The sequence below is a fragment of the Nyctereutes procyonoides genome, unplaced genomic scaffold (assembly GCF_905146905.1).
Source record: "Nyctereutes procyonoides isolate TBG_1078 unplaced genomic scaffold, NYPRO_anot_genome, whole genome shotgun sequence".
Classification (NCBI taxonomy): domain Eukaryota; kingdom Metazoa; phylum Chordata; class Mammalia; order Carnivora; family Canidae; genus Nyctereutes; species Nyctereutes procyonoides.
The window spans coordinates 1,197,796-1,258,743 of record NW_026575145.1 but is presented as its reverse complement, the minus strand read 5'-3'; the positions used below and the strand labels follow the sequence as shown (position 1 = coordinate 1,258,743).

Sequence of the window (60,948 nt, the reverse complement as noted above, 5' to 3'; positions counted from 1 at the left end):
TGATTTTTTTTTTACACAGACATTGGGTAAAAGCTTCATGACTGGGCGTAAAATCTTCATGGCTGGGACATGGGATAAAAGCTTCAAAGCTCCACAGTGATTTCAGGGATATGACTCCAAAACTATAGTCAATAAAAACATAAATAAATAAGTAGAATTATAACAAACTAACAAACTTTTGCACGATAAAAAAATTCAACAAAGTGTTAAAGCAATCTATGGAAGTTAGTGAACATAATTTTGATAACTACGAAAGATAAGTGAAAGAAAATAAACACAGAGATAAGAAGAAAAGGACCAGGCTGTCTGCTTCTCCCCCTTCGACAGACAACTGCAACTTCTGGTACAGTACCAGCTGCATCCCTGAGACACAATGGAGAAGGTAAAAGTAAATGAATTTGGCCATATTCAGTGCCTGGTCACCAGGGCTGGGTTTAACTCTGGCCAAGCGGAAATTTTTGCCATCAATGACACTTGATTGACCTCATGTACATGGTCTACATGTTCCAGTATGATTCCACCCACAGCAAATTCCATGGCATAGTCAAGGCTGATAACAGGAAACCTGTCATTAATGGAAAGCCCATCTCCATCCTCCAGAAGTGAGATCCTGCCAATATCAAATGAGTATGTGGTGGAATCCACTGAAATCTTCACCACTATGGAGAAGGCTGGAGCTTACTTGAAAGGTAGGGCCAAGGGAGTCATCATCTCTGCCCCTTTTGCTGATTCCCCCATGTTTGTGATGTATGTGAACCATGAAAAGTATGACAATACCTTCAAGATTGTCAGCAATGCCTACTGCACCACCAACTGCTTGGTCCTTCTGGCCAAGGTCATCCATGACAACTGAGCATCTTGGAGAGGCTCATGACGACAGTCCATGCCATCACTGCCACCTAGAAGACCATGGACAGCCCCTCTGGAAAGCTGTGGCATGATGGCCCAGGGACAGCCCAGAACATCATCCCTGCTTCTACTGGCACTGCCAAGACTGTAAGCAAGGTCATCTCTGAGCTGAATGAGAAGCTCACTGCCATGCCTTTAGTATTCTCCCTCTGCCCCCAAAGTGTCAGTCTTGGATCTGACCTACCACCCAGAGAAAGCTACCAAATATGATGACATCAAGAAAATGGTAAAGCAGGCATCTGAGGGCCCTCTCAAAGGCATCCTGGGCTGCCTTTGAGGACCATGTTGCATCATGTGACTACAAAAGTGACACCCACTCTCCCATCTTTGATGCTGGGGCTGCATTGCCCTCAATGACCTCTTTGTCAAGCTCATTAGGAAATAATGTCATTGTTATGACAATGAATTTGGCTGCAGCAACTGGGTGGTGAACCTTACAGTCCGCATGGCCAGGAGAAAGAAACCCCTGGACTACCAGCCACAGCGAGAGCAAAAAGAAGACAGAGACCCTTAGCTGCTGAAGAGTCCTTGCCCCAACTCATCATCCTTCAACACATTGAAGGGTATGGGGAGACCTCCCTTGTCATGTACCATCAATAAAGTACACTGTACCCAGCCAAAAAGACAAGAAAAGGAGCAGTACACAACACCACTATAAGTGAACACTAGTAGACACAATTAAAGAACTACAGGACGGAATCATATCTGGCATCTACTAAAGAGGCAGATTGCTTTTGAAGTTTGAACATTCCACTATGCCTGAACTACATATCTTTTACCTAAATAAGATTATCTACCAAAACAACAACAACAACAACAAAGTGGAGTTAAACCAAAAACTGCTATATCCCTCATCCAAATACAATTATTTATATATCAGAAATTGGCTAGAGAGCAGTGAAATATTGCATTAAAATTTGTTAAACACAAAAATTGAAAGCAACTGTATCTTATTCTATATAATTTAAAAAATTATAGGTACTTTTGATAAGTAACAAGATGGTGCTTTACAAAATAATAGTGCATGAAAAGAAAAATTTCAAGAGTTAAGAATTGTGGAAACAGGAAAAATAAATTTCATAGGTAAGAGAAAATAGAAACTTTTCTTAAAAGCCACAGACTCTGTGGGATGTGGATAGTAAAAAGTAGTAGAGTTGAGCTTCCCAACTTTGTTTTCTGAAGTCAAAAAGGACTTTGGAAAGTCAAAATGATTTCCAAGATCACATGAGCTTAGCAACTGTTGAGTTGAACCAAATTAATAGCCTTGAGGATTTTTCAGATGCTGTAATAAACAAAATAGCAGTGTATATGATCAAAAATAGATGATAAAGTATGAGAATCCTTTATCCTTACTTAGCTACATAATGCTACCCATTAATCCATTCATTAAACAGAATGCCAATTAATATGCTTATTATTAGATAACAATTTTTTCTGGAATTACGATTTGGAAAGGACTGCTGTGAAAAGTATGAATTACCACAGATAACAAACATTAGTTAATCTTTGCAATCAAACCATGTAGCCACGTACGATACCCATTTCTCTCTTGGACAAAAATGAGAACTCGAATATAGCCATAAGTTGTATTTAAAATTACCAGCTTATGATTTGACTCCTTAAGTGATGTTTAAGTGTTGTTGGTTTTTTTTATTCAATGCTTTATTTAAAGAAATAGCTTAAATTATAATTCCTTCTATTCAATGTGCTTGGATGAGAGGCATAGTTTAAAATGTCAGTTTCTGAAACTGAACTAAAGAGAAAAAAATAATCACAACAAAGCAACAACTGGGAACTTAATAGTTCTGTGGCAGCAGCTGCAGCTGTCTGAGAGACACACCATGGCTGTGCTGTCCATCACTGTCACCAACATGGATTTCATCTTACCCTGGCTAACATGGTGGTATTCAGTAGGGTGCTTCAGAAACCAAGATTGCTGACCCAGGCTGAGGAGTAGCTATGCTGTAGTGGATGGCCAATCTCTAGGAGCATCTGCTTACTTTTGGAAAGAGGCAAGGCTGATGCTACCTTTTGCCCTGGATTCAAGAGACTAAAGTTCTAAGTGAATCTGGGCTTTCTGAGATCAAATTTTTGGAAATGACAGAAGTTATTAACTATCTCTATGGGGATTCAGAGCAGTAGAAGATCTGTGACCCATTCCAGAAGTCCTCTGAAGAAGAGAGAAGCATTTGGAGTTTTGAAGGCAGGGAGTCTTTTGATCCCAGAAGTACTTCAATGTCTGGAAGTTGTTCCCAGGGCATGAGAGATTTGCTGCACAAAAGCATGTGGATGGTAGTCCACTCAGGGAAAGGAATTTGAATTTTCTTGGTAACTGAATAGCTTTACTTCTGCCTTATAAGAGGAGTTAAAAAATTAAATCACAGAATGGATTAAAATAAAATGAGGCATTTTTTTCTTTAAAAAGAGGGTTCCAGTATTTATTAAACAGAGGATGGGGCAGGTGAACATAGAGTAGTAAAATTTATGTATCCAGTAAAACTGGATGATGTGGGGTATAAAGGATTATGTATACAATGGTCTGTGACAATGTTACAGCAGGCTGAGCTTTAGCATGTTTACAGTCATGCTGTTGCTCATGCTTCATGCCATGCCTTTGCTCCTGCATCTTCCTTATCTAGCTGGGAAACCCTATTCATCAAACATCAACTTCACAGAGCCTCAAATTACCTTCTCAGGAAATGTCAGTTCCTCTGGTCTCTATACCTTTGGGGTACTTCATACACCAAAAAAAAAAAAAAAAGATTCCTAATATTGTCACTCAAATATAAGCAAAATGTGAAGAAATATGTGAAGAAATACAGTGAATTAATTACTCTTGCCCTAGCACATAGCTAATCATGGTATAATAAGGACTTAAGTATGTTCAGGGACACAATATGAATATCATGAATGAAAATAAATTGTGTAGAGAGAAAAGGACACGGTATATAACCCAAGAGAAGCTTTCTGGCATCTCTTTCATTAGTTATATTTGCTTAATCGATTATGGCATATAAACAAGGCTGTGTTTTTTTTTAAGATTTTATTTATTTATTCGAAGGGAGAGAGAGAGAGAGAGAGAGAGAGAGAGAGAGAGAGAGAGAGAAGCAGAGAGAGGCAGAGACACAGGCAGAGAAGCAGGCTCCATGCAGGGAGCCCAACCTGGGACTCGATTCCAGGTCTGCAGGATCAGGCCCTGGGCTGAAGGTGGTGCTAAACCACTGAGCCACCCAGGCTGCCCAACAAAGCTGTGTTTTAATGGAAGTTTATTTAAAAAAAATATGGGGCAAGCTATATTTGGTCCTTAGGCTATAGTTTGCTGACACCTGTTACAGAAGATAGAATTTTATTTTTATTTTTATTTTTATTTTATTTTATTTTATTTTATTTTATTTTATTTTATTTATTTTATGTTTTTAAACAGAAGATAGAATTTTAATTAAAAATTTGCAATATCTGCTTTAGTAAATCTATAATTTTTGCATAGGTTGTAATGATCTAAGTAAAATGTCATCAGTCATATGTGAATGTTGTAAAAATATTCTTTTACACAAGGGAAATATAAATGATTGGTTCTATAACAGCAGCCATAGAGAAAACTACCACAGTGGAAAGTTAGTTATTTGAAAAGATAAAAAAATTGAGAAAATCTATAAAAATGTGAAGGAGAAAGAAGAGAGAAAGGAAATGACAGTATTAAGAATTAAACTTGGTATATCACTATATGTGAAAGGATAAAATGAGAATACCACGTAACTTACAGCAGTAATTAAGTGAAAGAAAAAAATCTCTAAGGAAAACATAGATTAATGAAAACAAAAAAAATAAATGGAAAAGTTGAATAGTCTTAATAGTTTTATATCTAACAAAAGACTGAATTAGTAAATAAAAAAATTCTTACACAGATTTCCACCTATGGATGCTTTTGCTAGTGAAATGTTTATGGAAGAAAAAATGCCAGTTTTCACTAAGCATTCTTAGGACATAAAGGACAAACCCCTTCCCAGTGATTTTTTAAAATAAATATAAAAATATTTCCTTAACACTGTCCCTCAATAATGTCTTGGTTGAGCCCCTACTTTTCAGTACATGCTGGGATCCTTCATCACACCATTTTTGACAAATTCCATAAGATTTCAGTTACTCTCAATTACTAAAATGGTATAGTTTTCATACTTAGAACTCAGACTTTTCTATTAAAATTTCCAATCTTGAGCTTTATTCAGAGACTAGAGCACAGGTCATTTCCACTTATAATAAGTTGGTAAATAGGTGGTATGAACTGGGAGAGATGCCCCTTGCCCCCACTAAGATCTTGGGCTCTCTGCTCTTGGGCTCTGAAAGGGGATATAAGGAACAGAAGTCTCTTTTCATGGCTAGTCAGTCAGTGTTGAGGAAGAATTCCAGGACTCACATGGCTCTGCCTGCTTGCCTGGTAGCCTCTGGTGAAGTAACTGTTTCTACAAAGGTGGTGAATGGCCTTCCTTGGAATCATGTTCAATTTTACCTCCACCACTGAGAACAGTTCAGCTCTGCCAGTAGTTTCAGTCTTTTTCCTGGATTGATTATCCCGCTGATTTTGAAATGTCTCTGACTCCTGTTCCTTCACAACCTTTGTGTTTCTTCACATAAACAACAGAAACCACTAGACTTCTCTTCCACAACCTCTAAGATACATGAAGATACTTATTTATGCTCGTTTCCTGTCACAGATTATGTTCCCCAGAAAGCAGACACTGAGGAGGATACATGCATGCAGAAAATCTGCTGGAGAGTGTTTCAAAATCATCAACCATTTTGAGAGAACAGGTAGATACTGGTACTATGATTTTTATAATTATCTAATTATAAAACCTCTGATTGTTCATTTCTACTATGTCCCATTGTTTCCTCAAGTCTCACTTCCTTTTGCATAAAGCTGAGCACATCCATGATGGAGGAATCTTCAACATGTGGCCAATAGGGTCTACTCTGCAGGAGAAGAGGCACTTCTTAATAATATTTATAGACCAGAATATATTTAATATTAAAACCTAAGTCATTACAAGACAAGAATCTTATAGACCAATTTTCCTTAGAAATATAGTCTCAAAAAATCCTTGGCAAAATATTGGCAAGTAGAATATAGCAAAACATGGGATGAAAAATATATAATGACCATTGGAAGTGAATTCAAGAAATCAAAATTGTTTAATGATCAAAAATTCAATCAATGTAATTTTCCACATTAACAAAGTTAAAGAGAAAAAAACAATCGCTCATCACAAAGATTTGACAAAAATCATATGGTAAAATTCACACTTCATTCACAATAAAATTTTTCAGCAAAGTAGGAGTTGAAAAGAACCTCTGCAATCTAAAAAAGTACCTCTTTAAAAACAAACAAAAAACAGCTAACATTGTAGGTAATGGTAAAATACTGAATATTTCCCCTTTGTGATTGAGAAGGAGAGAGGACCTAATATTGTCACTTCTATTAAATAATGTTTTTAGGAGTATTAGCTAGTGCTGTAAGGTGAGGATAAAAAACATAGAGATTAGAATGGAAGAATTAAAACTGTGTTTATCACAGAAGATATTTTTGTGTTGAAAATCTTTAAGAAACAAACAAGAAAATCTTTAAGAAACTTATAAAATCACTACTAGATTTAGAGTAAAGGATATTGGTAAGAATGTAGGATAAAATCTAATAGTGATTCACCTAGTAAAAGCGAAATGTATTTTATAGAGTTGCAAGCATCCAAAAGCAAATGAACAGATGTGCATCTCTATCTTTCATCCAAATGGAGAGAGAAATACTTCAGTATTTCATTATTAACTCTGGTGTTTATCATGTTCTGGGGTTTTAGTTTTCAAGTTACACAACTCACTTTATTTTTTTAAATTTATTTATTCATGAGATACAGAGAGAGAGAGGCAGACACACAGGCAGAGTGAGAAGCAGAATCCAAGCAAGGAGCCCGATGTGGGACTCAATCCTGGGACCCCGGGATAACACCCTGAGCCGAAGGCAGACGCTCAACCACTGAGCCACCCAGGCATCCCAAGCAACTCACTTTCTATTCCTAGTTCACTGCAGGTTTTTATAATAAATAAATACTAAATATTATAGAATGCTTTTTCTAATTCTAGAGAAATGATGTGATGTCTTCCTTTTTTGGTTAATGTGTTGAATTAATCTTATTAACTTTCCAACCAAACTTGAATTTCTGGGAGGAAAAAAAAAAACCTAGACATGATACATTATCATTTGTATGTATTGCTGAATTTGGCTGAATGATTCTGTGTCTGTGATTTTCCATCTACATCCAGTACATCTCCAACACTGAAATCAGCATCTAATTTTCCTTTCTCATGCTGACCTTGTTGGGTTTTGGTGTCAAGTTTATGTTTATCTGAGAGTATCTCTACCCCAATTTTCTATTATTTAGAAAAGTTTCTATAAGTTTAGAATTATTTATTTGAATTATGTTAAATTTACCCTAAAATCCCTCTTTATGACTATTCAATTTCTTGAATATTGACTATATAATTCAATTGTCAACTGAAGACCTAATCACACTTTCATGGAACCCAATGAGCCTCAGGCAAGATTGAAAAAAATTCTACCCCTAGAAGCATATAGTGAAACTGCAAAAAAATGTTAAGATACAAAGAAAATCACTAAAACTATCTAGAAGGAAAAAAAAAAAAAACTCTTCGAATGACTATTGACTTCAATTTCTTTTTTCTTTCTCTCTTTCTTTCTTTCTCTCTTTTCTTTCCTCTTTCTTCATTTCTTTCTATTTTTATTAAGATTTTATTTATTTGATATAAATAGAGAGAGCACAAGCAGGAAGCGCAGCAAGGAAAGGGGCAAGCTGACTCCCTGCTGAGCAGGGAGCAGGATATGGGGCTAGATTCCAGCACACTAAGATCATGACCTGAGTCAAAGGCAACTGAGCCACCCAGGTGCCCCTCAATTTCTTTAATAGTCATAATATTATTAATGTTTTCTATTTTTATAGTCATTTCTACAAGCAATATTTGTTCTAAATTTAAGCTGTGATATATATATTTTCATAATACATAACTGGGGGAGGCACTTGACAGGATGAGCACTGGGTGTTATTCTGTATGTTGGTAAATTGAACACCAATAAAAAAATAAATTTATTAAAAGAAAAAAAAGAATGATATTCAAAATATTTTAAGATGATAAAACAACATAAAGGTAAAAACAACATAAAGATATTTATAAATAAATGACACTGAAATATTCAGTTTTAGTAATGTAAATAATAATTTAGCACCATAACTTACTAATATATATATTAGTAGTTATATATATATATATATATTTGTGATTATATTTATATATATATAACTAATAATTCAGTCATACAAGTTATTAGTGTAAATTATTGATCAAATCATTCTAATATAATCCAATTCTTTTGTTGATTTTTGGAAATATAGTGTCATCTTTTGTTTAATATAGCTGTTACTAATTCATGAGACTCATTAAACTGATATTCATACCATCATTTGTAGCCTCCACAGTAACAGCTTTTCCTAATATCATTAGTGAAGAAACAGCAATTCCATTTAATAACAGTCATTTAATAATAACAAATCTCTTATAATAGAGCTGTAAGAGAGATACTCAATATCTTATTTCTCTAAGTTACTATATTTGTTTCCTCCGGCAGCTCTACAAAGTGTCACCAACTAAATAGCTCAAACAACAGAAATTCATTGTTTCATGCCTCTGGAGACTAGAAGTCCAATATCATGGAGTGAGAAGGAGTAAGCTCCCTCTGAAAATTGTAGGAGAATCTTCCCTTGCCTCTTCCTAGTTTCTGGTGATTTGCTGGCAAACTTTGCAATTTCTTGGTTTGCAGTTGCATTAGCTCTATTCTCTGCCTTTGCTTTGGTAATTTCCTGTGTCTCTGTATCTTCACATGGTCATTTTATCAGGGCACCTGTCACATTGGTGTCCACTCTATTACGCTGTGACCACATCTTTCCTAATGAAGTTTGCAACAACCATATATATATATATATATTTCTGAGCAACATAATTCAACCTGTAAGAGTCACCAGTTTATTGTTTTGGATTGTGTGGTAAAATTTGTTTATACCTAATTCCTCAGCTAGTTGAGATACACCATGTTATAATTTAGGTATGGCTCCACTGACCCCGGGCTTTACCTTCCATTCTGACAGTTGAATTGTCACTCCTTTTGGGGGTATTTTTGTCTTTTTTCCTTCTGGATACTTTCAGAGGTTTCTTTTTTTGTATCTAATCTTTTTGCAGTTTCACTACATGCTTCCAGAGGTAGAATTTTTTTCATCCTTGCCTGGAATTCACTGGTTTTCATGAATATATAACTAGGTGTCTTCACAGATTCTGTTTTGTCCTTTTACTTTTCCAGAATTCCTGTTAGGCATATGTCAGATGTTTAATCTCCTTTCTCCATAGTCCTTAGTTCACAAAACTCCTGCTTCCTTGCCCCTCTGTGCTGCAGTCTACATAATTTATTTTGACCAATTCTCCAGTTCTTTCGCTCTTCAAAATTTTCTGATCTTTATATCTTTAAATAAAGGTTTTAAAATTTAAATTTAGTTCATAATTTTATACTTGTTTTTTTAAGATTTTATTTATTCATTCATTCATTCATTCATTCATTCATTCATGAGAGACAGAGAGAGCGGCAGAGACACAGGCAGAGGGAGAAGAAAGCTCCATGCAGGGAGCCTGATGTGGGATTTGATCCTGGGTCTCCAGGATCACACCTGAGGTGAAGGCAGCGCTGAACCGCTGAGCCACCCGAGCTGCCCCATAATTTTATACATGTGATTATATTTTCATTTCTAGAAGTTGTATTAATTTAGTTTCTCTTTAAGTTCTGATGATTTCCAGTGTTTCCAATTTCCTGTTAATGTATTATATTGTATTGTATTGTATTTCTTTAAATATAGTGACCATGTTTATATTATGGTTATTTGATTATTTCTAAAATATTTAAAAAATTTGGCTGGTTGATTAGTCATATCTATTGTTTGGTGCTAACCATAATGCTTTGTTAAATATGCTTATTGAACTTTTTGCTTTCTTCATAACAATAGTTATGAAAATTCACCTAGGTACACAATAGGAAATTCATTTAGCATAGACATGCATACCTTCAGTGTAGAATGACAGGATTACTCATCTAGAAAACTTTATTACATTTATGACTAAGGTTTTTAAATACCCAGGAAATAGCAACATGGGTGGCAAGTTCTTATGAGGAGTGAGTAGGGGTTATAATTTCATAGCATTTTTTCTCTGATTTTCTTAGCACCTAGACAACGTTCCCTGCAGTCATTTGGCTCTATGGCATATTTGCTGTCAGATGGCCCTTGACCAGAGTGCACTCCTTTGTACTTCCTATTTAAGCACCTTTGGTTTGTCTTTTTTTTACTGAGCACTCAAGTTAGTGATTTCTAGGTTCTGAAAATATTCTCAGGTTAAAAAAGTTTAATACTCTCCTTACTTCCTAGACTCCTGCTTTACATTAGATATTTGTACAATTATTTCTTCTTCTTTTAGCTATAATTTGATGTTGTAAGAAGCTGTTAAAATATATGTAATCCAGTATTTTAGTTGTTTTCAGAAAAAGGATTAGTCAAAATACTATTTCAGTCTTATTACTGAACATATGATTCTTGTTTATTTTTTTATCAGATAACTAATAAAAAATCTGAAGCAAAGAAGTAAATGCATATGTACCAAGCCATAAACAGTCACCTACATGAGCCCTATTTAATAATTTTCTTTTATGTAGTCATACAAGACGCCTAACATAAGAAGGCAGTAGCTAGATTATACATTTTAATTATTTATATAATTTTGTAATAAATAATTTACATTAAACATACTGAAAAATGTTTTAAGGAGGATCAGTAAAATTTATATAGAAAGTTGGCAACAAAGCTAAAATAAAAAAAATATTCTGGCCTTTTATTTAGATATTTCTTCTAACCATAAATTGTAAAGAATATTTAGCTACATTAATCATTCATTAAATTATGAAAAGCATTAATATTTCTTGAGAATGAAAGATGTTTATTTTAATTTTTTTAATTTATTTATTTATTTATGAGAGACACACACACAGAGAGTAGAGACATAGAGGGAGAAGCAGGCCAATGTGGGACTCAGTCCCCAGATCTGGGATCACACGCTGAGCCAAAGGCAGGTGCTCAACCATTGAGCCACCCAGGAATTCCAAAAGATGTATACTTTAAATGGGAAAGAACTGACATGTGGAAGACAGAAACTTCATGAAAGTAGTTATCCCCTTGAAATATTTTTGGCATCATAGATATTAACCATTCATTATAGAAATAGTGTTGTGAAAAGTTTCTGTGAATGCATTCCACCAATCATAGACCTATTCCAAATGCATTGTTTAGACATCCATTAAGCATATCTTTCCCTCTTCAACGTTTCCTCCACTGTGTTATTCTTTTTGCTGTTATTATTTTCTTTTATTTAAAATATTTTATTGGGGCGCCTCAGTGGCTCAGTGGTTGAGCGTCTGCCTTCAGCTCAGGGCGTTATTCTGGGGTCCCGGGATTGAGTCCCACGTCTGGTTCTCTGCATGGAGCCTGCTTCTCCCTCTGCCTGTGTCTCTGCTTCTCTTTCGCTATATCTGTCATGAATAAATAAACAAAATCTTTAAAAAATAAATAAATAAATAGAAGATTTTATCTATTTATTTAGAGAGAGCATATGAGTGGGGGAAGGGCAGAGAGAGAGAGAAACTCAAGCAGACTCCATGCTGAGTGTAGTGCCTGATACAGGGCTTGATCTAGTGACCCTGGGATCATGACCTGAGCTGAAACCAAGAGTCAGATGCTCAACTGTCTCAGCCTTCCAGGAGGTCTGTTGTTCCTATTTTCTTTCATAAACTTAATCAACACCCAATCATAAGTATTATTGCTTTACTTTTATTATATCCCAGAAATTTAGTAAGCATTTCATTGCATTATTTCATTTAAAAGCTAAAGGAGATATGAGAGTTAATCTTTTATTAACACATTTTAAGGTGAGGGAAATGAGTTAAAGAACCAGTCTAATGTCACACAGTTAATGAACTGAAGATATTAACTGAGTCTTGTCTGATCTCAAAGACTGATGCTTTGCTGCCTCCATAGTAATAGATGTGTGGTACCTTTAAAGAGAATTAAAAAGTAAAAAAATGAGTTTAACAGCATCACACCAATAAGTTCTCCCTCCTACACACATACATATTCACAAAAATCTCTTTTTCACAACTGTCATCCAACTGAAGCCACCAACCAGTGATCAGTGATTCCGTTTTAAGTTGCGTCACCTTCAGAGAAATAGTGCAGAAGCCAGAAAGTAATTTAAAAGGAATTTCAGTCTTTACTCACACATGCCAAAAACATTGTTGGAACTCTTAAGTCATAGTCCTGCTAAATACTTCAAATATTCTCTTTTCTCATCTTCCCAAATTCTCTTAGATACTTCTCAGATTTTCTCCCTTCCCCTCCTTTATTATACAGATTAGCAAAATTTCACGTGACTTTTCCTTGTGGACCTCCTTCTACATCTATGGTCTTTACTTTCTCTTTTGTTTTCAAATTCTGAACTGGAATATTTGCATTAGGCTGTGAAGGAGAGTCTACCTTCTGGGAAATGAAAGAGGTTAGATATACATGTATGTGTGTGTGTGTGTGTGTGTGTGTGTGTGTGTCTGCTATAAAACATAATTTGGGTGTGGTAATGCCTAAAATAGAAAAAAAATCTAAAAAAAAAAAAGAAAAAATCTAGAGTAAGGGCTGAAGAAAAAAATGAGCTTGAAGTTGCTGTTACAACTTCAAGTGAAGTTATTTTACAGAAAAGCCTTATGAATAAATGAAGTGACTGAATCTAAACTACAATTTCTTCTCTGCAGAAAGGTGACCATGGCAATGGAAGATATGTTCTTTAAGGCATTTCTTCTGCTAAAACCCTAAGTGTTCTTCCCTCTCTATTTTAACTGCGTAAGCAATTCCATAATATGTACAATTAATTCATAGATATTACAAATGAATAATTTATTTTATAATGCAGCTACTTCAGAAAATATTTAACAGCATTTAGTATAAAGTTAGACATTTACTCACCAAATCCCGACAGTATATCTCCTAGGTTCTTAACTAAAAAAGAAAAAAAGGAAAACCGCAGGCACACACGAACAGATTTGAAAATGTTTATAGTACCTTTATATGAATAATGGCCCCAATACAAAAACAACCTAAATGTTCAACAAAAGATAAATGAATAAATCTTAATACTTCACACATTAGAACTCTACTCAGTCCTTAAAAGGAATAAGCTACTGACACATACAGTGATATGCTTGAATCTCAAAAGTATTATGCTAAGTGAAAGAAGTCATTTAGTCACAGAAAATAAATAACTATATGATTCCATTTAATGACATTCTGAAGATTCAAAATTATAGAGACATAAATTAGATGTGTGTCTCCCAGGGTCTAGGGTTAGGTAGGAGATTAGCAACACAGGGGCTGAAAGGAGTTCTTTGGAGTCATGGGACTATTATATATTTTGATAGTAGTGGTAGTGACATAGATTTGTAAAAAAATAAAAATGAATATTTTAATTTGTCACATATATAAATGTGTGTATTAATGTATATCTTCAAGCTATTTAAAATATTTTTGATATTATCTCTAGATACACTTTTAACTCACATAGAATAATTATCAACAACTCCAAAGTTTTCCAAATTCTATAGTATTCCTTGAATTAAGTTTAGGAAGCTTCCTAAACTTCCTAGTTTTCTGGTCCCTTGTGTTTTATTTAACATATTGTTACCTCAGCACCCTAAAGCTATGAAATTCTTTTCTTACATAAATGTTTAAAATGGAGAGCCCCAATCCACTTTGTGGTGCCTGAGTGGAAGAGTGCTTTCACAACACAGGAATACTTGGGCTTGCCTCTAATGAGCAAAATTGTACCACTGGACTAGGATTTGAAGAAAATGAAAGCCCCTGTCTTCTTGGTCATATTCCCTTAACAGTGGAACAACTGGAAGTAGTTTCAGTAACTACAACCTGGGACATGGGAGGATTGAGTGTAAAGTGAACAAAGTTATGACTCAAATGTCACAGATTTGCTGCTCTTATCCAGATTTCATAGATTTTCTTGAATAAATTGTTTCTCAAATTACTTATGCAATAGGACAATTTCCAGATAGTTTATATAGGTATTATTATTGTTTAAAATAATTTTCACATGCAAAAAAAAAAAAACAAAAACAAAAACAAAAAAACATTATTTGCTGGGGAAAGGGTTTACTGAGCTCCTCACATTGCCATTCTACACGTCCAGGGCAATTTTTATTGATCTTCAGAGACTTCAAAGTTTCATAATTAGTCATGTTCATATACTGCTATGGAATAGTTGTGAGAATGATTCTAACTAATTGGCACACATATAAGCTAAAAAGTACTTCTCAACTCTGGTGGCACATGACTCCTATTTAAAATACACACATCGGTGGAGCTATTAAAACAACCTGGGGAACACAACTACCCCCAAGATATTCTAATTCAACTGTTCTGGATAGCATAAGCAATTTAAAAATAATTCCTGCATTGACCCTAAACTGGAGTGTTTTGAGAACCACAGAATTAGACATTTTAGAGGCAGTCATGGATCAGATTCATACTTGAAACTATGTAACTTTTATGCTTTCTTCCAACACTTTAAATTGAGATACAAACTTTCTGAGGAAATCTCTGTAGTAAGCAGTTATCCCTTTTTCTTTACACCATTATAAATAAATAAATAATGAAAAGAACCTAGAGAAAAAAGTTTTAATTGCTTTGGTTTGATAAAGGCATGACTCACTCAAAATAAATATTTTCTTCCTCAGCCTTCTGATATATATAGTCATCTATGCAAACATGATATTATTTATAAACCTATTCAGAGATGACATTTATTATAGCAAGTGACATGTGTTGGTGGAACTTAGTAAATTTCATGCCTGCACAATATGGCAACCAGATATCTTTTGGTTACATTATGACAAGCATGTCTAAAAGAGATCTGGAAGCCTATAAAAGGCTTACGGTGAAAAATACAGGAAAGCCATGCTATGATCCAGGTAGAATTACTTCTGGACTTTCTGTAGGAACTTCCATTATCACCTAAAGTGGATCTAAGAAACTTGCAAAGGTTATGGTCTTAATGTATCCAAAATAAAAAGAAAATTAAAAGCAATATTTTTAGAAACCTTGCTTTAATGATTACACTATTCTTCCCAGGAGGATGGGCATCTCATTTTACAATTGCAGCAATTGTTAGTTTCTCCTATGTGATTTTACCTAATTATATAAGTAGACTATGTTTTATATGAGATTATTATCGTTAGTGTGACAAATTTTTTTTTCTAGGTTTCAGTTTGTAAAGAATTTACTAGTAAAATCTGTTTTTTTAAATTCGTTGCACTGTTAGGGATTTACCCCGAAGATTCAGATGCAATGAAACGCCGGGGCACCTGCACCCCGATGTTTCTAGCAGCCATGTCCACAATAGCCAAACTGTGGAAGGAGCCTCGGTGTCCATCGAAAGATGAATGGATAAAGAAGATGTGGTTTATGTATACAATGGAATATTACTCAGCCATTAGAAACAACAAATACCCACCATTTGCTTCAACGTGGATGGAACTGGAGGGTATTATGCTGAGTGAAGTAAGTCAATCGGAGAAGGACAAACAGTGTATGTTCTCACTCATTTGGGGAATATGAATAATAGTGAAGGGGAATATAAGGGAAGGGAGAAGAAATGTGTGGGAGATATCAGAAAGGGACACAGGACATAAAGACTTCTAACTCTGGGAAATGAACTAGGGGTGGTGGAAGGGGAGGAGGGCGGGGGGTGGGGGTGAATGGGTGGCGGGCACGGAGGGGGACACTTGACGGGATGAGCACTGGGTGTTATTCTGTATGTTGGTAAATTGAACACCAATAAAAATTAATTTATAAAAAAAAAAAAGAAAAAAAAATAAAAACAAATCAATTATGTAAAAATAAATAAATAAATAAATAAATAAATTCGTTGATCCTTTAAAAAGTGTTAATCAACACTGTGACAAGACTGTACAATACTATTTTCTTGTAACATTTGGATAATTACCAGAAATGATTTAAAGTTTAACAAGAAACCAACATGTTGTGATCTACATTGTAAGAAATCATTGAAAGTTAATGTTAATTTTTTTAAAAAATTTTTTAAATAGATAGTCACAGAGAGATAGAGAGAGAGAGGCAGAGACATAGGCAGAGGGAGAAGCAGGTTCCATGCACCGGGAGCCTGACGTGGGATTCGATCCCGGGTCTCCAGGATCGCGCCCTGGGCCAAAGGCAGGCGCCAAACCGCTGCGCCACTCAGGGATCCCGAAAGTTAATGTTAAAGGCAAAATATTATTCATCATTCTTGCCACTACCATTTTGAAAAGGAGGGTAAGTTATTTAATGTGCTTATATATTGAGGACATATTTTCACTCAGTCTTTTTTCATGTCTCCTAACCATCCCAAGCATGTTGGTAAAATAACTAATGTATAATAACTTAAATGATATAAAATGTGAAATAAAATAAAAATTTGAATTCTAAAGACAATGGTTTTAAAACCAAAATAATAACAGAAACAGCAGTAAACAAACCCACTCAAATTTAACAACTCACAAATTTCAAAACATTAAATTTGTAAAGTCTTGAGCCAAACATGACTTTAAGAGGTTGTCTTCATTCCTTATATGCACATTGTTAAAACATTATTATGTCTTGGTTTCTTGCTTTTTTTTCACCTTCACATCCCAAAATACTAACAAGTTCTTTTGACTCATTCTCAAAAATCTCTTATAATCTTCTTCCCATCTTCTTCCAACTGCTTCATTCTTTTAAAAAAATATATATTTATTTATTCATGAGAAAGAGAGAGAGAGAGAGAGAGAGAGAGAGAGAGAGAGAGAGAGGCAGAGACACAGGCAGAGGGAGAGAGAAGCAGGCTCCATGAAGGGAGCCTGACTTGGGACTCAATTCCGGGACACCAGAATCATGCCCTGGGCAGAAGGCAGGTGCTAAACCACTGAGTCTCCCAGGGATCCCCCAACTGCTTCATTCTTGGTATAGCAGAGTTAACTAATGGAAAACAAGGATTCATATATTTGATCGCCCCTTTCATAAGTTGTTGAATCAATCTTTGACGAAGAAGTAAAGACAATTCAATGGAGATATTTTTTCCCAATAGATAATGCTAGAACAACCATATATTCACATGCAAAAAATAAATAAATAAATCTTGGTGAAGATCTTATACCCTTCACAAAAATTAACTCAAAATGGATCATGTGTCTAAATGTAAAATGCAAAACTATAACACTGGTAGAAGATTACATAGGAGAAAGTCTAGCTGACTTTGAGTTTGATGATGATTTTTTAAGATAGAACAGTAAAAACATAATCCATGAAAGAGAAAATTTATAGACTGGACTCCATTAAGATTAAAATTTTTGTTCTGCAAAAGACACAGAAATGAGAGAATGAAAACAATCCACTGACTGGGAGAAAATCTTTGCAAACACATATCTGCAATAGTCTAGTATCCAAAATATGCTAAAAACTCTTGAGTAAATACTTACTTGTAAGAATAAGAATAAGAAATTAAACAATTCAGTTAAAAAGTGAACACAATATTTGAACAGAAAATATATTCATCTCACAAAAAATACAGATGGCATATGTTTATGAAAAGATGATCAATATCATAATATGTCATCAGAGGACTACAAATTAAAACAATAATATACCATTACATGTTTATTAAAGAGGCCAAAATCCAAAACACTGACAACACCAAATGCTGACAAAGATGTGGAGCAATAGCAATTTTCATCTATTGGTGAGGATGCAAAATGGTACAGACCCTATGGAAGGCATTTTGACAGTTTCTTACGAAATTAAACTACTCTTAACTTTAAAAATCTAGCAATTTCACTTCTTGCTATCTAGTTAAATGAGTTGAGAACTTCTGTTAATGCATAAACTTGCACAAGAATATTTATAGCAGATTTATTTTTAATTGCCAAAACTTATAGGTAACCAAGATGTTCCTCAATGAGTAAATGGACAATCAAGACAATGAAATATTATTCAGAAGTACAAAAAGAAATGAATTATCATTCCACAAAAAAACATGGAGGAAACTTAAATGCATATTGCTTAAGTGAAAGAAGACAATATGAAAAGGTTACATAACGTATGATCCTAACTATATGGCATTCTGGAAAAGGCAAAACTATGGAGACAGTAAAATGATTAGTGATTGCTAGGGGCTCTGGGCAGGAGGAAGGGATATTTAGGCATATGAAACTATTTTGTATGACACTGTAATGGCGGATACATGCCATTATACATTTATCAAAACATATAGAGTATACAACACAGAGAGTGAACCTTAATGTAAACTCTGGAACTTGTTAATAATAATGTAATGATTTTTGCTCATCAATTACAACAAATTGAGCACACTAATTCAAGATGTTAATAATAAGGCAAACTGTGTGGGTGGCAGGGGGAGTTGCGAAAAATTCTACTTCCCACTAAACTTTTCTGTAAATCCCAAGGTGTTCTAAAGTCTATTAATTGTTTTGAAAAAGTTCCTAGTGGCTTTTAACTGCTTTTTTTTAATGCTTTAAAACAAAATTTGAGCTATTCACTTTTCTTGAAGTTCCTACATGCTGTGCTTCTTATCTCTCTTTCTTCATCTTCTACCACATTTTACCTGTCCCAAATATCCTCCATTGTGTTAATCAAATAAAATAGAGCTTTCTATTTCAGGATTTCTACAATTGCTATCCCCTTGGAGATGTTTTTACTGTAAATCTTCAAGCCTTCCCTTCATTTATATGCCTTCAAAGAAGACTTTAACTACCAATTCATCTGAAGTTCTTTTTTCATAGGACTTATCAGTAGGTGGTATTTTCTTACATATGTTTCTCATGTTTCACCTGCATTAGAATGAAATTTTATAAAACCAAGTACCTCATCTGTCCTGTCTATATCTATCACTTCACAACTGTTTCACAGTCTAGAATAATGGCCATTATATGATATTCACAAAATTAACATTTGAATAAATTAATAATTACAACTTTATAGGTGAGAAAAATAAGAAAGTTTGACAACTTGTTAATGTCTATTCAGCTGGAATGTCATAGGAAGGCAATCTTTAGTTTCCTGCTATCTCTTTGAGCAATGGATATTCCTCTTTAATAGACTTTGAGGCAGTGCACCATAGGATATTCATACCATTGTTGAGATAATTTTAGGGATAGAGAGGTTTTAATAAAGACTGTCATGAAGTTTTTGTCAATTAGGGTATAAAAAATGCTTAATTAAGTCACAGTGAAGATGCTATTCTGTAATATATATTAGGTTAAAATATATGATTTTTTTTCTTAAATACACTGTATGTTGATTTTCATTTACATACTTTACAAATTAAAATAGAATCTCATGATTATGGTCTACAAATACTAAGATCTCCACATTTATTGGTCTGGGTAATGACAAGCTCATCCCTATAGCCTCCTAGGTCACCTCTAGTCTCTGATGTCATTAGTTAAAATGTGTTTTAACAAGAGAAATTAAAATGCCTAGAATTTTTTGACCTGAGGATTGAATGGTTCTACTTATTAATCAACAGATATTTGAGACCTCTTGTGGATAAATTTATTACACTCTGGGCTAAACAACAGAATGAGCGATTTATTTCTTTCTAAGATTTATGCACATTTAGGGCCATTTATATGTTAGAGTGAGATAACTAATTCGAGGAAAGGCATAAAATATATAGTAAAATTGTTAGATTCATCCTTAATTTGATGGGTTTCAAAACTTTTTGTATCATTTTTCCTACTAAAAGGTCTAAATTAAATTTGGGAGGGTATTTCATTAACTTTAAATCAGTATTTTCAAGAAAAATTGGACTATGCATAAATATAAAATATCAGTTTAATTGATATAACCACTTATACCAAGATAATACATATGGGTTAATTATCATCTGTTACCTATATTATAATATAGTTCTGTTACCCCAAATAATTTAAGTTGATTTTATTGAGATAATAAACATTTATTGATGAAATGAAGGGCCTATCATACATAGTGGTATAAAATTTTAGAATCTTCAAAACTTGTTACTGCTCTAAATCTTCACAATGACATTTGAGTGTCATTGTCATTTCATTAACATTGCACATCATTTTATACTTCAATTAGGTAACTGCAGATCTTAATGAGATTTTAGTAGTAACAAAATGCACTATCATAAAATTTGTGAGCTCTTATGGTGAAATTAAGCTCCAATGCTTGTATGGAGTTGTAAACTTCTTCAGACAGCTCAAGGAAATGGGGACTTGTGCCCATGGCTGACTTAAGGCGACATTTATCTCATACAGTTTCATGCACTCTTTTTGAATTCTTTGCTCCTTTTGTACAATCAATTACCACATCAGTACTTGAGCCACAGGGCACTTGATGTCCAGGGATCTCCTTTCAGGTTTAGAGAAAATGGTAATCCCTAAATATCTAATCTATTTTCCTTATTTTGTGTAAAAAGACACTGAAACTCAGAGAGGCTCTAATCAATGCTATACAGCTAAGGTGTTTCAGAAACAGGCAGAAAAATGAGCTTTGTTGATTCATATTGCCTGTATATTTGTGTTGTGACTGTTTCAAATCAAAAGTAAGCAATCTGTAACAATATTGTGGAAATTCACTGGCCAAAGGTCAAACAATGAAAGTTTAAGATGTTAAGTCCAATACCATCTTATAAAGGGAGGGAAGGAAATATTCATGAGATGAATATAGCAGTGATTATATGACACAAGGAAAGAAATTAGATGATGTGTGTATGTTGGGAGTGGAGGGAGGTCCCATGCTTTGTCAAGCTTACCAATACCTCCATGTTACTCCATCAATATTAAATATGCATTAAAAATATCATATTACTTGACTCCTCAATAACAATTGATGAAACTGATCACTCCTACCCTTAGTTTTCAGGATTTCACACATATCTGATTTTTTCCTCTTACCTAAGTGGTTATTTCTACTTAATCTCCTTTGGTCTTTCCCCAATCCCCTCATTTCTGGATATTGGAGTGCCCAGGGCCCAATCCTTCCTTGGATTTCTTGTTCTCTTGGTGCTCACATTTAGTATGGAACTCCTAATTGTATCTGCCACCTAAATCTGTTCCACCCATTCATTTCAGTCAGATGAAATACTGTCTCTCTAGATGTTTTGACTAAAATTTTTGACATGATATTCAAATTTTCTCTTTGTTTTATAAATTACATCCAATCTATTAGCAAAAATATATGCAGACGCTAAGCACCTCATCACTGTGTCTAAAGCTCTCAGGTTGATACAAGCTACAAATAACTCTTCCCTGCATTCTACCTCATTTCCCTGTATCCCCAGTTACTTTCCCACAGGCTATTTTAAACAATACATCCTAGTTATTATATCATTCCTTTGCTTAATGCCATCCAATCATTTACTTATTTCTTCAACAAATATTTATTCATGCTACATTCAGTCATTGATTTAGTCATCAAATATTTTCATGTGGTGGATACTCTTTAGATACTTGGCATCTATCACTAAGCAAACAAAAGTGATGCCTGCCATCATAAGCTTATATTTAAGTAAGGAAACACACAATAAATGAGAAATGTGACTTAGAATAGAAATTAAAATTTTAATTTTATGAAGAATGGTAAAAGTAGATCAGAGTAAGGGGGATCCAGAATGCCAGATCGTTCATAGTGGAGAGAGGCCCAACCAGGCTGTAGTATTACTGTAGGTGGTTAGAGTAAGTCTCATAGAGAAGGTGAGATTTGAGCACAGATTTGAGAGAGATTAGAAACTTCAGCATATATCTGGAGGAATAGTGTTCTGGGCAGAGGGAACAATAGGCTCAAAGGTCAAAAGGTAGGAACCTGATCAATGTGCCTGCCCTAATCATTTTGCTCCTGTAAAACTACTCCCTGACACCTGAGTTGTATTCCCATGCTCTTGCACAAGGGTCTTCATTCCTGCTGCTCCTTCTTCTTTGAAAGTGCTTTTCAGGGTATTTGCAAGGCTTAAGTATGAAACTCTTCCATATTTTTGCTCAAATTCACCATCAGAGAGATCTTCCCCTGACCACATTATTTAAAATTGCAACTTCTCTTACCAGGCACTATCCAATTCCCTTCTCTGCTTTAATTTTAACTATTCTCCTCAGTTTAATAAGTTATACCATATAATTTATTTGTCTTACCTTTTGTCTATCTCTCAGTCCAAAGGGTAATCTCCACAACTGCAGATATTTTGTCTATTTTATTTATCATGCTATCCCCAGCACCTAGAAGAGCATCTGGCACTACCTCTTTGGGGTACTCTCTATTTTTTTTAACTTTTTAAAAATTTGCATTTATTTTCTATTTATTTTCTTTAAATTTTTAATTCCAGTATAGTTAACATATAGTGTTATATTAGTTTTAGGTGTACTATATAGCGATTCAACAATTTTATACATTACTCAATGCTCATCATGATAAGTGTACTTTTAATTCCCTTCACCTATTTTACTCATTCCCCCCCCCCCCCCATTTTTACTCATGTCTCCCTCTGGTAACCACCAGTTTGTTCTTTATATTTAGAAGTCTGTTTTTGGTTTGTCTCTTTTGTACTTTGTCAATTTGTTTTCTTTCTTAACTTCTATGTATGAGTGGAATCATATAGTATTTTTCTTTCTCTGACTGATTTATTTCACTTTGGGTTACTCTCCATTTTCATATCTAGTGAATGGAATTATTGAAGCATTGGATAAATAATCATTGAGTGAAAAAAAAGGCTGTTGGGGCACCTGAGTGGCTCATTTGGTTAAGCATCTGCCTTGGGCTGAGGTTATGATCCCATGGTTTGGGGACTGAGCCCTGTGGCAGGCTCCCTGCTCAGCAGGGAGTCTGCTTCTCCCTCTCCCTTTTTCCTTCCTCCCTGCTCCTACAAGCACTCTCTCTCTCTTTCAAATAAGAACATAAAACCTTTAAAGAAATGGATGATTATTTTAGAAGCCATAAATTCTCCACTAACATTACCCATCAAAATAAAACAAATAGATAAATACTATGGTTATATAGGACGCTAACATTAGAGGAAGCTAGGTTAAGGGTAGATCACAACTCATAAGGTTGGTTAAAGTCCTTGCATTTTAAAATATTTAAATGATAATATTATTATCAGCTGGATAGGTAAAATATGACTTCTTGGAAGGGGATCTTCAGATCATTAAAATGTATTGTAATGCTGATCAAAAATTTTTTTAAAGATGTTTAATACTTGGGGCATCTGAGTGGATTAGTTGGTTACGTATCTGCCTTCAGTTCAGGTTATGATCCTGGCATCCTGGGATTGAGCCCTGCCTCAGGCTCTCTGCTCAGTGGGGAGCCTACTTCTCCTTTTCCCTCTGCCCTCCCCCACTTGTGCTCTCTCTCTCTCAAGTAAATAAATAAAATCTTAAAAAAAAGATGTTTAATACTTTACAAAAGTGGCTGATAATTATAATCACACAACAAAGTTCTGTCCAGCTCCCTTTTCAAGTTTGAGACACTTCTTTTTCCTCTAAAATTCTATAAATTTTCTGGCAGTATTTGTACTCTTGGTGGAGTACCAGCCTTCCGGAGTAGAATGAAACTAGGAAACATAGGAAGTATGGAGTCCTTTGGTTGGTGCAGTCCTATATGCCAGATAGATTTCATATGTCATGGCTTTCATAATGCTAGGACAGTACCTCCCAGCGGTCGTTTAACAACTGTGTGGTTATGATGGAATAAGGTACAGATACTATCTATTTTGAGTTGATTTTTGTGCATGGTTAAGGTAGGGATCAAACTTTATTCTTTTGAATTCGTCGTCCCAAACCCAATTTACTAAAACAAACAAACAAACAAACAAACAAAAACCCCTATTCTTTCTCTTATCAAATTATCTTGGCATCCTTGTCAAAAATCAATTGTTCATAAATATAAAGGTTTATTTCTAGATTCTAAATATAATGCCTATACCATATACAATCTGGAACACTTTGTAGTAAGTTTTAAACTAAAGAATTATGAATATTCCAACTTCATTCCTATTTTTCAAGACTGTTTTAGCAAATTTATGTCCCTTGTATTTCCACGTAAATTTTAGAATGAGCTTCCTAATTTCTGCTAAAGATCTAGATTGGGTTTTGTTAAAGATTGTGTTGAATTCATAGATCAATCTGGAATGTATTGCCATCTTAACAATATTACATCTTCCAATATGTGAACATGAGGTACCTTTCCATATATTTAGATCTTTTTACATTTCTTTCAACAATATTTTGTAGTTTTCACTGTGCAGATTTTATGTTACTCTTTAATTGATTCCTATGTATTTTATTTTTTATGCTGTTGTAACTGAATGATTTGCTTAGTTTTATTTTGGATTATTCATTGCTGTGTATTGAAATACAACTAATTTTTATAGATTGATTTTATATCTTGCAACTACTGGACTTGTTTATTAGAGATACTTTTAGGAACAAAAGTACAATGGAGAGTCAACCTTAGTACATTTACAATGTTTCTTTAGTCTGAAATATTAGGTTGTGAAAGCATGCAGAGTGTGTCTAGATATAGAAATGGACAATTGAATAATTCAAGAAGCCATGCCACATTCTTGCATCCTGAGATCTGGAGGATGAGGAGCCCTCTTCTGCAAGATCCAAGGAAATCCTTGAGGGAGGCCAAGCCCTATACTACTTGTAGAGAGTCTTCCAAGTTCCTTGGGGAGACCATAGCTGCAAGATCACAGACACTTTGGAAGCTAACAAACTCACTGAAATAATTGGGTCAAATCAAGTAAAACTGCAGAGTTGAGATACCGGTATAGAAGAAGATGAACTAAATAATTCCAGAATCAATAAAATTCCACAGCTATAAAAAGTAAGACAAACTAATAAGTTGTCATAAAATTAGTGACTATTGGTCTAAATATACACACATTTGATGATTTAGTGTAAGACAAACTAATTGAAAATATTTTAAAATATATCATATAGAAGGACTTTTAGTTCAACAGAAGGCTCTATAACAAATTTCTTTATAACTTTATCTGTTCTCTACTCTGAATGACTCTGCCATTTATCAGTTCTTTACTAAAGCATCAGACATTTAATGATGTAGTCTCCTATACTTTCCCTCGTTCCTTAGTCTTCAAACTTGTTACAGAAAAAAAAATCTTTTTCAAAAGTTATTATTCAGAAGCCCCAAACTCAAAATACATAAAAACAGATTGAGTTGAAAAGTAACTAAAATTTTATACTTCTGTACATAAAATGCTCTATTAGCAGTGATATAAACGAAAATTGAGAGGCAAGAGATTACATTTAAAGAAGAAACATTTTGTTGTCTTAAAGACATTGTTTCAATCTATTAGAACAAAAATATTCATATATTATTTCTGTAATGTAAATACACTTTGAAAAACCATTATGATACAATGCGATAAGTATTATTAAACGGGCAAAGAGTGTTTGGTGTTATGGAAAAGCAAAAGCACCAGTAGCCACCTCAATCTTAAAGGTTTTCCACAAGCAGCATATGTGCCTGAAGACGAAGAGATTTTTGTTAAGTAGGTCCTTCCTTTGTGGAGGGAAGAGTTGTGCTTTCCCTCAGTAGTCAATGATCACTTCTGCAGATACATCCTGTAAATATCACCATTTTGGAAAAATCTCTATTCTGTTTTTTCCAAGCGATTGCAATTGGAACTGGCTGCCAAATAGAGAGAGTAAGGGCAGCTACAGCCTTCTTAATAACTCCAAGAACCTCACCCAGCTAAGTTCCAATCTCCTCTATTTTCCCTCTATTTGGTGAAATTCTGGAGTTGTTCTGGAGATAATTTCACATATTGAAGAAATTATGATTAACTCTGGAACAGAAAGGATCGGCTACCAAAATATATGGTTTGGTGGCTAAGTGGGTACCTGAACAGAAAAGGGTCTATCAATCATAGTAAGGGATTGGACGCTTGTTGAGAAGAAAGAGTAAGTTTTTGAATGGTTCATATAGGGAAATGGCATCATCATATGTATGTCCTAAAAAGATACTCACAATGTAAAGCCATTTAGTAGATTGTGGCAATGAGAGATTATGGTAAATGATTTGAGTTATATAATTTACTATGGGAACACAAAGGGTGTTTTAAGGAGAGAAATTATAAGTCAGTTGAAGTGAAAAGTATAGATAAGAGTAAAATGAAGAATAAAGAACCAGGAGCAGCCAATTCTCTACAGGGCTCAAGTGTAAGGTAATTTTGTCCTTAGACACACAGTGATAATCTGATCTGGGAGACTATAAATATTAGCTGTCTAGAACTGCACAAACGATTAAAAATAATTAAGTGAAAATAATTATCTCCTTTAAGGCTTTTAAAAGTATGTTTTTATGCAAATTTGGTATTTATCCCAATATCTTACATTCTCCTAAATCTGTTGGAGGTTTAAGAGATTTGTGATTTTTGTTCTAAGAAATGTTTGCTTATGTCAACAAATTGTTATTTCTCAAGAACTACACTAAATTCCAATCAAAAGGCCTGGGGACTAGAACTATCAATATGGTATTTTAAATGATAATTATAGATAGTATCTTCATATGCAGTGAATACGGTTACTGGATTCCATAATTTAAAAGTGTAAACATAATGATAAATTAAAAATTTTCCAAATGAAATGACAAAATAACTTTTTATCATTGAAATATTGAAATATTGAATATTTCAATATTGAAATATTATTTTTTATGATATACTACCTCTTTCTTTTATTATAAATAGAATGAGTGAAATACCCTAAATTAATATTTTATTTTTAATTTAACATTTTAGAAATTATTTAAAATGTATCTCTAAATACCTCTTTGCATGCCACTGGAAAAATCTGTGTACTCTAACAGTTTGCCAACTTAGATATTTTAGAATAACCTTTGGTCACACGATTTAGGCTTTTTGATTTCATAGAAATTACTGTTCAAAGACAATTCTAGCATTTGTTTTTTACAACATTTCTGAATAACTCCTTTTCCTCGACAGCCAGTTATGTATAGATACAATTGTGGGTAGACAGAGAGAGATACAGTTATTGATGTTGATATAAATTGTTACCAGAGTTTAATCATATTCCATTATTACAGTAAATAACTCTATTTCCAAACACCCTATGTATTTTCATAGAAAAAGATCATAATAGAACATTAGGTATGCTTAGAGAATTGTCAATAGAGCTTGGAGGGCATGAGACAGGGGAATATATTCTTTTTGATTAGGAGGCTATGGAAATTACACAAAACCAGTTCTAATGAGTTCCTCTTTCTGCAGTACCAAATTGAGTAATTCACTCACATAGGAGCTTGGGAGTTCATACAAATTTTGTGTTGCCTACCACTGCCACAGGAAATTAGTGGCTTCTCCTTCACCTAGGACTTTCAATCTTATGTGAGTACCTCTCATTGGTATAATCTAACCCAAAATCCCGCTGACAAGAGATTCTGGGAAGTATATTTCCACGATTTCTCCCTTGTAATAATGTAGAAGAGAATAATACTGATTTGCTGATTCACAGTGACACAAAGATCTAGAGAAATTAAGTATGACTATACAGATACAGAAAAAGTTAAGTGACAAAAGTTTATATATTTGAGAGATATTATGACCAAAAATTGAATGTATTTATTCAACAACAAGGAATCTCTCAATCAACAAATGTATGTTAAACAAATACTAGTTATTATTCTTAGGGCAACTGCCCAAATAATTGGCAATTCAATAATTTTTGATCTTATAAAAGAACAAGATTAGGGAGACAGTCAAAATTATTTTTTTTCTATTTACTGAAAAGGAAAAATGAAACAACATATTCAGATAATAAGGAAAATAATTCTGTTATATATTTTATTTATTTATTTTAAAGATTTATTTATTTATTTATTTATTTATTTATTTATTTATTTATTTAGAGAGACAGTGTGTGCAAGTGGGGGTAGGAGAAGAGGGTGGGGAAGGGAGAGAATCTCAAGCAGATTCCCTGCTGAGCACAGAGTGGGGCTTGATCTCTCCACCCTGAGATCATAACCTGGAGTGAAATCAAGAGTCAGATGCTTGCAGTGCCTGAGTGGCTCAGTGGTTGCGCATCTGCCTACAGCTCAGGGCATGATTCCGGGGTCCTGGGATTGAGTCCCACATCAGGCTCCTTGTGTGGAGCCTGCTTCTCCCTCTTCCTGTGTCTCTGCCTCTCTCTCTCTCTCTGTCATGAATAAATAAATAAAATCTTAAAAAAAAAGAGTCAGATGCTTAATTCACTGTGCCCAATCAGGCACCCCTCATGTTATATATTTATTTTATTTTATTTTATTTTATTTTATTTTATTTTATTTTATTTTATTTTTTATTTAAATTCAATTAGCCAACATATAGAACATTATTAGTTCCAGATGTAGAGTTCAATAATTTATCATTTGCATATAAAACCCAGTGCTCAACACATCACATGATGCCCATCACCCAGGTGCCAAATCCCCCTACCCACCTCCCTTCCAGCAGACCTCAGTTCCTTTCCCATAGTTAATTGGTAATGATGTTTATTGTTTTCCATTATTTTCTTTCTAAACTATCTTTTTATGATAATATTCCATGTTCTTAATTCCAAAATAGTTTTATTGCCATTTAATTAAATTGAAGTCATATTTACTTCTGTCCTTTTAAAGCAGGATTATATTTCATTGAGTTGAATTATAAGAGTTATTCTATTTCTGCTATTGTTCAACATTTAGGCTCTTTTAACACTTTTGCCAAATAATAGATTTAGGCATATAACATTTTTATTGTTTGGACTGATTGTTTTAAAAGCTCCTAAGATGGAAAACACAAATATTTTCATGGCATTTGATAAACATGACATTATTTTAATTTATATTCACCCTATTACTAAGATATGTTACCTGACTCATTGACATTAGGTAATTTAAGTTTATCTTTATCTTGTAATTAATATAACAAATGATATTCTGCTTTTTATTATGTACATTATTCACACCTTCATATGTATTCATGGTTCCTGCCTGATCACAGAGTTCTTGTAGTTAGGATATTTGCCCTGCTCATTTTCTACCATACACAGTGACTAAATCACAAACGCTCAGTAAACACATATTAATCCATTTTAATTATGAGATCATAAAATATGAGAAGCTAAAACTAAAAGATTATTTGGATGAAGAAATATGTCCAGGAACTCTTTCTTGCTTATCATGTATTTCCACATTATTCCTTTTTTTAAAAAAGATTTTATTCATTTATTTATTTATTTATTTATTTATTTATTTATTTATTTACTCATTATTTATGAGAGAAAGAGAGAGAGAGAATCAAGGGAGGAGCAGAAGGAGAGGGAGACCAGCAGACTCCATGCTAAGTGTGGAGCCTGATATGGGGCTTGATGTCATGACACTGAGGTCACGACTTGAGCTGAAATCAAAAGCTGTATGCTTAGCTAACTCCCAGGTACTCCTCAACATTATTTTTTTATGTATTCTAGTAGATTTTTAATGGCTTTTTTCTTATATATTTACTTTCATTTTGTTGTATATGAATAAAAAAAATGACCTGTAAACCATATCTTGTAATACTTAAATCTAGTAAGATAAATAAGCATTTTAGAAAAGTTAAAAAAAGAATATTGCTTTAAATAGTTTACATTTGGGTGTCATAAATTAAAATACAGAAAGTTTGTATGTAGCTTCCCATAGTGAGATTGAGGTGATTCTAAGAAAACTCTTCTTGTGTGCCATCTCCAAAACTTTAAGAATCTTGTTCAGTTTAATAACGGAAGGAAGGAAGGAAGGAAGGAAGGAAGGAAGGAAGGAAGGAAGGAAGATAAAGTAGGAAAGAAAGCAAGAAAACAAAAGAAGGAAAGAAGAAAGAAAGAGAAAAAGGAAGAAAGAGAGAAAGAAGAAAAAAGAAAAAGAAAAGAAAAAGAAGAAAGAAAGAGAAAAAGAAAATTTACTTTGAGTTATCTGAAGGAAAGAAGAAAGAGAAAAAGGAAGAAAGAGAGAAAGAAAGAAAGAGAGAAAGAAAGAAGAAAGAAAAAGAAAATTTACTTTGAGTTATCTATGAGTATTAAAGGCTCTTCCATTTACATATGAAGGCTAGGTATAAAATATAACTATTTTCACCTTGAAAGTTAATCTTTATGCTTATGTTTTCTTCTACTACTGAAACATACTACATTCCAAACCTACTTCTCTGATAACCTTATAAACTAAGCTTTTACCACAGAGAACAAAGAGACTTTTTTTAGAGATAGAGACAGCAAGAGTAGGGGGGGGTGCAGAGGGAGAGAATCTTCAAGCCGACTCCCTGCTGACATAGGGTAGTTGGGTAGGCAGAGGAAGCAGCTTGATATCGCAGGACCCATGAGAGCATGACCTGAGCCAAAACCAAGCGTCAGATACTTAAATGACTCAGCCACCCAGGCATCCTGATTTTAATTTTTATAGTTAAGAAAAAGTATTGGGGCACATGAGTGGCTTAGTTGGTTAGGCATAGGACTCTTGGTTTTGGCTCAGGTCATGATCTGGAGGTGGTGAGACTGAGGCTCCCATCAGGCTCCATGTTACTTTTTAGAGCCTAAAGTTTTAGGCTCATTGTTTAAATGTTTTGATAATCCTAACATATCTATTTTAATAGCCAAACTGTCCTTGAATTCCATGTGCACACAAAGCCTGTAATTTGTCATTCTGTTCCATTCCTTCTTACAGATAAAGAGAAGTTTAACAGTAAGGCTATCATTTTCTGTGACTACATGGTTTTAAATGGTGTCAGCCTCTCAGAGCCATATAGCAGACCTTGAAGGCCCTTCTGTTTCTTTAAGGAAATCTCAAATGATTTCTGGGGAAATCATTGAAATTCAAGTGAGGAGTTGTTGAGCCATTTTCTGGGGAAATCATTGAAATTCAAGTGAGGAGTTGTTGAGCCATTTTAAAAATGCTTAGATGAAGTCTAGAAATTAGAGCGGACAAAATTGAAAACCCAGAGATCCCAGCAGGTGGTTCCTAAGTCTGAAGTAGCAGAGGAAAAGACTAGAAGAGCATAATAATGGTTAGACACAAAAAGACTATAGAAAAAGTGAAATATTATGGATGACAGGTTATTTCAGGAACAAAGTCTGTGATTATACTGTTTACTGTAATGTCATTCTTTCGTGTAGTTTGACTGCCATCACTAATCTGCATTATTTTCAGAAATGGACAAAGTACTATTTTCCTTAAATATATAAAAAGGAAAACTGTATTTTATTTTATTTTTCATGGGGAGTGGGGTAAGGACAGAGGGAGAAGGAGAGAGAGAATCTTAAGCAGGCACCATGCCCAGTGTGAAGCTAGATCTTGCAACCTTGAGATCATGACCTAGGCTGAAATCAAGAGTCAGTCCCTTAATCAACTGAGCCACCCAGGTGCCCTAAAAAAGATAAACAATATTTTAAATATCAACCTTATATAACATCTTAAAATTAAATATGTTCATCTAAATTCAACCAGAAGATACTCACAAATTGCATAGTATATATTTCTTCTTGCTTATTTTCTGGAATATTCCATTGGGAATTTATTGACTCCCCCCACCCCCGATCTCATCCAATTACCCTTATCCAAAAAGCAACTACTTCACTTTTAGAACTTATTTTGTCTGCTGTGAACTTCCTTTTACTAAAATATTATATTCTACCAGTTTTCCTGGGAAAATGCAAAGTTTAATTAGGTGAAAAAAGAATATTTTGGCAACCAGTTTATGTAAATCTGAGCAGTTATCATGAGAGAATAAGGGATGGAAGAAGAAAGAAGAATATAAGATTTATAAAAAGAGCCAAATTGCTCTTGCTATTAATTTTCAAAGGTTATCATGTTGATTTTCCTGGAGAGTAAATCAAAGAAAAAGTAAGAAATATCACATCCTAGCATTTTCAAATTCAGTATTTACTAGGTGATTTTCTATTTTATTTAAATATTGTAATATAACCTCACATTTCTAACACAGGTAAAAAATCATAAACATATTTAAAAATAGACATTTATGGTCTGAGTATTCACACATTTCAATATAGCACTACCCAGGGTGGCAAAGGTTAAAAGAGAAACTTTTAAATATTTTCATATATTTTAGAATACATTTCTGCTTTTTGTTTCCCTTGATAGAATAAATATTGGAATAGTATCAATAAAATTCTATAGTCAAATTATTATTTATTATAATTTCATACTTTAACTGGAGCAAAAGCTATCCAATACCTGTATGTTACATGTGTCATTGCAAAAAAAAATTCTCAAGATAAACTTATTAGAATTAACCTAAGAATTGGATCCTTATTGAGTGGAGACTAATAGTATTCTGGTTAGCAGATCATCAATTCAACAGATTCTTGAAAAATGAATTTGTTAAAGTCAAAAGTTAAATAAAAACAATTCCTTTTATAGATAACCAAGAATTATCTAAGTCATTAAATGTCAGACAAATCTAATATTGAGGAAGTTTAGATGGAATCATATTTTAATCCTGAAATAATTTAAAACTCCTTTCAAAAGGCCAACATTTCTATGTTGTCAGAAGATTATCCAAGAGACAATTCTCCAAGGGCCTCTCACCTTCTGCACATCTCCCAAAGAAAAGGAGTAAGAGCTTCTGTCCTACATTATTTTCTCATAGATATTTGTACAGCAAGCCATACTGGAAGATAGAGATAGTGCCACCTCTGGAGCAAAATTCAGAATTGCTTGCTCTCCAAGATAGTAAAGATAATGTCTTTCCTCTGAGGCAAAGATTGAGCAGATTTACTAGTGGCTCCCTAAAATATTGGGGTTTCCTAAGTTCAAGTCCCCTTGGCCAAAATGCAAACCCACTATATGTGCAGCACCTCCACCTGAGCCTTCCTTTTCATCACCGTCATGGGATACGAGGGACAAAGAGAACCAGCATTCACATAATGCTCAAGTCACTTGCTGTGCCATGAGTACCATGTGTACAGAGTCCTTTATTTCTGACCCAGAAAACTTGTGACCTCTGCTAATATCCATGGAACTCTGGCAGGCCAACTTGTAGCATGCAAGCTGGGTGAACTTTCAGGCCCTTTACAATTATTGACAGTGGGTAAAATCCAATTCTGCAATTGTGGATATGGGCTTCTGACTTTAAGAAATTACATTTTGAGGGATGTCTGGGTAGCTCAGTGGTTGAGCATCTGCTTTAGGCTCAGGGCTTGATCCCTGAGTTCTAGGATCGAGTCCCACATCGGGCTCCCTGCATGGAGCCTGCTTCTCCCTCTGCCTATGGCTCTGCCTCTCTCTTTCTGTGTCTCTCATGGATAAATAAATAAAATCTTAAAGAAAAAGAAATTATATTTTGAGATCTTGTCCATGATAGTTATTTACCTGTTTCCTACACACGCATACACATACACACACACAGACACACACACATCTATATTCAGTATAAGAATTTGATAGCAATTTGATAGCATATAGTCTGATATGCAATTGTTCCCAGTGATCTGTCCTTTCACAGACCTACCTGATGCCTGTAGCTTCATCTAGTGCCTTGCACATAGCAGGTGCTCAATTTGCAAATGAATAAATTCACCTACTATATCACCTTGCTTTTAATTTCTCAGAATGTTTCTATTACCTCACTGATTCTATGACATTTATGTTTCTATAAACATGTGTGTTTCTATAAAAATACATCTATATGCATTTCAGTGAGTTTCTAGGAATCATTTTAACCTATATTAAATTTCTGTTCATATTGTAGAAAGTTTTTGATTAGTATAGATATTTCTGTTTATTTAGAGCATTTTGAGTCTAGTCCTATACCACCATAGATATGTGTATTAACAATTTTTTTCTGCTCTTCTTTTCAGTAAGAATGAAAACCACTTTTGAATATCTTACGAAAAGCTGATGTAAATCTGTTAGTCTGGGCTTCACCATGCCAAAGCCTATTGAACTGATACTGACTTATGTAGCAACAAATGTTAGAAATGAATCCTTTTGTGTTAGCATGTTTTCACAACTATTTCAGAATTATTTAAGTGCTAGGGAGTATTTTGAATACTATCATGGTACCAACAAGCTGTCTTTAAATCTGATTAGGGATGCTTTCTGTGATAGAGATAATTCAATGCAGGCAATAATGACTTCTATAAAAAAGTTCCACTATGGCTCAGTTGTTGAGCACTTGCCTTTGGCTCAGTTTGTGATCCCAGGTTCTGGAATAGAGTACCACCATCAGACTCCCCGTAGAGAGCCTGCTTCTCCCTCTGCCTATGTCTCTGCCTCTCTCTCTCTCTCTCTCTCTGTGTGTGTGTCTCTCATGAATAAATAAATAAAATATTTCCAAAAAAATTTCAGCTATGAATTTATAGAACCACATAATTTCCTCATATTCATCTCCTTTATTGTGATGAAATAATTAAAAGAAGAAATTAACTTGTGTTTATGTAACAAAGGATACTTTAGAAAAATATAGTAATTAACTTTAAATTTTTATTCAAATGTAATTGACTTTCCTATTAGTTTCAGGTGTAAAATACGATTTGAATTGTGAAATGTAGAGAATAGTGGCTAATAATGCTGCATTATATATTTGAAAGTTGCTATGAAAGAAATTTTTCATTCTTGATTGATATTAGCCTTTTTCAAAAAGGTGGGTACATTTCAAGCATATATTAAAATGTCTCTCTAGGAGAGACTAAAACGTATGAATTAGTGATGCACATAAATATTGTATCATAAGGTCTATTATTTAAAAACCTAAATTCTCTACTAATAGTTAAATAAGTTTTAAAAATTCAAATACTAATAACAATAAATATTACAATCTTACTTCCAAGTTCCCACTGTTAATGGTGTTATATATGTTATGCTCCAAAAAGAAATCAAGCATTTATATATGCCTCTACTGTAATAATTGCTACAGCCTAAAATAGAAACACTTATTCTTGCAGAGTATTCATGCCTGGCTTACCAAGTGACCCTCAAAACTGCTTACTCAGATCCTGAAAGGATTCTAACATTTTATATGAATATTAAAAATACCAATGTATAATATAAATGATTCCATATTCCCCCCCCTTAATAATATATCTTGGGTGTATTTAATGACTGCATAATAATTCTTTGTATAAATTTATCATAACCTAGTTAACCTGTTATATTGCTAATTTCAGGTTTTGGGGTTCATTTCTTTAAAAAATAATGCCACAGTAATTTCTCTACCTACACTATTATATTTTTCTACCTATACTATTACAAGTGTATATTTATGCATACATTCTTCTCTCTGCCCCTCCAACCTCATGTACCCATGCACATGTGCAAACATTCATTGAACTTTCTATTATGTGATATAATTCTCATTTTTGGTAAAACACAGTCTTCAGTTTTGAAATGTGGGGCTTTAGAATACGAAACATAATAAAACTTCACCTTCCATATCTATGTAAAAATATTTAGCAATTATAAGATAATCTGTCCCATTTTAATTGATTGGTGTGTACTAGTTTGTGTGTGTGTGTGTGTGTGTGTGTACTCTGCACTAAAGTTCACCCTGTTCTAAGTTCACTTTCCTAAATCATTATCTGCTCTTAATAGTATCACTCACATTTCTAATAAAACAGCTTACTGTGCTTTTTCTTTTAATTAGCAAAATTTTGGCGTTGTGATCTCCTGGAAATGTTCTTAATTAAAGTGTAACATGATGCCAAAAGTAAACAAAACTTACTTCTTGTAAAACAGCAAGTAATTTTATTTAATATAGGATAAAATGTAGTTACCTTAAAAATAAGAGGTAAAAAATTTAAATAAGGTCTATCACAGTTAAATTCTTATACTTTGTTTTAAACATGACAAGAAATGTGTGGGAAATATCAGAAAGGGAGACAGAACATAAAGACTCCTAACTCTGGGAAACGAACTAGGGGTGGTGGAAGGGGAGGAGGGCGGGGGGGGGGTGGTGAATGGGTGACGGGCACTGAGGGGGGCACTTGACGGGATGAGCACTGGGTGTTATTCTGTATGTTGGTAAATTGAACACCAATAAAAAATAAATTTATTATTAAAAAATAATAAATAAATAAGTAGAAAATGGCAAAAAAATAAACATGACAACCATCAAATTCCATCTTTAAAAATAACATTTTTAAACCATAACACTTAACTGTTTTTTTTTAAGATTTTATGTATTTGTTCATGAGACACACAGAGAGAGAGAGGCAAAGACACAGGCAGAGGGAGAAGCAGGCTCCATGCAGGGAGCCTGAAGTGGGATCACGCCCTGGACTGAAGGTGGCATTAAACCACTGAGCCACCGGGCTGCCCATTTAACTGTTTAAATAAATGATTATATCTAATTTCTTAAGCTAGTATTAATATAATGAAATAAATATATTCTAAAATGCTTCATATCAAAACACTTCTGAAAATTGGGGTGCTGGAGTGGTTAAGCATATGCCTGAGGCTCAGGTCATGATCCTGGAGTTCTGGGATCAAGCCCCACATCAGGTTCCTTGCTCAGTGGGGAGTATGCTTTTCCCTCTGCTCCTCACCTCACTGTACTCTCTCTCTCAAATAAATAAATAAATCTTTTTAAAAATTACTGAAAATTAAAATATTTCAAATTTGCCAGAGTAGCTCACCATTTCAATAAATCTAATTGTTTTGATTTAAAAACAAAAATAATTTTGCATATGATAGTCATTGAGGACTTACTACATGCTTGCCAATCCACATTATTTCATCTAACAGGACCATTATTTTCAAAATTATTTTTAACATAGGTGAGAAAAAGTGGTAAGTCATCCAGTGTCACAGTGTCAAAGCTGATATTTTAATGCAGTTTTTTGAATGCATTACTCTGAATTCTACATCGATCTATTCTTTCACCAACAGTGCATTTTCTTGATTACTATAGTTTCATAGTAAGGCTTTTGTCAGGTAGTGTCGGTCCTCCAACTTTGCTCTTCAATATTATGTTGGTTATTGTAGGTCTAAAATAACCTACTGAGATTTTGATTGGGATTGTATTGAATCTACAAGACAAACTGGGAAGAACTGACATTCTGACAACATTGAGTCTTCTCATCCATGGACAATATTTAAATTAAAATATTCAGAATGCTCTTTGAGAATATCCTAATTAATTTTAATTTTATCAACTTTTAAATAATATAAGTTTCTAAATGAGCTTCAGGTCCTTTTTGTAGTGTTAATTTTGCATTTCATTTTTTATCTTTATCCAACAAGTTTATTACAATGCAGATATATTACAAATACAATCTTTTGTGAATCAACAATAGTCTTTACTAGGTTTTCTAGCCTTAATTTATTTTATTTTAGGCAGAGAGAGAGAATCCCACGTAGACTCCATGCTGAGTGTGGAGCCAGAAGTAGGGCTCCATCCCACGACCCTGAGTTCATGACCTGAGTCAAAATCAGGAGTTGGACACAACTGACTAAGCCACCCAGGAGCACCTAGCCTTAATCTAAATGATATAGTCTTTATATTATTCTTCAGGTAGTAGTAGAACTTGAGACATTTATTCTAGTGAGCACATATTCATTATTTTCTGTATTTTTAGAGTCAAAGCAAATGAAGCTCCATTTAGTAATGCACTGGATCCTGGAAGACATGACTACAATTTTCATGTGAGCAGTGAGTTAAAATTTGTTTTAGATGGCAGAGAACAAATGTATTTCATCTCCTGCTCTTGTTGTTGAGTACTTGAGTAATCTACTGGCTGATTCTTACAAGTAACCTGATTGTGAATATATTTCTAAATATATAGACTACTAATAAGTAGAGAAAGTACTGTTATGCATAAAATGGATTGTTCCATTCTTCTTTTATAAGGAGGATTACAAAATCATCTCATTATACAGCATATGAGAAAGTAGAGAACCTGTTGCAGAAATGGTTGCCTAATGGTTGTTAATATCTAATTTTACCATGTCATTTAGCTGTTTTTTTTTCTGAACTCCCTCTACTTTTACAATAAAGGAGATAGCTTCTGATGGCATCCTAAATCTCCAACTTTAACTTCAAAATTGGTGCATTCTTATATATACATATAATATATACACACATATATATGTCATGTCATATATATAATGTATATAATAATGTATATAATGTATATAATATACACATATAATATATGTATATAATATAATGTATATAATAATATATAATAATGTATATAATGTATATTATATATTATGTATTATGTATATAATACATATATGTCATATCATATATATATTATACATATATAATGTCATATATATCTGATATATATATATATATATCAGAAAAAATATGTGTATATATATATCGTTCTGAGACAGTGTGGATGCTGGAACCAGACCATAAGACTTTTCTTAGTACTATTTCTCCCCACTCCAGGTCACATGAGTGGATTTAATCATATACAAAGAGAACACAGGTCAGAATGGAAATATTGGAGCTGCCAATTACCCATTCAGAAAGCAATTAAGTGTTGTAAAAAATATATTTTTTCTCTCACTTTTCTTCTGTTTGGAGTCCAAATCATTTCTGGACACAGTAAATAACAATGATTAAGAGTTTTTTTTTTTTAAGTTTCTTGTGAGCATGACATTTTGGACAATTTAAGAAAAGAGAAATAAAAGATGGAAGAAGTATAAAAGAAATAAGGAGGAGGAGGAAGAGAAAAAATGGGGGGAAAAGAAGAAAAGAGGGAGGAGGAGGTACAGGAGGAAGGGAAAGAAAAAAGGGAAAGGAGGAGGGGGAGAAAGAAAAAAACAGCAGCTTAAAATATACTATCAAAAGGCTATACATGGGGCCACCTGGGTGGCTAAATTGGTTAAGTGTCTGACTCTTGATTTCAGCTCAGGTCATGATCTCAGGGTCCTGAGATTGAGCCTCATGTCAGGCTCTACATGCTGGGCATGGAGCCTGCTTAACATTCTCTTTTTCCCTCACCTGCCTCTCCTTCCCTGCTCAAGAGCTGTCTCTAAAAAACAAAACAAAACAAAACAAAACAAAACAAACCATACATCAGGTAGGTGCATTCTTGTAATAGAAATGAATAAATATGGGTTAAACTTTTTTATTTTAAAAAATACTCATTAAACAAAATGGAATAAAGAAAGGGCTAGCAATAGCAATAAGGAAAGGTAAAATATATAGTGGTAAATGTAAAAAGAAAGAAGAGATTATTATTTTGTTATCATATAAAAAGAATTGAGATCCAAAGCATTAAACGGGAAAAGGAGTTATTTTATATGATTAAGAATGCATCTACAAAGAAAAGAAAACATTTTTGCATTTGTATGTAGCAAATAACATGGGATTGAAATACATTTAAAAAAAATCCAGGAGCAATCTATAGATAATCTGATAAAATATAAATCATAGTATGAGACTTTAATATAACATTTTAAGCAAAATAATGAAAAAAAAAACAATTGAAGATTTAAACTATAGCATTACCATTCCTGGTTTAAAGTATGTATAGCATAATTTGTTCTGAAAACTAATTTTAAGCATCTGTAGGGGCATTGTTTGTTATAGCAAATATTAGAAAAAAAACATAAAGTCCAAAAATAGAGGAAAATCTATAAACATTACAGTACAAGATACCATTCTTTTTTTTAGCCAGGCCTCGGGTCTCTCATAGCCAAATTAATGCCTAAGAAGGTTGAGGATTTTGTGGTGCTTTAAAGTATGCCTTGTTGCATGGAAATTTTCTTGAGGTTGATAGGTGACCTATATCAATTTAACCCATTCTGTGATCAACTTATCCTAGCACAATCGTCTAAGGTTATGTGGCTACTGCTCTAACAACTTTTAAGTGTTTGATTCATGCCCACCAATTATATGGCTTTGGCTTCTGTTAACAATAGATCTATTGTTCCTTTCATGAGAAGTATTCTTTATAATATGGATGACTTGATAGCTTTTAATAGTGTGACTTTATTCTACTTAGATTTTGATGTGCCATGGGTCAAACATTCTAAATTTCTTGTCTTAATTTATTTCCTCAAGACCTCCCATGGTTTATGTATCTCAAAGGTAAATCCTGCCTGATGGCCACCACCCACTGCAGACATTGGAATTCCTTCTTCTTAAGTCTCATCTTAAATCCCATTTTGGCCACCACTCACTGTGGACTCCTAGTATAAGTAGTCCAGAAACTTTCCAGGATATCACAACTTTTCTGGGAACCTTAAAAAATGCTGAATTCTTTCTGGGAAGTTAATATTTTTAAAATAAAAATTAGAATTAATATTTTATTGTCACATAATCAGATGGCAGTTGGATATATAGTCCTCATGCTTGATCTTTCTATTTCGTAAGTAAAAAAAATAAATAAACAGCCTATAGCTGGTTATGTTTTAGAAAAAGTGATGAGATTAATTCTTTAATGGTAGCTTCAAGTTTTTCCTTGGCTTTAGAAAACCCACCCACCATTTGTCCCTTTTTTAAAAGCTGGAAAGTTTGGCATTTGATTTCACACACTAAAAGCAACCTTTGAAGCCAAAAAATGTGCACTTACATATAAATATAATAATGTTACATAAGTTTATAAATTAAAAACATAACGTTTGTTTGGATCAGAGAGCTGCACACAAGGGAGCAGAGCTTATATCTGAAAGGGACTGACCCACAGCTCCTGATATTGATGAGAGGAACAGAAAGTTCAAAGGATATATTGTGCATCTCATCACATTGCAGGTAGCTAGCTGTCAGCTTATGATCCTACTGCTCATCACCAAAGACTTAAAAAATGATAAAAGAATATAAGATTAAGAATATAAGATTAAGTGATGCAAACAAATTTTATCTAACACTTCAAGGAGAGTCTTCATTTACAGAACTGCCTAGAATGTAACTGTCTTTATTGAAGAGTGTAAGTAAATATAGAAAAATGATATAATTAACAAATTATCAATTTACAGACACTAATGTAAAAAAATGTTTTAGGCAAGTATCCAGAAACAGACACTGAGCCATTGTGGGTATAGCAACTGGGAAGCAGGTATTCACATAGCTGGAAAGCATCAAGCCAGATTAATCAGCTAACATTCCCATTAACCATAAAAACTGAACTTATATCTCCCCATATAATGCCAAGGAATCTATACATTCCTTGTGATATGGTTTAAGTTGTTTTTAAATTGTTTAATCTAAGTATGATCATGAGATAACAAAATGATTTAGAATGTGGAACGTTTTATACAAGTGGCCTGGGCTCTTCTGAAGTTATCAATGTTATAAAAGACAAGAAAGTCATGAGAATTAAAGACTGAAGATACATGCAACCAAACACAATGTATAATTCCTGGTGGACTCTTGTATTAGAATAAGACTGGGAGCTAATTTTATAAACAATTAGAATTTAAATGTGGATTATATTTCTTGTACTATTATTGAATCCAAGTGGATTCTTGGTGTGAAAATGAGCTTGTGGTTATGTAAGAGCATATCCTTGATCTTAAAGGCAACTGGATGAAATATTTAGGAGTGAGTACCATCATGTCAGTAATTAACTGTTGAGTATTTAGCAAAAGAGAAAAACAAATTTGTCAAATGTTAACAATTGGTGATTCCTAGTAAAGGGTAAATGAGTGTCATTAGAATAGGACTTTTACTGTAACTCTTCTATAGGTTTGATATTTTTCAAATCTATAAAAATAGGGCAAATAATCAAAAATAAAATACAGAATTTTTACATTCAAAAAGTTGTATCTTCATGAAACCTATCCATTTTGTTACCAAGCCTTAACTTTTATGATGATTTTAATATAAGCAAAGATCTTATTAGAATTAAAAAGTTTTTATAAAACATTTAAGAATCTTATTTTCACAACAATCATAAAACAGAAATCGACTTTCACAAACCCAGAATAACCCCTCCCCTCACAATAGCCTTTACAAATTACCTTTCTGTTTCATCTGAATATGAAAAAGGATAGAGCTTCATTCATAATTCCTTTTAATCTTTAAGCTCAATTGAAGACTATACCCACTGTTTTTTAATGATATGAAATAAATTAATTCAATAATGAATTAATGTTTTCATAGTAATTTTGGCAATATACGACTGAAATTAGATTTTAGCTGAAAGGGGAGGGAGACAATTCCTAATCTATACTCAGAATAACGTATTATTTCTTGGAGTAACAGAAAATAAGAAATGACAAAAAGGAAAAAGCTATAAACTTTGAACCATGACACCTTTGAAAATGGCATAACACTGTTAAAAGTATAAGGAAAATTGTAATGTTCAGGTGTACAAGGAGAAGTCATTACTTATATCCTTTTGAAGACAGGAAGAGGAGTGGAAAATTTACTTTGTGTTATTTTGAAAGAGAAAAACTGGCACTATTCTTTTGCTTACAAATTGAGAGCAAAAAATACTCCTTTTATTTAAATTGATAGATTACCCTGTGAAAATCCATGATAGGATTCTTTTTTTTTTTTTCATGAGAGGATTCTGAAAAAGTTGTACAAGTTCACTTATTTGGACCATTAAAATGATGAAAATATCATCCTTTCTTACAAGAGTCGCATACACTTGAAGCGACAATTTTTTTCCCTTTTCCTCAGAGTGGCATAATTCTTAAAAATGTTATCTCTTTCTTTTTTTTTATTATGATGATTTTTTTTATTTTTTTTAATTTATTTATTTATGATAGTCACAGAGAGAGAGAGAGAGAGAGGCAGAGACACAGGCAGAGGGAGAAGCAGGCTCCATGCACCGGGAGCCCGACGTGGGATTCGATCCCGGGTCTCCAGGATCGCGCCCTGGGCCAAAGGCAGGCGCCAAACCGCTGCGCCACCCAGGGATCCCTGTTATCTCTTTCAAAAAGGTAAGTAATGCACACAATTTTTAGAAAGTACTCACATCACAGAACTGCAATCAAAGTCAACAATTATGTACTGATTGGCACAAAAGTTTGAGTGTTAAACGGATTCTCCTGTTAGGATCTCTTGATCACAGCAGTACTTTGCTATATTAGGCTTTCAAATTAAATGGTCATAAGTACTATCCTTACTATATAGCAAAATTCATGTTAATCTATTGAAAATAAATATGTGCTCATTTGGCACCTGTTGGAACAGTGGTTTTAAAACAGTGGGTCATAGTCTGATGACATCAATTTAATGCCTTGAAACTAGCTTTTAGAAATTATAAAGCAGGATAAGATAGGATAGGATAGAACAGGCCGTAATACTTCTACATACATCATAAATAGTAGGCATAAATATTGTTAGTGAATGACTGTGTCTTTATGTGTGTGGTTTTGCAATATAAAATATCTTACTCTTGGTTTCAATTTAAAAAGTTGAAGGCAATGACTTGAATTTTCATAGGGTGAAATAGAGACTGCTACTTCCAGTGATTGTACATTAGAATAGCAAATTTTAATGAAAAACTTTTCAAAGCATGGCAAGATTTGTTATAAATTTTACTAAAATAAAATTGTGTTTTTATAGATATTTTATTAATATTTTCTCAAATTATGTGGAAAATATACTCTTACCACAAACAAAACTAGAAGAAATAGTCTAATTATGGGTTAGAACGAGCATCTTATATTCAAAAGGTATTTATATTTTGCTGTGAACTCTGTATTATTTAAATATTTTTCTATTGGGCAGTTAATACTCATTGATTTGTAAAAATATAGATATCTATCCTATATTTTGTAAATATTTTCCCAATGTGTCTATAGTGTTTGAATTTGTTTATTCAGGCACTTTTAAAGTATAGGTAGTGAAACTTATGTCAGTTGCTTCTGGATTTGTCTCTTTAGGGCCTTTGCTATGTTCAGATTGTATATTTTACCTTCCCATCTCACCTATTAATACTTACAGTTCCATTCAATACCCATGTTCTGTCTTTCTCTTAGCACCCGTATCATACTAGTATAAACCCTATTAAATAAAGGTAGATTTATAAAATATTTTTATGACAAATAAGGTTAGTCTTTTAATACACTACTCTAAATATATTTCTGGTTAGTTCTGCTTATTTATTTTTTTATATTCTAATAACTAAAAAACAGAATGTTTTTGAAAGTTTAGCATAAAAAGAAGACAAAATTAAAACTGTACAGCTTGATGAATGATTAGTCTAAAAAGATTCTGGTAATAGCTCAATAAAACTTAAAAAAAATACTCAAATAATCAAACCAAGATCATGGTATAGGGCATTCCTTACCGTTATCAGCCCCTATAGGAAACAAATATTCTAGTACCTATAATAGGTTAGTTTTGACTGCACATGAATGCTATTAAAATGGAGTAATATGTTGTGAATTTGTGCTCTTCTTAACATAATGCCGTGGAATCTATATAAGCTGTTGCATTTTGCATGATTTTGCTCATTTTCATTGCTTTATGATGTTGCATTAAGTGACTATACTGAATGTGGAATAGCATATGGATTGTTTCAGTGTGAGAATTACATGAATAGTATTGTTATGCACATTTTTGTATATTTTTTCAGATAGTTTCTCCTCGTGTTAATTTTGATAATTTGTGTTTTGCAAGACTTTGTCCTTTTTCATTTAAGTATTCAGATGTATTGTCATTTAGATAGCATTTTAATTTTCAAATCCCAGTGCTCATTGCTTGGACCTGTTCTACTCTTCATCATCACTCATTCTCCTGTGGAAGTAACTTCCACATTCCTTCTCTAGCCTGGGAATCTTCTTTGCATTCCAACCTCAGATATCCTTCTGCTTATTCTAAATCTCTACTTAGACATATAAGAATCTCAGACTTAACAGCTCTGAATTTAAACTCCGCTATTTCGCCCCATTTTTTTTTCTTTTTGAGATTTCATTTTAGCAAATGTCAACTTCCTACCAGTTGTTCAGGTTGAAACCTTTAGGTCATCTTCCCATCCCCATACCTGTAAACTTTCCTACGTTGCCCTCATCTTTTCTAATGGTTCTTTCTTACTATTCCTCAAAAGACAGAACATGTGCTTGTCTTAGAACCTTTTCACTTGATTTTCCTTTGCTCAAAATACTTTTTTTCTTTACCCACATGAATCAAATATTTCTCAATGAATTTCCGTATTATGTTTAAATCATAATCCTATATCAGGCATTCCATATTTTCTTCTCTGATTTATATTTCTCATTATCTATATTACATATTTAATATACTATGTAATATAAATATATATTATATAATATACTATATATTTTGTGTATGTATTCATTTATTTTTACATATTTATGTTTTTGCCTATCTGCATGTCTCTAAAATAGTAATTCTCACAATATATATTTTTTAAGATTTTATTTATCTATTCATGAGAGACACACAGAGAGAGAGGCAGAGACACAGACAGAGGGAGAAGCAGGCTCCATGAAGGGAGCCTGATGTGGGACTCAATCCTGGGATTCCAGGATCAAAACCTGAGCTGAAGGCAGATGCTTAACTGCTGAGCCACCCAGAGATCCCTTCTCACAATATTTTAAACTTTTTCATTATTATATTTGTTATGGTGATCTGTGATCAATGATTATGACTTTGAAAACTCAGATGATGGTTAACCTTTTTCTAACAGGAAGTAGTTTTTAATTAAGGTATGTTCATTGTTTTTCAAACATAATGCTATTGTTCACTTAATAGACTGATATAAACATAACTTTTATATGCCCTGGGAAACAAAAAAAAAATCATTTGACTCACTTTGTTGTGTTATTTTCTTTATTGGATGTTCTGGAACCAAATATACAGTATCTTCAAGGTATGCCTATACTTTCCTTTATATCTTTAAACATAGTTAAATAGCTCCTTTATTATCATTGTCTGTAAATTTAAACATCTAGGTCACACAGTGTTATCTTTTTTTTATTATTTATTTTTTGAATTAATTATGTCATCCTATTTCTGTAGATATCAACTAATTTTAGACTGTTTCCTTGAACATTGCAAGGGTATTTTTTAGAAACCACAGATGATTTTGTGACCCTGGGATGACTATATTTTAAAATTTATTTTCAAAGACCTATAAGTTGGCTGAACTTGAACTATATAAAACTTCATTTTCACTTTTAGCCTGTTTAGAGTTTTCCCTATGCATGATGGTTCAGAGATTAGCCAAAGATTTGGGCAGAGATTGAACAAGAAGTTTAGGGATCTCCTCTCACCTTTCCTTGTGGTATTTCTCTGTTAAGTGGCTGCATTTACACTGAATACCATCCTATGTTCCCTCAGGTCTGTAGGACTGCAGGGTTCTTGTTAAATTTTAACCACACTGAATAGTGAAAGCTTGAGGCTTCTCTGGATGAGTCATAAATAATTTGACCCCATGTCATTCCCTTCCTCTGTGTATCAACTTTCATAAAATATCTGTTTGCTTCTGTCTTTCTCCCCTGCCTTAAGGAAATTGCATGTGTTTTGATGAGTTTATAGTTACTATCTGCTGGAGTTTTGGTCCAATGGGAGTTTATTTGGCCATGACAGGAGCATAACTCTATAGGGAATGACAATTATAGGAACCTGAAGATTGTTTCAACATAGGGGCACCTGGGTGGCTCAGTTAGTTAAGATTGTTTCAACATAAAATAACATAAATCTGGTTAGATCAAAAATGAAATTGATCTTATTTCATTCACAACATCTAGGTCTACAGCTGAAAGAATTTTTTCAGCATTTGTTTTTTGAAGATTTCCAAATTTTACTATCACTTTTTACGCTTCCCTAACTAAGATTTGATATATATTGTGAGAAGAAGGTTTTAGATCAGGGAAACTGGTCTTTAGTAGAGTCCAGAGAAAAGCTGAACATGGTTGAGGTGTTAGGACAAGTGATAATACATTGTCCAAATAACTTTGAGCCTAACTTAGAAGATGTTTTGCTTTTTACATTACTAATATAAGCCCCTTAATTCTAAAATCCTTATGTTCGTGTGCAAATCCACATTATTGACACCAGTTAGGCAAGAAATGGACATTTATATATACTATAGTTCTACAAAGAATACTGTACTCTTAGCCATGTTATTCATTTTGCTTCATCTATAGTATCTAGGCTCTAATATTTGACTTTTGATTCTCATCATGATTATAATTAATGACTACAGAAAATAACCAGTATGTTGCAGTAACATTTTAAAATAATTTTATTAATGCTAAATATTGAATCAGTACCAAATGTACTCATTATCTTGTTTATTTTACATGCATTAGTTTTAGCCATCCTAAAACTCTGAAGGCATAGTCATATCAATTTATCAACTTCTTAAATAAACAAAACAAAACAAAACAAAAAAATACTAACAGTCACAGAAATTAAGTAATCTGCCCATACCATGTAGCAAGTAACTGGTGAAATCTTGTTCAAACGAAACCTATGGGTTTTCAGTTGCAGTTTACCAGATTTTATTCCCAGAACATTTATTTTCCTTTCCCTCCCCCTTCTTTTGATAGAGCAAGGGTGAATGAAGGGCAAAAATGTAAAAAAAAATAGAGCATAAAATTTAACAATTCATAAGAAATTAACAGATTGAGGTTTTAAGCCTTACATTTTAAGTTGTTAATCTCAAATCAACAAAATACCCAAATATATTTAATCAATAACACTTTTAATATTAATGCAGTCATCTTGAGTTGGGAGAGTGTGTACTTTTATAGTTTTTGATTTCTCATCTTTGTACATGGTATACAGATTTATGATGGATAGCTTGAGGACTGAATATAAAATTAAAGAATTTTAGGATTTAATGAATTTAAAAGATTGAGAATATAATCTGTCAACTCAGCAGTTTTACTCCTCAATGTTTTATGATAAAGTTGTATGATATTGACTTTTTACACTGGATTAAGTTCAAATTTTTTCAACTTGATAATTTACCAAAATAAAAAATGAAGACTTCATTTTATTAAAAATAACTTTGTCTTCTGGAGAATTTGTCCATCATGTCCTCTGGCTGTATTTGTGGGTATTGCCTGGGATAATTTTCTCTCTTTGGCCATTTATATATCTCATTAATTTTATGAAGAAGCTTTTTAAATTTACTTACATGAACAGTAATATGTGTCCCCAGAGTTGGCTCTCAGGAATTGAGTATGGTCCCCCCCTCTCTCCTGGTGCCTGACTGCCCAGCACTGGCATTTATACATGCCCTGAGGGCTCTATTCACATGTAGACAGTCACAACCATCCCCCACTCCACTTCAGTGGTGCTGTTAATGGCCAACTTTAGCCACATGCAGATCAGGATTTATGTGGAGATCTAGCAAGAGATGGTTCCTTTGGGGGAAAATGTTTAATGTCACTTGTTTGGGATATAGAGTGACATCCAACCAGGCTTGGAAGTACTTTTTATTGTAAAGGAGAAAACATATGGAGAGAGATAAGAAATGAGAACAATTTCAAAGCCCAAATTAGTGAAATATACCAACAACAGTAACATTTTTAAATGAAAATATTGAAAGAATTACTGTTGAATGGATAGAAAATGGAGATACAAAGGACAGAAATATTGACCTGAAGAGCAACTTTTCACTCAACCTTGACTCTGCTCCTGATGAAGAAATTGAATCCAGTCCAAAAACACTTCTACCTCCAGTATCCTCAGCCAAAGTAAACAAAACTGTAAAGAATCAACAGACTGGTTAAGAATGACCTTCCTCTAATAGATAGCAGAGTGGTTGGTGGTTCTGCATGTGTATGACCTAGTCAACTTCCTGGACAGTCTTCCTCTTCAAAACCTAATGCACATAGAAATTCTTGCTGTGTAAAAAAGGTGGAAAAATTACAAAACAAAACAAAAACAAAAGAATAGAAAGAAAGGGAAAGAAAAAAAAAAGACTACAACATAAAAAACTTAAGTGCTGATGTTGATGCTACAAACCCAAATTATAAAATTCTGTATGATCAGAGACTTTAAAGGGATTGTAGGCCATTGACAACAGAAGATCCTATTAATGAACATAGGATATGTATTTGTATAAGAAAATGACCATTCAGTAAAAAAATAAACTCAAATGAAAGATCTTGATGCAATCATGATCCCTAATAAAAAATATTGTGATGGTATATAAACCTACTCTTAGTTTTGTGTCAATAAAGTACCTAGAGAACCAAACATTGGGTTTTGATTCTGCTTTTGATGACTCAGCTCCTAAATGAAATGGTTTACAGGATTACAGTTAGGTCACTAGTGGAAATTGTATTTGAGAGGAGAATGGGTATCTTCCTTGCTGAAAGTGGAAAAACTCAAACAATGGGAAGTGACTTCTCAGGAAAGAACCAAAATTGTTCTAAAGGAATTCATGCATTAGCAGCTTGAGATTTTTTTTTTTTAATGCCAAAGCAGTCAAACTATAAGAAGTTAGAACTTCAAGTATATGCAGCTGTTTTGGAAATTTATAGTGGAAATGTATTTGACTTGATGAACAGGAAAGCAAAATGAAGAGTGCCAGAAGATGGAAAACAGCAGAGGCAAGCAGTGGGATTAAGGGAACAGGAGATCAAATGTGTTGAAGATGTACTGAAACTCACTGACATAGGCAACAATTGCAGAACATCCAGTCAAACATCTGCCAGTGCACATTTATCTTGGAGCCATGCAGTGTTTCAAATCATTCTTAGAAGGAAAAGAAAACTATACAGTAAATTGTCTCTCATTGATTTTCCTGGAAATGGAAGCAGAGCTGGTACTTCCAGTGCAGACAGGCAAAAGAGGCTTTGAAGGTACTGAAATTAGTAAAAAGCCTTTTAAGCACTGAAGGACTACATTAGAGCTTTAGGTAAAAATAAACCTCCTACTCCTTTCCAAGCAAGTAAACTCACTTAGGTCTTGAGAGATTCATTCATGGGTGAACATTCTGTTGCCTGCATGACAGTTACAAACTCTCCAGGGATGGCATCCTGTGAAAATACTCTTGAAACATTAAAATATGTAAATAGTGTGAAAGAATTTGTGCTGCTGGGATGTTCATCTAATAATGCATGGCTCACCAAATCAGATTGAGGACTTAGAGGCAGAATGGGGAATGGGCAGTTCCCATTAGAGAGATGGTGTAAAACTTCCTTGTGAAAAAAGTGAAGCAGAGATTTCTCTACAATTGCTTACTTTCCATGAAGCTATCTCACAAATAGAAATGAAAATAAATTGCACAAGATCACAGGAAGGCAGTGTTCTAGGAGTTTATTCAATGTTGGAAGATGACAAGTCTCTCAGAGATGGCTGAAAAGATAGATTATGATGTAGATTTATATGCTACTCAACTTGGAACTATTCTTGAGCAAAAAAAAAAAAAGAAAAAGACATTTTAACTAAGCTATGGGATAAAGTGAAATCTTTCTGTGTAACTCTGTAAGAACAATCCAGATCAAGCCAGAGAGATCTCATGCTCTTTAAATCAGCATTTGCTGCTGAAGGATCCCCAGAATCCACACTATTGTAACATAATGTTTATGCTGTAAGAACTATTTGAAAGTTTGAAATTTTTAAGTCTCTGTGGAAAATGTCTTTCCCTTCATCTGAATGACATTTGAATTTTGTGAAACACTCCTTTGTCTACAAAATGCTTCTAGCCCAGGAGATACAACCAAAATTTGGGAATAGTGAAGTACTTTGTTTCATTTTCACAAATTGTGATTTCCGTTGGGGATCTTTTCAATTGTATTTTCTATATGATGAAATAAGATTGTGGACTTGATCCAGTAGTGATTAGTAGGGGGAGGCCACAGCATTTCCTTTTAACTCTGTTCAGTTTTTGTAGCAAGACTGAGAAGTTTTAAATCCTTTGTCTGTATGGATACCTTATCAGTGATTGTACATACCTTGCCCATTCCTAGGGACAGCTGTGCTCACGTCTCCCTACTTTGTGCCTTGACAAAGACTATTTTTTTTAAAGATTTATTTATCTTTAGAGAGAGAGGGACGGCGTAAGAGACAGCACAGGCGGAGGAGCAGAGGGAGAGAGAGAATCTTAAGCAGACTCCCTGCTGAGCATGGAGCCTAAAGTGGGGCTCCATCTCATGACCCTGAGATCATGACCTGAGCCAAAATCAAATCAATTCTCAACTGACTAAGCAACACAGGTCCCCCATGAAGAAGGCTATTGATTCTAAATATCTGAGGCACAGCCAAGATAAATTACATTTATTATTTGGCATTATAAATTATCTTTATCATATGTACATTTTTACTATATTTGAAACATTTTTGTGGATGACTAATTTTTCAGGATGTGCCACATCATTGAATGGAACTAAAGTCTGTGATAGTGAACATATGATGCTGATTTATTCCATTATTTATTTGTTTGTTTATTTATTATTTATTTATTTATGATTTTATTTATTTATTCATGATATAGAGAGAAAGACAGAGAGAGAGGCAGAGACACAGGCAGAGGGAGAAGCAGCTTCCATGCAGGGAGCCCGACGTGGGACTCGATCCTGAGACTCCAGGATCGCGCCCTGGGCCAAAGGCAGGCGCCAAACAGCTGAGCCACCCAGGGATCCCCTATTCCATTTTTTAAATAAATTTAATTTACTTATTCATGAGAGACACAGAGAGAGAGGCAGAGACATAGGCAGAGAGAGAAGCAGGCCCCCTGCAGGGAGCCTAATGTGAAACTGAACCTGGGATTCCCCGAATCAAGCCCTGGGCAGAAGGCAGATGCTCAACCACTGAGCCTCCCAACCGTCCCTGAATTATTTCATCTTATAAGAAATCTGAAAGTATGTTTTTAAAACCAATAATACATCGTTTTAAATTTCTTAGCATTTTCTTGGTAAAGAACTAAAATATAAACTCGTTGATGTGTAATAAAAAGTGAAAAATTTTAAAGTTTCCTAAAAGTACACATACCTAAATTATGCCAATTTAATATTTTTTTTTATTTTTTTATTTTTTTTTATTTTTTTATTTTTTTTTAGAAATTAATTTTTATTGGTGTTCAATTTACCAACATACAGAATAACACCCAGTGCTCATCCCGTCAAGTGTCCCCCTCCGTGCCCGTCACCCATTCACCCCCATCCCCCGCCCTCCTCCCCTTCCACCACCCCTAGTTCATTTCCCAGAGTTAGAAGTCTTTATGTTCTGTGTCCCTTTCTGATATCTCCCACACATTTCTTCTCCCTTCCCTTATATCCAATTTAATATTGAACTACTTTTTGATATGATCACTTTACAGAAAAAAATACTATTACAAATTTGATATAAAAGTCTCTTTGTGAAAAAAAAAGTTTCTTTGTGGGCAGTTGAATTATCTTATTGAAATAAAATATGAAAAATATCAAATTGACTTGTAGATTTATTATTTTTTACTTATGTTCCTTCTACAAAGTCTAATATGCAATGGTTATTTTGTGATTTATTCTCTGAATTGCAATTTTTGAAAAAAATTATATCTCGATTCCCTATTATGTATATAATAAAGAATTGACAGTGGAAGAGATGAGTTGAAGAGTTTGAAATAAAGTGATTTTGATCATCACAGGAAGAGAGGATACCACATAATTCACATATCAGCATGACATTACTTCCAAATTTTATTACTTTAATATTTCATTCACATAGAAATTAAGCCACTTTGCAATTCTAAAAATAATATTTGGATAATTTAGGTATTTGAGTGAATATAAAATAGTTTTTAATAGTTTAGCTTAAAACTAAACACTAAGAAAACACATTCAGCATATTTTATTACAGTCTTTACAATATTGTATGCTTTCATTATATTAGCTTAACACTCAGAATTTCCATTTTATTAAACTTAATCATAAGAAAACTGAAAGCAACTAGAAAATAATAGTTATGAAATATATATCATTAAAATAAAATAAAATCTAATTATTGAAGAGATCAGATAAAGGAAATGAACACTATAGTAAAAACAGTTGTGTCATATTACTTATCTCCAAACCTGAACACAGCCCAGCCACTTTTCTGTCACCTGATTGCTCATAGAAAACTAAACTGAGCTCTACACAAACAATTATTAACATATTAATGAAATCTGTTCAAGCGGAATATTTTGTCTAAATTGATCAATTAATTTTTCTATCCTGAAAAATGTTTGACTATTATGAGTAACATTGATCTGAAAATATTTGTAATGCTATACTTAATAAGCATTTTCATGTTAAAATAATCTGTACTAAGGAAAATATAAATACATAGATGAAATTTAATATATATATTATACATGAAGAATGATTTTAAAAAATGAGAGAAAATAATTACTTTTCATGCTCCTATGCTTGGCATAGAAGATAGAAAATAAGTTGAACATAGCAAAAAACATATCCTACGATTCTTTTCACAGATAAAAGAAGCTCTGTGGAAAAGCACAGAAATTCTATGAGGACAGAGATTTGTTGTAAACTCCATATCTTGGAACTTTTTCCCATTCTAAAATGATGTTAGTAAAGAGGAAAATATGTGATATATTTAAAAAGAACATCTGGATAGTTAACCTGATTGGAAAAATAATTTTTTTATATTTTAATTGTCTTGAAAGAAAATGTTTTTGTGTTATTGTGTATGTGTGTTGTGCACATGCAAATTAGAGCACCCTACTGAAAATAAAAGCAATGATCTGGCTATAAAGGAGTCCTTTAGGTTGAAAGAAAATGTGCTCTTAGGGACCAATTTCCTAATTAGGAATTTTTATTACGCTTCTATTTCATGCTTTTGTTTATTGAATTTCAGGAGATCTGTCAGAGAAAACATCAATTATTTGTTATAAAGTTATTTAAAAACTAAGATTGAAATAGTGAAAGCAATGCACATCAGGACATCTGAGCATTTATTTGTGAGAAGGCGGCATTCAATGAGCTAGAGAGAATAAATCCTTTTTATTTCCAGATTCTCCAGTGATATCTCGCATGTAATTTAGGATCTTCATATCTCCAGGTACTTCTAAAATCTCTTATTTTAGCTGCTGGCATAAGGAATAAAATGCCTCAAACATTTTCCTGTATTCTTCTAGGAGACTACAAACACTGGATTTTTTTTTTTGTCCTGTTGATTAAAGTGCATTCATAATGATAAAGTAATTAAGCACATTAAAGTAATTATTAAACAGATAATTGTTGTTTTGTACCCCAGGCAGAAGTCTCTCGCTATACTACTTGTGCTGCAACTATACTAAAGTACAATCAACTTGAGTCTCCTACATTCTTGCTTCAGGAAAAGTTTTTAAAAGTTAACTAGGTAGTGATTTCTCTGAAATTTGCAATTTAAAGGCATAATGACCATGTTTACACAAAAACAATGCTGGCTTCCATCAGCCTCAGAGACTATTTCTAGTTGATATAAATATGTTGTCGCATTCCTCAAAATTACCACAAAAGAAGCAATTTTGTAACTCAGAAATGTAACAAGAGCTGAACTAAATCAACTATGAAAGGATCCCAGTAATTGCCTAAGGACTGCAAGGAGGATAAAATAAGAAAAATACCCATAAAGTGACCCTTTCTTTTATATTTTATAGACATGGTCCAAAGGTGGTTGAAACTATTGCCTAGGGATCCCTGGGTGGCGCTGCGGTTTGGCGCCTGCCTTGGCCAGGGCGACTGGAGACCCGGGATCGAATCCCACATCTGGCTGCCGGTGCATGGAGCCTGCTTCTCCCCCTGCCTATGTCTCTGCCTCTCTCTCTTTCTCTCTCTGTGACTATCATAAATAAATAAATTAAAAAAAAATTAAAAAAAAAAGAAACTATTGCCTGTTTTCATCTACCACCTCACCTTTCTAGGATGTTGGTATAACTTATTTGGTTGTAAATAGATATTTTTCTATTAAGCAAAACAATTTGAACTAATTACCTGCTACTAGTCACTGTAGAAACCTGAAATTCAAACATATTTATTTCATATTTCTCTAAGCTGTGCACCTGAAACTAACATTAAACTGTTAGCTAACTGGAATTTAAATAAGCACTTTTAAAAAATGGGTGAAAGATTGATTAGGACTGCAGGTTAAATATGGTGCTGCCGTAAAAATGTGATCCTAGTGATGGGTCACTGGGAAGTGAGGGACCATTCCAGTAGCTTTCTATCTCTTTCCATTCTGGGATATTCTCAGTATCTGCTGTTGCCCCAAACTAGGTCCCCTGGTTCTTTAAGCCAGTAAAATTGGGGAATCTGAATTAGAATCAGAGGCACTCAGTGCAGTGCAGACTAGGAACTGCTGTTAGGGTAAATGTTATCATTGTATCCCCCACCCTATCCTTTTCTCCCTGCAAATGCCAACATTTAAACAGTAGTAGCCTTTTTGGGTATGATATTTCTCTCAAGGCATTCAGACCAGCCCTGAGCAAAATGTGAGGTAGCTCAAACATGCCTTTTGACTCCTAATTACCACCTTTGATATTTTTCCTGTTCCACCTTCAGCTCTTGCTTTTAATTTCAGAGGTCTCTCCTGCTGCTTGGGCTCAGCTGTCCCGAGATAATAATACAACAATAAACTTATTACTCTAGATACTGAATTTTCCCCTTCTCAAGAGTTCTTACATTTTAAACATAACCACACAGGACAATGCTTCATAAGAAGGAATAACTTTCTAGTTGACAGCTGATAAATGTGATGAAAGATATTTGGATAGCTGGGCCATGTACCACCCTTGACTGGTGACACATATTCTGATCCCTTTCCATGCTGACCTTGTAAAACTCCCCCAGTTTCATTTATTTTTCTGAATATTTATTTATTTATTTATTTATTTATTTATTTATTTATTTTTTTATTTTTTTATTACTTGTCTATTTAGAGTTCGATTTGCCTAGAACTTTGGAAATCAGTAACACGGAGAATTTTTAAATTTTACACATCAAAAGTTAAAGGAAGTGGCAAATCACGAGTGGGGGACGATGTCTTGTTTGTATTCTTGTCAAAAATATACTTTGACAGAATTTATATAGAATTGTAAAATGAAAAAAGTACCCATTAGAGTAGCAGAAGTATATGACTAGTTTTGTTAGAGTGCCATGCCCTAATATATATATATATATATCAGAAAAATAAGTCACACAGCAGAAATGAAATCTGAATTAATATACATTTGACAAAGCCATATTTTAGCTGCCAAACTTAGGCCTACTATTTCCCAGTCTTCTATCTTTCTCAGACTAAAGCCTTATGTTTTTACCTTGGAGGTTTTCCCTAATGCTACTGGGAAAATCTGACCAAATTTGCAGTTAACGAGGGTTGATAGAGTTGAGTTCCCCACTGCTGTTATTTTAAACACTGACCTTTTTTACTAGCATGATGTAATAATGTTTAATCTCTAAATTTAGATGGAGGTCATATCAAGTTGATAATAAAAATAAGTTATGGAAACAAAGAATCATTCTTTTTTTTTAAGATTTTATTTATTTATTTCAGAGAGAGAGAGAGCATGAGTGCAAGGGGCAGAGGGGAGGGAGAGAGAATCTGAAACTGACTCTTCCCTGAGCTTTGAGCCTGAGGTGGGGCTTCATCCCAGGACCCTAGAGGTCATGACCTGAGCCAAAATCAAGAGTCAGAGGCTTAACCCATTGAGCCACCCAGGTGCCCCATATTTGTTGTTCTTAACATTCCTTTCTTTTCTCTTTTTCCCTTTAGTCTTGTTTATTTCCAAGATGTCAGGATGTTAGTGTACTAATACCTACAGAATTGAACTGGAGGTTAATCACTGAATAATTATCAACTAATTCCTTTTTTTTAGTTTTATTATTTAAACCCTGTTTTCATATCAAACCTCAGTGTATGTCCTGCACAAAAGAGAGTCAATTTGAAAAAAATAAGTTCCAATTTTGATATTTATTTACTAAAAGGAAAGAGGAGCCATGAGTCAGTTTTGATTAGCATCAAAATTTTAATGGTGATTTCAGATGAGAGCAGCAGGGCTATCTGCCTCATTGTCTCATTTGTCTGTGTAATTTTTGTTGTTGCAAAGTACAAAGAGAATCTTTATATACAGAAGTGTTTATAAGTAAACATTTTTAACTACATTGTATCTAGGAAATATTCTCCTAATTAATATCTAATGAGACATATAGTGATACTGGGAAGTCTTATAACAAAAGCTTTGATAGAAGCAGAAAATTCCATTGTTGCTGTGCCATGGTATTGTCTCTCAAGCCATCACTGTAGACCTGCACCACACAGAGTAATAATAGCCAAAAGACAAATGTGGCTACTTAATACATGAATGCAGCTAGTCTAAGTTGAAATATATTGTAAATGCTAAGTACACAATTTTATAGCTTAGTATAAAAACATAAACTCTCTTACTGTTAAATTTTGGAATGATTACATTTAAATAAGCATTTTAGATAATTTTGGTTAATTAATATATTACTATATTAATTTCTGTTTTTAAATAGGACTACTAGAGAAATTTTAACACAGGGGCAAATATTATTCTCAGCAAAGGTAAACTACAGTGGTAAATATTCTTTCAATTTCTTTTTTTAACTTAAAAAATATTACTTCAAGTATAATTATAGTGTCACACTAGTTTCATATGTACAGTATAATGCTTTAGCAATTCTATTCAGTACTTAGTGCTCACATTAAGATAAGAGTAGTCTCAATCACCACCTATTTCACCTATCAACCTACCCACCTCCTCTCTCGCAACCACTCCTTTGTTCTCTAAGAGTCTTTTTGTTTGTCTCTTTTTCTTTATTTATTTGTTTCTTAAATTCTACATATAAGTGAAATCATATGGTATTTTTATTTCTCTAACTTACTGCACTTGGCATTATTGCCTATAGATCCATCATTGTTGTTGCAAATGACAAGATTATATATATATATATATATATATATATATATATATATATATACCACCTCTTCTTTATCCATTCATTCATGGATGGACACTTGGGTTGCTTCCATATCTTGGCTATTGTAAAAAATGCTGCAATAAACATAGGGGACCATGTACCTTTTTGAATCACTGTTTTAACTTTCTCTGGATACCCAGAGAAAAGATAGAAGAAACACTCCAATACCCAGTAGTGGAATGACTGAATCATATAGTAATTTTATGTAATTTTTGAGGAAATTCATACTTTTTTTCCACAGTGGGTGTGCTAGCTTGCATTCCCACCAACAGTGCATGAGGTTTCCTTTTTCTCCATATCCTTGCCACTGTTTGCTATTTCCTGTGTTTTTGATTTTAGCCCCCTTTTGACAGGTGTGTTTTGATTTGCATTTCTCTGATGATTAGCGATTTTGAGTAGCTTTTCATGTGTCTGTTGACCATCTGTATGTCTTTGAAAAAAATGTCTATTCATATATTCTGCCCATTTTAATTAGATTATTTGTGTGTGTGTGTGTGTGTGTGTGTGTGTGTGTGTGTGTAAATTCTTTATATATTTTGGATATTAGCCCCTTAGTGGATATATCATCTGCAAATATCTTCTCTTATTTAATGGATTACCTTTTGTTTTGTAGATGGTTTCCTTTCTTGTGTAAAACTGTTTATTTTGATATAGTCCCAATAGCTATTTTTGCTTTTGTTTCCCTTGCCTGAGGAGACATATCTAGAAAAATGTTTCTTTTTTAAAAAGATTTTATTTATTTATTCATGAAAGACAGAGGGGGGCTGGGCAGAGACATAGACAGAGGGAGAAGCAGGCTCCATGCAGGGAGCCCCACATGGGACTCCACCTGGGTCTCCAGGATCAGGCCCTGGGCTGAAGGCGGCGCTAAGCCGCTGAGCCACGGGGGCTGCCCCATAGAAAAATGTTTCTATGCTTGATGTCAAAGCAATGGTTGCCTATATTTTCTATTGGAATTTTATGGCTTCAGGACTCACATTTAGATATTTATCCATTTTATTTTATTTTATCTTGTTTTAGTATGGTATAAGAATTGGTCCAGTTTCATTCTTTTGTATGTAGAGGTCTGATTTCCCCAACAGTATTTGTTGAAAAGGCTGTCTTTTTCTCATTGGATATTCTTGCCTCCTATGTTGTGCATTACTTGACCAAAAAAAGTGAATTTATTTCTGGACTCTCTGTTCCATGGCTCTATGTGTCTACTTTTGTGCCAACACCATACTGCTTTGATTACCACTGCTTTATATTATATTTTCATATCTGGGATTGTGATACCTCCTTTTTTGTTCTTTTTCAGTATTGCTTTGGCTATTAAGGATATTTTGTGGTTCCATATGGACTTTAGAATTATTTGTACTAGTTCCATGAAAAATATTGTTGGTGTCTTGATAGAGATTTATTAAATCTGTAGGTTTCTTTGGGTAGTATGGACCTTTTAATAAGAAAATTAGGGTGGCAATATTTATATTGGACATAATACACTTTAAAACAAAGGGACATGATGATAAAAGAAACACTCCAACAAGAAGATATAATGATTGTTTAAATATTTATGCACTCAACATGAAAGCACCCAAAACATAAAGCAACTATTAACAGCCATAAAGGAAATCAATAGTGACTCTACCTATATCAATGAATAGATCATCCAAACAGAAAATCAACAAGGAAACAGTGGCTTTGAATGACACGTTGGAACAGTCAGATCTAACAGATAGATTCAGAACTTTCCATCTTAAATGAGCAAAAATATACCTTCTTTTCAAGTCCACATGGAGCATTCTCCAGAATAGATCACATTAGGCTATGAAACAAGTCATAACAAATTTTAAAAGATTGAAATCATATCATGCATCCTTACTGACCAAAACACTATGAAATTAGAAAGTAATCACAAGAAAAAATATGGAAATAATGATGGCTGTACTAGCTTGCATTCCCACCAACAGTGCATGAAGCTGTATATATGGAGGCTAAATAAGATGCTACTAAACAATGAATGAGTCAACTGAAAATCCAGAGAACATAAAAAATACTTGGATGTAAATGAAAATGAAAACATGATGGTCCAAAATCTTTGACATGTGATAAAAGCTGTTCTAAAATGGAAGATCATAGCAATAGAAACCTAATACAAGAAGCAAGAAAAATCTCAAACAACTTAACCTTGCCCCTAAAGTAGCTAGAAGAAGAACAAAGTCCAAGCTAGTAGAAGGGGAAAAAATAAGATTGGAAATGAATTCAGAAATGAATGAAATACATGCTTAAAAGTAAAAAGAATATATCAATGAAACCAGGAGCTGATTCTTTGAAAAGAACAATAAAATGGATAAATCTTTAGCCAGACTTACCAAAAAAGGAAGAATAGGACTCAAAATCAGAACTGAAGGGGAAGTAACAACAGACAACACAGAAATACAAAGGATTATGAGAGCATAATATGTAAGGTTATATTCCAACAAACTGAACAGTCTAGAAGAAATGAATAAGTTCCCAGAAATATGTAACCTCCAGGACTAAATCAGGAAGAAATAGAAAATTTGAACGGACTGGTTATTAGTAATGAAATTGAATCAAAAACAACTCTCAACAAAAATCCAGAACCAGATGGCTTCACAGGTGAATTCTACCAAACATTTAAGAAGAAATAATACTTATTTTTCTCAAACTATTACAAAAAAAAAAATGAAAGAGGAAGGAATGTTTCCAAATTCATTCTATGAGGCCAGTGTTACCCTGATACTAAAACCAGATAAAGACACAATGAAAAAAGAGAAATATAGGCCAACATCTCTGATGAACATAGATACAAAAATCAACAAAATATTAACAAACTGAATCCAATAATGCAATTAAAAAAATCATTCACCACAATCAGGTGGGATTTATTCCAGGGATACAAGGGTAGTTCAACATTTGCAAATCAATCAATGTGATATATCACATCAATAAGAGGTAGGACAAAAATCATATCATC

The 60,948-nt window shown here is 33.6% G+C and overlaps 1 pseudogene; it reads left to right on the top strand.

The window, feature by feature from the left end:
- Nucleotides 1–909: 909 nt before the first annotated feature.
- On the top strand, nt 910–50,497 carry LOC129499362 (kinesin-like protein KIF2A; annotated as a pseudogene).
- The last annotated feature ends 10,451 nt before the right edge of the window (nt 50,498–60,948 follow it).